General features: G+C 48.4%; 19 protein-coding genes and 1 pseudogene across 20 annotated transcripts in view; 11 read left to right on the top strand and 9 right to left on the bottom strand.

Annotated features, from left to right (window-relative positions):
* Positions 1 to 6854: 6854 nt before the first annotated feature.
* Positions 6855 to 8078, top strand: BDR25DRAFT_192035 (uncharacterized protein; the record flags this gene model as incomplete). Its single annotated transcript, XM_033684292.1, has 6 exons — positions 6855 to 7034; positions 7088 to 7319; positions 7371 to 7535; positions 7585 to 7702; positions 7756 to 7854; positions 7913 to 8078. Coding segments are annotated over 6 exons (960 nt in total), but the record flags the coding sequence as incomplete, so codon positions are not given.
* Positions 8079 to 9020: 942 nt separating this feature from the next.
* BDR25DRAFT_251569 (secretory pathway Sec39) lies at positions 9021 to 12117 on the bottom strand. The gene is made up of 2 exons (XM_033686128.1): positions 9236 to 12117; positions 9021 to 9189 (listed from the first exon to the last, which is right to left on the bottom strand). The coding sequence occupies exons 1-2, from the start codon at positions 12021 to 12023 to the stop codon at positions 9155 to 9157; spliced, it is 2823 nt and encodes a 940-aa protein (XP_033553875.1). The 5' UTR covers positions 12024 to 12117; the 3' UTR covers positions 9021 to 9154.
* A 1097-nt stretch (positions 12118 to 13214) lies between these two features.
* Positions 13215 to 15621, bottom strand: BDR25DRAFT_43251 (uncharacterized protein). Its single transcript, XM_033698564.1, has 2 exons — positions 13669 to 15621; positions 13215 to 13611 (listed from the first exon to the last, which is right to left on the bottom strand). The coding sequence occupies exons 1-2, from the start codon at positions 15424 to 15426 to the stop codon at positions 13396 to 13398; spliced, it is 1974 nt and encodes a 657-aa protein (XP_033553874.1). The 5' UTR covers positions 15427 to 15621; the 3' UTR covers positions 13215 to 13395.
* Positions 15622 to 16675: 1054 nt separating this feature from the next.
* On the top strand, positions 16676 to 18849 carry BDR25DRAFT_300122 (MFS general substrate transporter). Its single transcript, XM_033689304.1, has 3 exons — positions 16676 to 16802; positions 16858 to 17113; positions 17286 to 18849. Exons 1-3 carry the CDS (start codon positions 16698 to 16700, stop codon positions 18614 to 18616), a joined length of 1692 nt encoding a protein of 563 aa, XP_033553873.1. The 5' UTR covers positions 16676 to 16697; the 3' UTR covers positions 18617 to 18849.
* A 130-nt stretch (positions 18850 to 18979) lies between these two features.
* Positions 18980 to 20255, top strand: BDR25DRAFT_370914 (NAD dependent epimerase/dehydratase; the record flags this gene model as incomplete). The annotated part of the gene is made up of 6 exons (XM_033697169.1): positions 18980 to 18983; positions 19080 to 19493; positions 19526 to 19554; positions 19595 to 19723; positions 19769 to 19846; positions 19923 to 20255. 6 exons carry the CDS (start codon positions 18980 to 18982, stop codon positions 20253 to 20255), a joined length of 987 nt encoding a protein of 328 aa, XP_033553872.1.
* Positions 20256 to 20969: 714 nt separating this feature from the next.
* On the bottom strand, positions 20970 to 21058 carry BDR25DRAFT_t6 (annotated as a pseudogene). Its single transcript has one exon. The product of its transcript is annotated as a tRNA-OTHER (tRNA).
* Positions 21059 to 21247: 189 nt separating this feature from the next.
* Positions 21248 to 22491, top strand: BDR25DRAFT_300121 (uncharacterized protein). The gene is made up of 2 exons (XM_033689303.1): positions 21248 to 21567; positions 21624 to 22491. Exons 1-2 carry the CDS (start codon positions 21340 to 21342, stop codon positions 22101 to 22103), a joined length of 708 nt encoding a protein of 235 aa, XP_033553871.1. The 5' UTR covers positions 21248 to 21339; the 3' UTR covers positions 22104 to 22491.
* A 3401-nt stretch (positions 22492 to 25892) lies between these two features.
* BDR25DRAFT_321548 (uncharacterized protein) lies at positions 25893 to 27949 on the bottom strand (the record flags this gene model as incomplete). Its single annotated transcript, XM_033691973.1, has 5 exons — positions 25893 to 26368; positions 26460 to 26871; positions 26925 to 27110; positions 27168 to 27229; positions 27283 to 27949. The coding sequence occupies 5 exons, from the start codon at positions 27947 to 27949 to the stop codon at positions 25893 to 25895; spliced, it is 1803 nt and encodes a 600-aa protein (XP_033553870.1).
* A 3822-nt stretch (positions 27950 to 31771) lies between these two features.
* Positions 31772 to 33898, top strand: BDR25DRAFT_209052 (uncharacterized protein; the record flags this gene model as incomplete). The annotated part of the gene is made up of 1 exon (XM_033684594.1): positions 31772 to 33898. A coding segment is annotated over one exon (2127 nt), but the record flags the coding sequence as incomplete, so codon positions are not given.
* A 3917-nt stretch (positions 33899 to 37815) lies between these two features.
* Positions 37816 to 38322, top strand: BDR25DRAFT_370910 (uncharacterized protein; the record flags this gene model as incomplete). Its single annotated transcript, XM_033697168.1, has 1 exon — positions 37816 to 38322. A coding segment is annotated over one exon (474 nt), but the record flags the coding sequence as incomplete, so codon positions are not given.
* A 567-nt stretch (positions 38323 to 38889) lies between these two features.
* BDR25DRAFT_309344 (uncharacterized protein) lies at positions 38890 to 39342 on the top strand (the record flags this gene model as incomplete). The annotated part of the gene is made up of 1 exon (XM_033691074.1): positions 38890 to 39342. The coding sequence occupies one exon, from the start codon at positions 38890 to 38892 to the stop codon at positions 39340 to 39342; it is 453 nt and encodes a 150-aa protein (XP_033553867.1).
* Positions 39343 to 40523: 1181 nt separating this feature from the next.
* Positions 40524 to 40892, bottom strand: BDR25DRAFT_208962 (uncharacterized protein; the record flags this gene model as incomplete). Its single annotated transcript, XM_033684591.1, has 2 exons — positions 40524 to 40688; positions 40746 to 40892. The coding sequence occupies 2 exons, from the start codon at positions 40890 to 40892 to the stop codon at positions 40524 to 40526; spliced, it is 312 nt and encodes a 103-aa protein (XP_033553866.1).
* A 239-nt stretch (positions 40893 to 41131) lies between these two features.
* On the top strand, positions 41132 to 42472 carry BDR25DRAFT_43189 (uncharacterized protein). Its single transcript, XM_033698563.1, has 2 exons — positions 41132 to 41185; positions 41240 to 42472. The coding sequence occupies exons 1-2, from the start codon at positions 41156 to 41158 to the stop codon at positions 42173 to 42175; spliced, it is 966 nt and encodes a 321-aa protein (XP_033553865.1). The 5' UTR covers positions 41132 to 41155; the 3' UTR covers positions 42176 to 42472.
* A 2815-nt stretch (positions 42473 to 45287) lies between these two features.
* Positions 45288 to 47579, bottom strand: BDR25DRAFT_208361 (uncharacterized protein; the record flags this gene model as incomplete). The annotated part of the gene is made up of 4 exons (XM_033684562.1): positions 45288 to 45773; positions 45862 to 47084; positions 47133 to 47494; positions 47557 to 47579. The coding sequence occupies 4 exons, from the start codon at positions 47577 to 47579 to the stop codon at positions 45288 to 45290; spliced, it is 2094 nt and encodes a 697-aa protein (XP_033553864.1).
* A 3253-nt stretch (positions 47580 to 50832) lies between these two features.
* On the bottom strand, positions 50833 to 52504 carry BDR25DRAFT_330944 (uncharacterized protein; the record flags this gene model as incomplete). The annotated part of the gene is made up of 2 exons (XM_033692578.1): positions 50833 to 52059; positions 52166 to 52504. The coding sequence occupies 2 exons, from the start codon at positions 52502 to 52504 to the stop codon at positions 50833 to 50835; spliced, it is 1566 nt and encodes a 521-aa protein (XP_033553863.1).
* Positions 52505 to 53730: 1226 nt separating this feature from the next.
* BDR25DRAFT_348918 (uncharacterized protein) lies at positions 53731 to 54753 on the top strand (the record flags this gene model as incomplete). Its single annotated transcript, XM_033694487.1, has 8 exons — positions 53731 to 53737; positions 53789 to 53920; positions 53963 to 53969; positions 54022 to 54043; positions 54109 to 54232; positions 54320 to 54377; positions 54447 to 54627; positions 54685 to 54753. 8 exons carry the CDS (start codon positions 53731 to 53733, stop codon positions 54751 to 54753), a joined length of 600 nt encoding a protein of 199 aa, XP_033553862.1.
* A 1263-nt stretch (positions 54754 to 56016) lies between these two features.
* BDR25DRAFT_300116 (uncharacterized protein) lies at positions 56017 to 57390 on the bottom strand. Its single transcript, XM_033689302.1, has 2 exons — positions 57134 to 57390; positions 56017 to 56939 (listed from the first exon to the last, which is right to left on the bottom strand). The coding sequence occupies exons 1-2, from the start codon at positions 57287 to 57289 to the stop codon at positions 56121 to 56123; spliced, it is 975 nt and encodes a 324-aa protein (XP_033553861.1). The 5' UTR covers positions 57290 to 57390; the 3' UTR covers positions 56017 to 56120.
* A 900-nt stretch (positions 57391 to 58290) lies between these two features.
* Positions 58291 to 61550, bottom strand: BDR25DRAFT_309339 (uncharacterized protein; the record flags this gene model as incomplete). Its single annotated transcript, XM_033691073.1, has 5 exons — positions 58291 to 59271; positions 59326 to 59707; positions 59767 to 60378; positions 60433 to 61213; positions 61280 to 61550. 5 exons carry the CDS (start codon positions 61548 to 61550, stop codon positions 58291 to 58293), a joined length of 3027 nt encoding a protein of 1008 aa, XP_033553860.1.
* Positions 61551 to 64188: 2638 nt separating this feature from the next.
* On the top strand, positions 64189 to 65475 carry BDR25DRAFT_321547 (IlvN-domain-containing protein; the record flags this gene model as incomplete). The annotated part of the gene is made up of 6 exons (XM_033691972.1): positions 64189 to 64299; positions 64405 to 64572; positions 64622 to 64904; positions 64960 to 65069; positions 65125 to 65192; positions 65241 to 65475. 6 exons carry the CDS (start codon positions 64189 to 64191, stop codon positions 65473 to 65475), a joined length of 975 nt encoding a protein of 324 aa, XP_033553859.1.
* Positions 65476 to 65989: 514 nt separating this feature from the next.
* BDR25DRAFT_300113 (ribosomal protein L13) overlaps positions 65990 to 66162 on the top strand; it is a 1179-nt gene continuing 1006 nt past the window's right edge. The window contains exon 1 of the mRNA XM_033689301.1: positions 65990 to 66032. Within this exon, the coding sequence (XP_033553858.1) occupies positions 66006 to 66032 (27 nt within the window). The 5' untranslated portion in view covers positions 65990 to 66005. The remainder of the gene's footprint in view (positions 66033 to 66162) is intronic.

Genomic DNA, 66162 nt, shown 5'->3' with positions numbered 1-66162 from the left:
AGTAGTTTCTTAAAGAATAGTTTTTTTTTACATTACTAGTAAAGTCTATTATTTAATCTTTTTAATATTTTCTTATTTATAAAGCTATATTTAGCAGTAATAGCTTTTATTATTATAGTAGTATTTTTATTCTCCCTCTTCTAGAAGTCTAGGTAATTTTAGTAGAAATGTCCTACTTTTCTATAGTTTAGGCAAGCCTTGTTCTTTAACTACTTTTATTATTTCTTAGTTAGAGGCAGCTTATTATGTTCTAGAACTTAGTTTTTTTTTTAAAAAAGAGCTTTATATATGTTTTATATAACTAAGGTCTATTAGTTTTTTATTATACTAAAGAGACTTCTTTTTCCTAGAAATAAACTTTAGTTTTTAAGAAGTTTTTTTTTTACTATTTTTCTTTTTTACACTTTATATGTTAATTATTATAGGTTATTACTTATATAATAAAGTTTTTAAAGGTAGTTAGTTTATTATTATGCATAAATTTATTTTTAATTATGTTACTTAGTCTATTATAAAACATTTAGTAAAGAGCTTTTTAATCTGTCTAGCTGCAGATAGCTAGCTGTTTCCTAAAGCGTACTGCATAGTTCTAAACTATGCCTTTTCCTTGTTTTAAAGTATTTAGCTTATTAGCTATAATTTTTTATTTATTTATAGTTTTATAAATATCTATTAAAGCGTTTTTAAAAGCTTTAACACTACTAAACACTTCTTCTGTTTTAAAGGTAAGTGTTGTGCTGTTAGCTTTAAAGTCTATTTAATTATCTACATATAGCTAGAACTAAATTATAAGAGGGCCTTTTAGGTATAATCTTATCTAAGATATTATTTTTATATTAGTTTAAAATGCTCCTTTATTATATTACATATAAAGGTAGCATTTAGTAAAAAAGAGGTAAAGGTCTTTAGGCAATCCTCTAAAAAGCTTTAAAAAGGCTAACTTTAAAGTTTTTTTAGCTGTAATACTTGTTTTTTTAGATAAAATGTTTTAGAGTTTAGCTAGCTCTACTTATAACATATGTATTTAGTGTGTAGAGCTAGTAGCTTGTTAAAGGTTTAAAGATAATAAAAAATTATTAAATTTTACTACTTTCTAGTAAAGGTTCTTAACTTTTTCTTAAATATTTGCTAGTTTATTTCTTTTATTACTAATCTACTAGAGTTTTTTAATGTTATTCTAGATTATATTAATTTGTTTTACTAGAACAGCTTTGCTTTAAGTAGGAGCTTCTGTAGATCCTAATAAGGCTGCATAGGCTATGTTAGAATCTAAATTATGTTAAGTAGTTATACTTTTTAAAGAGGGTAGTGTTTAATGTTATAATCTTTACTTTATAAAAGCACTTAGGTTAATAATATTCCTAGTAGGGTAAGACAGGTAGTAGGGGCTAATAGTAGAGTGTACAGTCCTACGTAAAGGCTATTAAGCTAATAGAGTAAAGTAGGGTAACTAGATTATAGTTTACTCTTAGGCAGCAGTATAGTAGCTAGGTTAAACAGTCCTGTTAGACAGGGTTAGAGGTATATATAGTGCAGATATACAAATAGTATTGCAGCTCTTTAGAAAGCTAAATGCTACTTAGTCTATATAAAAAATAAATTAAATATTAAACACACCTTCTAAAGGTTGTTTAAGGTTAGGAATATATACATGTCTAAAAAGTGCTAAGAACAAGTTAGGTAAGTTCCTTAAGTTAGCTGCCCTACTAACTTGCTTAACTTGCTTAGCTTGTTAGAACCTGCGTCCTACTATCCTACTAGATAGTACACTCTTCTATTACCGCAGGTAGCTGCGCTGCTTCTGTGTCCTCTGATTAGTCTATAAGCAAGCCCTGCTCCAACCTAACCAAACTGTGGAGCACCACTAGAGGGGTTACGTTAGTCTAACCATAGACTGTAACATTTATATAACAAGCCTCTAACAGACCTAGTAATTTTTAGATATAATTTTATTTAAAACACTTTTTTTTAACACTTTTTTATTTTTACTACCTTCTTAAGAAGTTTCTTTACTAGATGTAAATGTTTATTTATAAGTTTTTACTTATAACGTACTTTATAGGCGAGTTGCTTACACACCTAAGTTGCTTACTTTTGCTAAGACTCTACTACACTACTTTTCTTACACTAATGCATTTCTAACAACACTACTTAAATATGTTAAAGGAATATTAAATGTAGCTTATGCTTTAAGCTTTTAAATAAGATGTAATACTTTTTAACTAACACACTGCAGCTATCTATAAAGTTTTTTAAAAGATAATAAGTAACTAACACGCTAGACAACCTTTCTAAGCTAATTATATAGCTAACTTATAAAAGCTAGATAATAACAAAAAGTAGGTAATTATTTAGCATATACTTAAGCTAGATGTGTAAGGATTTCCCCCCTAGCTAGTAGCTATAGCTAATATAGCTAATTCTTTACACGCTAAGCATAATATAAGCTATATTAGCATAAACTAGCTTAATACATTTATTAAGTGTTACTTAAAGCTTAAAGTAAAATTTAAGTGTAAGCATAACTATAAAAAAGCTTTTTATAAAAATTCTATAGTAATTTAAAGCTAGTTTAACTTTATAAAGAATATTAAAGCTAAGTATAGCATTTAAAATAACAACATGTACAACTTTAATAAGATAAAGTTTATAATAGGCTAGATATCTACTAGAGCAGTTATTATAAGTTTAAAAAAATAAAGACAGCTAAAAGCAGTCTAGCTAGGTAACTAGAAGTAGACAATAGCTATCTAAAGCATTAATGCTAAAAAGTAAGCTATTTTACTCTTTATTATTTTTTAGAGTAGCAACTACTTTTTAAACTAATATAAGAAAAAAAATCTACTTTAAAATTAAGTTATTATAATTTTTAAGCATAGCTAGACTACTAATTAGCTTAGTCTAGACTAGTTAAAGCACTTTAACGCGCATATAAAAAAGTGTACTATTAGTAGCTACTGTCTGCTAGTTATTAACAGCTATAAGAGCTATAACTTACTTTATTTTTAGTAATACTATAAAAATAATAAGATTATTACTATTTATGTACTTTTTTACTTATTACACTTTTTATAGCTACTTAATGTAGGTTGTTTTACTCTTTTAAAAAAGGTGTATAAGCACTAAGCTAAAAACCTTATGTGTAACTAGATTACTTATATTATAAAAATAAAGTTTCTACTATGCTTTAAAGCAGCTTATAATGCTATAATTACTTCTAGTAATATCTAAGAAAGGTTTTAAAGCGCTAAATTAGTTCTTTTTAACCTATAATAAGTTATAATAGGCCTTAATATAAAGTTGTGCACTTTATTACTACTACTACTTATATATAATAAGCTTTAGTAGTTATAAACTCTAAGTAATACTCTAAAACTTAAGTTATAATTAATACTTATAAAAATAAAAATTTAAAAGCATATAAATAGTTTACTAACTTTTATAGTTAAAGTGTTTAAAAAGGTTTTAAAAAGAGTAGTAATAATTATGTATAAGCTAGTATTAGTGTAATAAAAAATTACTAAGCTTTAAGCAGCTAATAAGGCTACTACATAATATAAATTATATAAAAAAAAGCAGATTAAGGTAAAAAAGACCTTAATAATTTAAAAAAGCCTACACTTAATAGCTCTAAAGGAGTTTAAAGCGCGCAGTAACAGAAAAAAGGCAAAGAAGCAGGTGTAAGCTAAAGTAGGTAAGCTATTCTAAAGGCGCTATAGATAGTGCAATTAGACTAGGCATAACGCGCAAATGTGTAAGTAAGAAGCAGAAGTAGTATCTAAATAATATTCTAGGCTGTACTGTACTATATAGTGCTAGAGCGGGTTGTTATAGGCTATAATAGAGTTTGTTAGGGTGGGGTCTTGGCAAAAGTGAGCGACTCGGGTGTGTGAGCAACTCGCCTATGAAGTACGTTAAACCTTTACTATGTCTATAAACTAAAAAAGCTTTTTTTTTTCTCTTTTTAATTAATTCTAAGTAGTGTTAAAAATAAAAGTGTTGCACTAGTTATTTTTTTTACATATTCTACGCACTTATCTAAGTGTGATGACAAGCACTGTCTCTACTACCGTATGGAGCTGGGGAAGCAAGGTAGAGTAGGTCGGCTCTATTTCAGCTAAACTAGGATGGGGAGTGAAGGAGGCAAAGGGTTTTCGCGAGAGAAAAGCTTGCGCAGCGCCAAGGCGCTAGCGCGCTCGCTTAACCCTTAGCGAGATCATGTGACTAGCAGCGGAGCTTGACAAGCAGCACCGTCACACTAAGGACAAAGTTAACATATAAGATAACTTTAAAAACTAGTAAGTATTATAAGGCCTTATCTTTGTCTAGTAAAAAGAATTAAAGTAAAAGGCAGTGTAAAAATAGTAAAATAAATAAGACTAGTAAGCTATTTAGCATAAGAAAAATAAATATTATAGACACCTTTTAGTAAGTAAGCACTTACTTTATAAATAAACTTTTACTAACATAGTTATATAAGCAGAGCAGTAAGAACGCTACTAGAAAGAGAAGACAGTGTGTTATAGTCTATAGTTAGACTAATATAACTCTATCTAAAGTGCTCTATAATCTAGCTAGGATAAGACAGAGCTTGTTTATAGACTAATTAGAAGACGCAGAGGCAGCGCTGCTGCCTAGAATTACAGAATAATGTATTATTTAGTAGAAAGGTAGGCTAAGAGAATAAAATAAGTCTAAGTAAGTTAGATAAGTTTACTATATAGTAAGCTTATCTAAACTTAGGTAACTTATTCTTAGCACTATTAGATATATATATAATTCTAGCCTTAAATAACCTTTAAAAGGTGTATTTAATATTTAGTTTATTTTTTATATAAACTAAGTAGCATTCTAGCTTTCTAAAGAGCTGTAATACTATCTATATATCTTGCAACATATATACCTCTAATTCTGTCTAACAGGACTGTTTAACCTGGCCACTATACTGCCGCCACAGGGACAAACCACGATCTGGTCGCTCTACCCTACTCTATTAGCCTATTAGCCCTTACGTAGGACTGTACACCCTACCGTCGACCCCTAGCCTCCGTCCTACCTCCTAGGAATAACCTCGACCCGAGTGCTTCCCGAAGCAAGGATTGTAACAAAGGATTCGTCTATCAATACTATCCTGTACCCCCTTCTGCGCTTCATGCTTCCTGCTTCACAGTGCTCTCACAATAGGCAAGACAACAGGTCTAAATGCGGTATAAATCTACTTAGAGGTATATAGAAGTGCATAGAGACTTAGAAACCTAGTAATTCCATTAACCCCTATAGGCTTTGTACAGAAGGATATTAGAAAACTACTAGGCTAGCTAAGGGGAGAGGTGCTGCTAAATACTTGGAGATAGGGGTAGCGCAGGGGGCAGGGCAGGGTCTAGGCAGATACGAGGAACGATTCAAGCGAATCGTTACAAGAGTAGTCGGCCGAGCCGTAACCTCGTCCAAGGTTCTGACCGAATCATCATTCGTAACACTATTACTCTATGTTGCTACTCATGCCTATTTATCTAGAATCCTTACGTTAGCTTGATTGTTTCCTAATTAGGAAGTAACGTAAGTATAGCTTTAAGATCTAACTAAAGAAATAGATATTTAGGCATATATAGGTGTATATAGGGGCAAATTGTTGCTTAGTTAAAGTTCTTATATATTTAGTAAGGCAGAAAGGACGCAACGCGAATGCTAAGACATTGCACAGATTAACCCACACAATGAATGGATCAACGCAGACAACGTTAATAGACCCGATAATGCCTTTGTCATCGTTTCTCTCCAACCTCACAAAACAAAGGTATTGTGTAGGTTGCCACCCCCTTATTAGCCAGCATTTAGCCTACGGGTTTCCATTTCGACAACCCTACCATCCGTCAATCCGGCTAAACTCGCCAGTACGAGGAGCGTCACCTAAATCCCCCCTCTCGCCTTTCCTTTGCAGATCATCCATTTAAAAGATCTTACCATGGACCTTCTCCAGTACGTCTTACGCTTGAGGATAAAGCGATCGACAAAATAGCACACAGACATCGGCGGGTTCTTCACTGATCCCATGCACGGTGTGAGCCGTTCCGACCAAACGTGATATAATGAGGAATTGCGAGCCATGATTCTGCGACACCGTTTGAATGTAGGAGCCCGATTCGGATAAAGTAGAATGCTTTGGTCGATCAAAAAGAGTTCAGATAGCGCGCCGGGGCGAAGATCCTCTGTCAGTGAATCATTAGGAGACATGGTGGGCTACCACAGTTAGAGACATTCGCCTCCGCAATTTCATATCGTTCGAGCTGAACATTTAGTCAGACCCTGCTCCCTCATCTCGACATTCTAGAGTTCCAGGTATCCATGTCTGAACTCGCCAATTAGAAATTGCCTGTACACCATTGTGCTGCATAATTTGCGCAACAGTTTGATGAACCCTTAACACCTTTTTTCCGGTGCCTGTTAGCATAGTCCAACTAGACCCGACGCATAGCCTGTGGTGCGTCAGGCGTCGCGAGCTTGCAACCCGAAACTTTACATGTCCACTTACACTGGCCTTATAGAGCGAGACGTTGCGCACGTCATTTACGAACTCCCTTCCTTGATCCTGCATTCGACTCTGTAACGTCACTGAATCTTGGAAAGATCTACTAGTCCCCAACTCTTGGGCGTTGTTTAACCACCACAATGGAATTATAAGAGCAGGAATAAGAATATCCAAGGACGAATACACTCTGGGGCCGACCCTGAGACCATTATTTTGATATTCATCGGTATAACAATCCTCCGCACAAAAGTGGGTTTGGAGTCGAAGTGTGCGACAGTCCTCGCGCTGGGTTCTCATTGACATGGCCGCCTTGAAGAGGCAGGATCCTCCGCCAGGTCTACCCACCGATCCAGCATACTATACGTGGTCTATACAAAGACACCTGACAGCTATCGACCTTTCTTTGATGATCTTAGCTTTGATCACGGTTCTCGGTCGAGTGTATATCAGAGTTTTCGTTCTTCATGTATTTAGGCTGGATGACTACCTCATCGTTGCTGCCATGGTAAGTAGAGTTGTCTGTCCTATGCATGGTAGGTTATTAACGTTAAGATTTAGGTGTGCAGCATTCTCAGCTGTTGTTTTTTCCTTCACGTGGTTCAGCTCGGTATGGGAAAACACATATTTGCGATATCTCCGGAGAACATTATGCCACTGCTCATGTGGATCTTCATCGTTGCAATTCTCATTCCGTCGGCTATTTGCTTTGTGAAGCTATCCATCGTCTTCTTTTTGCTACCGCTCACACAACGTGGTACCCCCTATCGTCGATTTCATTGGGGGATTATTGGTCAGTTCATTCTGCTTTGATCCAAAATTGACTTGACACTAATGCTTGTAGTGTTTTTAATTGTCTTCATGCTATTTACATTATTTTCCCTCGTCTTTGGTTGCGTTCCAATAGCAGCGAACTGGAATTTTGCTCTGCGCCGCCCACCGATGGGAACTGGACATGCAAGGTGCTTGTCACTTACAACATACCGAAATATTGCACTCTTCAATAGCAGTAAGCCTGGGCCTTTGCTCGTCTTGGGGCTTGTTGCTCACGATAGCAGTTACAAACATACTCACGGACATCATTCTTGCGCTCATGCCTATACCTTTGATATGGACGTTGCAGGTTAATAAGCGGACAAAAGCTTCTCTCATCTTCATATTAAGCTTAGGGTTCTTGTAAGCAATCCGGGCGATCCACCGCATATGGCTTAACATGCTAAAACAGCTAGTGCATGTGCCGCTGGAATCATTAAGACCCCTCTTCTCTACCACTTCTTCGATGACTTTGATTCAACTGGCAATCGGTCATGGTATTATGCTTGGCAAATGTAAGCACGCCTCCCCGTATTATCCTAAATGTATATGAATGTATCTGACTGAGATAAGAATTGAAATGAACGTCGGGATCATCGCCGCCACCTTACCCTCTCTCAAACCCGCATTCCGCTGGCTCCTTGAAACCGCAAAATCCCTCGCCACCGGGACGTCGGGCAACCGTACTGGAGCCTCTCACGGATATAAACGGCAGTTATCATCTGGGTACCTCCGGCAAAGGAACGGGAACCCCTACAATACTGCTAGTTATGCGGGGAACACAAAAATAGGAACGCGTCAAGATACAGCGGAGATGGAATTAAATGAACTGGAGCCTTACAATGTGACGGTGGCTGGTGATGAAAAGAGTATCAGGAGCGGACGAGGGTCAAATGCGAGTAGCGATGCGATATTAAGGATTGAAGATATCGACGGGCCTGAGTCGAGGGGAATTGTTCGGACGACTAAAGTTACTATAGTGACGTCTAAGGGGTAGCTTTATTCAGCATTGTATATTTGCACACCCCTATTTAATAGGCGCATACTTCGACTCTCGACATTAGCCACCACAAAATGTAAACCCCCCTTTTGCCAGGGGTTCCTTCCCTAATTAGACTATTGGCGACACAAAGAATTCTGTCAAGCCAAGGGCCAGGGTCTCTGCTCCAAGGAATGAAGTACAGCAAAAATGATCGAGATCGACCCAACGACTGAGCTGGGAGGCTTGACCTGGTTCGCCCGGCTGAGAATACGGCACTGTTTGGAATTATACCGCAAAACTAACCGTCTCCATCTTCCATGCCTTCCTCCCAGGCCTTAATTTTGCCGAGGAGATCCCAAAGAACGAAGTACAGAAGGCACATTTGCAGGCAGTCTCATCCATTGGTGTTTTCCGTGTTGCTATATAGCGAGGGTCAGAGCTACAGTTAGTGCTATGCTAGAGACTGATGTAATTAAGCTATGTTGCTGCTAAGGCTTCTGAAGTTGGCGGAGGAAGGGAGACCGAGGACTTTAGTTATAATCGCGGTGTTGTTTGCGCTAATAGAGAGATTGAATGGGGTTTGGTTGGTGGGGGATGCGTGCCGATCCAAGCTGACTGCGTTAAGGAGGTTTTCCAAGAAGTTGCGCTCTGGGAAGTAGTACGGGACGAAATCTTGAGCATGGTAAGATAATGGGATTTGAAAGGGTCAATGGCACTTGGCTGCTTCGCAGAATCGCAGAAGAGGTGAGGAATGCCTCTTTACAATTTCGCAATTTCGCAATTGAAGCGAAATGAAGCTACGTGCGTTTTGAGTATTTCTAACTTCTATCAGTCTATTCCCGCTGCTGATCTTGTACAGGCTTGGCACCTAATTATTGTAAGCGGAAAGAATACAAAATATAAAAAGCACGTACCGAGAACCCAGCCAATCCCACTCGCAAGACCTCCCGTGACCGCACTAGCAACCATATCCCTCTTCCTAGCCCTATTACTTCTTTCATCCGCACCGCCAATGCTCTCAGAGTCGCTAGCCAATTCCAATGATGAGCGGCTCGGAGAAGCCCTAGCATCGCTTGCTTCTATTATCGAAGCTCCTGGATTGATTCCTCTCAAGGGGAAAGCGCTCTTAGAAAATGCAGCCGCGGCTCCTCGAGCAACATCAAACAAACCCATGGGTGCTTCCTCGACCGCACCGCGTCCAACTTCACGCCGCGGCTGAACCGCGATTGTTTCGTTGGCAAACGCACCCGGAAGTCGACGGTCAGCTAGATCGTTAAACCGTTCTTCTGCTTCTACCTCGTCTGCGAGTAGTCTCGCCATCTCTGCCTCACATTGCTGCCACACGATGAGAACTTCCTCCAGATGAGATAGTGGAGCCAGAAGGAGAGCTTGCGAAAGTAGTTCCATTCGCTGCTCCAATCTCCTTAGATCGGGGTGGGTGGTGGACCCTGTCCATGCTGTTGAGGAGGACATTGGTGAAGATTGATGCCGTCCAGCAAGAAGTGCCGCGCGCCACACATCTTCCACGACATCTTGACCAGTTGACTCATTAGAATCAAAAGAGAATGTAGACGCCACCATTGATACATCTGGGGATACTAACGGCGGTGAGAGGTGATTGACGACGTAGGAATAAGCCGTCTCAAAATCGTCTTGAGCCAGAGCAGCTTCAATAGCCATTCCAATTACACGACGTTTAGCAGCAGCTTTCTTTCCTCCCATCTCGGCAGGATCTAATAGAGAAGAACGTGGCTCTTCATCCATGAGCGTCGATGGCATAGCTACGATAAGATTCTGCCCTATAGATATCAAATCATCGAGATGAGTGTAGCTCCCGTGATTCTGGATAAGCACCTTTGACAACAAGGACAGGGGATTCGCACTGACTCTGATATTGACGGGTTGGAACGGGACGCCGTGTTGCAAAATCAGTGAGTAGAAGGACATGGCGTGGGTTGCAGAGAGAAGTGCCTGGGCTCGTTGAAAGCGGGTTGAATCGGGAAAGTAAGAAATAAAGGTGGCAATAATATCTGAGGCCCTCTTCATCCCTCCTCTTGTGCGGTTGCCATTGCTCGCATTGTCGTAATGGTGCATCGAAGTTTCCAGGATGGCCTTTTCGGCCTCTGAAAGAGGTAATGGCCGGTGCTCGAATGAGTTCTGGATGTAGATTTGAGTCGCTAACCCATAATGGCCACTTTCCAGAAGTGCTTTAAGGATTTCGATCTCAATCACTTGGCTCTCTATGCGCGCGAAGATGCCTTGTCTATTCTCCTGGCTGCTTGCCCCCCAGTTCCACAACCAAAGCAGTCTTGATCTGAACACTTCCCATTCATGAGCGTCTTTCTTTGGGCCACTGCTAAGAGAGTGAAGAATCTTTTTGATGAGCGAGATTTGTTCACCATTGTCATTGCGCAGGTAGAATTTCGCTAAGTCTCTTACCGATACATGATACTCCATGCTAGAGAGTACGCACGCTGAGGAAATGAAGAGCTCAAGAAGACGGATCGACTTTCGGTCGGGTTGCGTAAGGATGTTATTAGGCTCAAGCATATGCTCGTCCTGGAGGGCGGTAGAGGCATATTCGTCGGGAATCAAGGGATTGAGGTCACAAACGGGAAGCGATCCAACGTCCATATTCAAGTCCCTCGGCGTTTCCATGTTGAGAAGAGTAGCTAGCCTCACTAAAACGGAGTGTGCTGTCTGAATAGTCTCCACGCTGCTATTCTCAACCAGGTAGAGGCATGCTAGCGCTGATTGAGCGTATCTTAATTCAAGCTGGCGTTGGCGCTCGTCGTCGATGTACATGTGGCCGTCACCGTATCCTTCCAAGCTTAGATCCTTGGGTCCATCCCAGCCCATAATAGCAGAAGATGCCAAGGCAAAGTCTTCCTTGGCTGTGGACACCAGCCAATCAAAAAGGAACCCCCAATCATCTAGCTCCAGGCTCTGCGGCTCATCAATGGTCCCTCTCAGATGGTGGACATGCAATTCTCGACAATTACGCTCCCTAGCTCCACACATCCACGGGCCCACGACGCCCCGAATGTCTCGAGCAGGGTCCCGTGTGTCGGGGACGGTTCCTCCAGACCGTCGAAGATATAGCAGCTGGCTTTCCACGGCCTTTCTTCCCTTCATCTGTGCGAAAGCCTCGAGCGAAGGGGTCGGATTCTGCGGGTAGTATTCATAGGCAAGCCGAAGCAGAGGCAGAACGGTTGAGATGAACCATGTTCGCAGGTACACGGAACTTTCGAGGAATGGACTGACCAGGTGGGGGACAAGGTCGAGGAGGCCGGTCTCTGCGTCGATCTGATGGGCTCGGTGTAGCAGGAATAACGTCAACGGGTCTAGGGACGACTCGGCCTGGTAAAGAGAGTGTGCGAGAGGCTGTAGATGCAACTTATGCACCCTCCTGCGAGCCTGTGAACCCGAGAGGGTCTTTACCAACGAAACATCCAGGGCCACAGCGGGCTCGTCGTCATGTGTTCGCGACCCTGCCGCAATGTCGTGAATATATCCGGTGTACTGTGAGGGGTCTATGCTTTCGGGCAGATATGTTAAGAGAATGCGGAAGATGAGGGCGGGCTCAAAGGCATCGTGCCTGCGTGAGGTCAATTCCTGTAGAGCCGTGATGTTGGCCTCAGCGGCATAGTGGACGGCAAGGAGAAGGCAGTGTGGCGCCGAGAGCTCTGAAAGCTCCACCATAGCGTCTTGAGCAAGTAGACTCAGTCCGTCATGGCTGCTAGCCGCGAGCTTTGGTACCTGAAGAGGGCGTAGAGCAGCCCTAGTGCTGTGTATCATGTAGAGGTGGCACAAAGTTGACGGGTCGATTATATAAGCGAAACCTGGTGTCGATGCCGATGCCGATGCCGACGCCGGTACCAATCCCAACCCCGATCCCGAAATCGAAATCCACTTTATCTCAACTTCGCCTCAGATTTAACATGGAGACAAAGTCATGGCTTCGCCCGTAATACATGCACTATGCAGTAACCTTGGGATTTGCGACCGGTATTCGGGTATGGAGGGTGGGAGGTGGCTCTAAGAAATTTTCAATGACAACTATTTTTTGGGGACACTTGCACTGCATAGATATTCCTCTTGCTATTCTAACACAGGAGAGTAAATGACGAGTCTCCATTGAATTTCCACCGCGTCCACGAGGGAAGGAGTCGCTGGGGGTACGTACTAACATCTATATCAAGTTTCTATAACCCATATTGAAGACTACAGTGCTAGTGAACGAGATTCAGAGCTGCATATAGATAGAGCATTGTGTGAGTGTCGAGCTTCAAAGGGTGGGCTAGTGTCTGGAATGGCGGATCTGTAAACCCTTCGTTTCAACTCTTGATGTTCACTCCTGGGGTTTATGTGGCCTTTTTCATGATCGTTGTGGGTGATGAGTGAACAGTGGAAGTGCCACCGGCGTGGATGTGTATAGTATGCTTTCAATAGATGGAATTAGGGGATACTGTATTAATACTTACTTCCATCTAGTCCGACTATACTCCAGTGTACTTTCACACGTCCAGTCTCTCCATGCCCACACACGTAGAATTTCAAATCACTATCATCTATTTGTCTCGCTCTCTCCCAACCCTGATCTCCCAACTATCTCCATATCTATGTATACGAATCATACAATGACTGCGCATATATATGCATATACAGAACTGCGCTATTCCCCACCCCACCTACTATTTAATATACAATGAAAGGTAGAATGAGTGTTTGAATGCTCCACAAGCTAACCCTAGAACAGCCACGGCACTTTCTCCCCTTATACTATAACCCACCACAACTCCATCGCTGATGCAGATGAGACTGGAACTCGAACCCAACCAAAAGATGGGATATTTCTCACTTCGCAAAAGGGGAATCATCGCTAGCTTTTCGCTTTCGCACTACGAACTATGACACACGCAACGCAAGCAGGGGATGCACTTCTAGAATGCTGCCCCGGCTTATCCAGAAGAGGACAGAGCATGGGGTAATGCAGCATTCCAGACCCACCACTTCTACAACAAATGCAGACTGTACAACCTTCTCTCCCTCGACCGACTGTGTCCATCCTTCTTTAAGCAAGCGGCGGAATTGTATTCAACAGTCTTGCCATCTCACCTGCTGCAATCTGATTGACACCCATACTCCGGACCTGAGATCCTCGCCGCAGTCTCTGGAGCCCCAGAGCCACTTTCCAGCTCTCGCTGTCATCGATGATGAAGACGTATTTCTTGCCGTCGGGGTCGCGGATCGAGGCGCGGAGGACGTGTCTCTGGTTCCGCTCTCCCGTCTATCACGGTTAGCATCCATCCTACGGTTACTCGTGGATATTAGGGAGAGAACATACCTCAACGAGCTTGAGTGTCCAAGCCTTGATATCCCATTCGCGCTGCGCAACACCGCGGACGTCGTCATCGATGAAGAGACCCTCGGTCGTGACCTTGAGGATAAGTCCATCTGTAACGTTTCCGATACCTGCAACAAGCTGGGCCACCGGCTTCGGAAACAAGTCATTGAAAAGAAAGACGGCCTTGATCTGGATCTTGTCGGGGTCGTTGGTGGAATAAGGACCACGCTGGGACGGAGGGGGTGTTGTTCTTGTAGTGCTCTGGGACGGTGCGTACGATGACTCTGAATAGGCCGACGAGTGAGACGGGGGCTGTGGGGGTCGTTTGGGAGCATCGTATGGTCGGAACGAGTGGGCGTCCTCGGTTCCAAGGTAAGACTTCGCGCTCGGCTTCTCGTACTTTTTCTTCGGAGAACTCGTTGCCGAGACAGTGGCCTTGACTGGAGAAGAGTGTGTCGAAGTTACCGAGGGAGCTGGTGGGCTTCTGACGCCGGCATATGGATCAGTTCGTTCACCTCCGCCGACCCCCCCATATGTTGTCGAGCGACGGCCGTTAGCAGCGGCGGCAGCAGCGGCGAGTTTCTCAGCGGCAGCAAGCTTCTCGGCCTCGGCCTTGAGGCGGGCTTCGCGATCACGTTGGGCGCGCTCCCGCGCAGCCTTCAGACGCTCCAGTCTTTCCGCGTCGGCCTTCTCCTTGGCGGCCTTGGCCTGCGCTGCCTCTCTCTCCAGGGCGGCTTTGGCCTCGGCCACCGCCTTCTCCTCGGCCGCCCGTTTCTGAGCCTCTTCGGCCGCCTTAGCTCTCTGCTCTGCTTCCAGCTTCTCCCGTATCTCCTTCTCGATGCGGGCTCGAGCCTCGGCTTCTCTCTGTTCGCGTTCGCGGGCCTCTTTCTCTCGCTGTTCCCTCTCCCGCTGCAGCCTCTCCTTGGCGATGCGCTCGCGGGCTTCTCGTTCTCGCTGCTCGCGTTCCCGTGCCCGCATCTTCTCCCATTTCTCTTTCTCTGCCTTCGCTCGAGCTTGCCGTTCGGCCTCCTCCTTCTTCTTTTGCTCTTCCTCCCTCCTCCGTTGCGCCTCCTCAGCTCGTTTCTGCTCCTCGTCCCGCTTGCGAGTCTCTTCGCGGGCCTTCTCCCAGTCTGCCTTAGCATGAGGATCGGGCTGAGAGCCGGACCACGAGGACTGTGGTGGAGGTTCATGTTCGTGGGGCGGTGAAGGTGGAGCTCTGTGTTGCTGATGTTGATGTGGGTTGGGAGGTGCGCCCCAGGTCCCTCCTTGACTGCTTTGAGGAGGGGGGCCGCCGGCTCCTGGGAAGCCGCCATTGGGGGGGGACTGAGCCCGCTGATATCCAGATCCCGATGCAGAACCCCCAGCCCCACCTTGTGGGCCACTTCCAGGTCCTCCACCCATGCCACCGAACCCTCCCGGCTGTTGTGCTTTCCCATAGGCCCATCCCGCTAGTCCGACCACGGCAACGAGTAGCACGACGCCATTGCTGCCTGTCGACATACTCGCGGTGACTATGATAAACCACTGCTTGACTGTGGGCTCTATCAACTTCCATACTGCTATGCTGGCGAGGGTGCTAGCAACCCCGGCGATGAAGCTGTTCCGCTGGACCTGCAACGAGGGCAGGTACAGAAAGCCGCCGCCTGCTGAGTGCGGGGGGATGATGAAGATATCGTAGTTGCCAGCGGGCAGGCCTCCACCTGCGGTTGATTTCGGGTTCGTGCCATGGGGCGGCGGTGGCGGAGGAGGACCGTCCATCTCAGGCTTGACTGTGGGAGAAGACGCCCCTCAAGGCTCTCCGATGGGGTTTTGCGAAGTTCAGACAAGTCAATGCAGGTGCGGAGAGGCTGATACTTATGGAGACAAGCAATGTTGGGTCGTGTTCGGCGTGGCGTTTGAGCGTCGGAGAAAAAGCATCGGGCGCTGCGTCCGGGGTGAAAGGGGGGTATGAGGTCCGAGCAAAGTCAACAAAACCGGCGTGTATAACGGCACAGAGTGTTGGTTGACCTAGGTGGTTGTTTTTTACCGCCGTAGGGATGCAAGGGAAGGTATAGAAAAGACTTTTTTGCGGAGGTTTGGGATTAGAGGAGAGAGATGTTTTGGTGTTTACCTGCCCTCACCCGGCGACAGGGATCAAACCCAGGCGTTTTTAGACGGTTTTGCGGCTAGGCGGCTGCACCCGTCTTAACCACTCCCCGTGTCGCCCGTCTCGTTGCAGTCCTGATTTGTTGAGTCTGTTGCAGTGATTCCGTCCGTTTGCTTGTTGTCTGGTAGCGGAGCCATGGATTGAAAGCCTACTTGACGCGGGCTCGAATATCACGCGCTCCGAAATTTCCACTGAATAGCGTCAAGCCGTGAGCATTGCTTTTGGCTGCGACGAGTGATAGGGCGTCACTTCGAGTCAGCAAATGCACGCGGACGCGGCGGTGTGTGATTTGTGGGCTTCGACCAGAAGGGGGCCTGCTAATACGATCCAAGCTGATTCCAACAGCTCGTTCGACTCGGATCAGCATCTTGTGTTGCTGTCCAGAGATGTGGACGCAGATGCAGAATGAATGCCCTTTAAGATTGGCTGCAATTGGCCATCTTCAAAGGTTGTGAAGGAATCTCCACAGTAAATTTCTCACGACAGTCGCGAGCCCTGCAGATTCAGAGCCGCCTGCATGTTTGAGCCATTTGATAGCTTGGCGGGACCTGTCCAATCAGACATGTTCGTGCTCTGCTATCAAAGTGCCTCGTCATCGTCATCAGCGGCCTGAATTCAGGTCTATCAGCTACGACGGGAGATACCCCCGAAGACACTGCCTAGTTGAGATGTGGCGGGTGCCTGTCACAAGAAAACCATTCCATAAGTCAATGCGAACTAGCTTTCTCCTTGCATCCATGTGCAGCTGTTACGGTGAATGCCACCATCCCGACCCGTGACGCGCCCTCCGCACGTCTTGGCAGTCTTGGGTGCTTTCGACGGCAACCTTGGAAGTATGGAGCAATACGAACTCACATCCACGTCGGATATTCGATCATCAACAATGCGTAACGATGCTCTCCACCAACGCACAGTGCGGAAGCTTGATTTCCTCTTACTGCCCTTTCTTGCTCTGCTCTTCTTGTTCAACTCACTCGATAAATCCAACGTGCGCTGCCCCGCCAGTCCTCCCTCTCAGTCAAATGTGCTCACCAGCTTCATAGATAGGAAATGCCGAGTCGGCACACTTCACAGCAGACATCGGCCTGCATAAGGAAGACCTCAATACGGCCGTCGCCCTCTTCTTTACCTTCTTCGTGGCCCTACAGCCCGTCGGCGCCGCTCTTGGACGGCGATATGGTATGGTGCTGTGGGTACCGTCGTGCATGCTCCTCTGGGGGATATCAACGGCACTGCATGTTTGGGTGAGAGCCCGGTGGCAGCTATTCACTCTCCGTATCATCATTGGTTGTCTAGAAGGTGTGTATCCCCGCCCCTTCCCAGGTGCACTTACCCTTCCTCCTCCTACTACTCCCCCGCTAGCCCGCCCGAGGATGGAAGGAGCCTCAGCTCAGCGCGGAAGGAGCAGCTGAACAGTCGCTGGCGACAATCAGTGCCGAAGGAGCTTAAACCACCAACTCACTCACTGCAGCTGGCTTCTACCCCGTCACTGTCTCCTACCTCTCCCTCTTCTATACTCGCTTCGAATTTGGCCGCCGCCTCAGCCTCTTCTACGGCCAAGCTGCTTTCGGAGGAGCGCTGGGTGGCCTGATCAGCTATTTCGTCTTCTCTCGCTTCCCCGAGCAGCGTTTGCAACCTGCTGGGCTGGATCCAGAAGTCAGCACCAGGTGGCAATCATGGCAGGTCTTGTTCCTGCTTGAGGGGGTACTGACAATCGTCACTGCGCTTACGGGATATTTTTGGCTGCCGCACAGTGCCGACACAGCGTGGTTTTTGACTGTCGAGGAGCGCGTGTACGCTTCAGAGCGCATCGCTCGGGACCGCTCCTCTGATCCTGAACTCTCAACTGTTGATGTCGGCGACGACGACGATGAGCCCGTGTTCAATCATGAGTCCCGTAGATTGCTTAATCCCTCTCACCCCACCACCCCTCTGGCTGGGGCCGAAACTCGAGCCATCACTGATGACCGCGGTCTAACGCCGCACGACGTAATCTCTGCTTTTCTCTCTCCAAATATCTGGCACATTTTGGCCTGTAATATTCTCTCTTCAATCCCGGTTTATGCCTTCTCCGTCTTCCTACCTCTAGTGTTGGCTCCACTAACGAAAACCCCCAGTCCAGCTCTAGTCAACCTTCTCACAGCACCTCCGTATATCTGTGGCGCCATTACTTTATATTTCTTCGCGAGCTATAGCGACCGCAAACAGCAGCGAATCGCGCCCGTTCTGGTCGGTTTGACCCTGCTGTTAGTTGGTCTCACGTTTGTAGTAGCCCTGCCTACATCGAGGGCATGGGCTATTCCACGCTATCTGGGACTCAATGTCCTCCTGTCTGGGACCTTCATTGCATCACCCCTGACCGTGGCCTGGATTTCTGGCAATACCCCGTCACCCGGAAAAAGAGCTCTCCTGCTTGGCATCAACGGATGGGGAAATCTCGCTGGAATATTTAGCGCATTACTCTTCCAACCAAAGTATGCGGCGACCGGATATATCTCGCCATTCTGGTGGACCTTGGCTTGTGTTGGGGTTGCAATGGCAGGCTATGTTCTCTTCTGGAGGAATCTGAACGCTGAAAATGAAAGGCGCAGGCAGCTACTGCTTAACTGGAACGCAGAGGAATTAGAGAATGAGAAGCTAAGCGGCACAGGACCATTCAGGAGTGAGAATTGGGTACTGAGTTGGATAACTATAGGTCTAAAGAGGGTTGAGAGTGCACAATGGGCGGTAGAATGGTTGGAAGAAGCTACCGCAGGGGGAAGAGAAGGCGATGACAGGATCACATTCATCTATGGGTTTTAGGATTAAGCCCGCGATGAATTGCACTGACTCCTGATGTATGGCATCAGCATTTCTATGGCGTTCGGTGACTGCCACAGCATATCTTAATCGATATTCAGTGACTATCAGGGCATTTTGGATACTACTCTGGCCTTTGGAGGGTAGGGTGGACAGGCCTGAATTACGCAGCTTGTTAGGGATTTTCTGGCGCTATCGGCTATAAGACATCTAGGTTCTGAGTTATAACCTTTTTGAGGGCTCGAAGGACGACCTCGCTTATGAACTCTAGCTTACCCACCCAAACGGGATGTGACCTTCGTTAGCATTTTGGGGGTACGTTTGACGTGACACCATTTCCCACTTAAAATCCAGTCGCATCCCTTGATGTGTGCCGCTGACTTTCACTACACACTGTAATAACTACTCTACAGTTTCTTAATCTACCTACTGGTTCTTCTATCAACCCGCTCCCCCTCATTCTAAGCCCTGATAATTGCAACCCACCGTATTCTCCTCACTGACACAAACAGCTTCGTAGCCTCACACATCCTCTCACAACTACTGCGCGCCAATCACTCGGTGCGAGCGGTAGTCTGGTCTCTCTCTAAAGCTGATGCTGTAAAGGCTTTATTTGCCTCTTATCCCTCTTCATCTCTTGACTGTCCTGTCGTCCCAGACATGACCATTCCTGGAGCTTTCGATTCAGATTTGCAATCCAATCCGCCGTTTGACATTGTAATGCACACAGCATCACCATTCCTATACAAAACCACAGACGTTGCAACGGATTTCCTCGACCCAGCTATCAAAGGGACGACGGAGATCTTGGAGGGGATTAATCGTGTGGCGGTGGGGAGCGTAACAAGGGTGATTTTGACTAGCAGCTTCGCAGCTGTAGGTGCGTTTGGACAGGTCGATGAGCGGCGAAAGGTGTATATACTGAGGAAGATTGGAATCCGGTGACTTTGGAGGAGGCAGTGAGGAGTGAAGATAAGGGAGTTTGCGTATCGTGCGAGCGAGAAGTTTGCAGAGAAAGCGGAGTGGCAGGAAGTGAAGAAGAAAGGCCCCAAGGAATGGGATTTGGTGGTGTTGAACCCACCCATGGTTTATGGACCTTCGGCTCACAAGGTTGAGAGTATGGATGAACTTAATGAGAGCACCGCGCGGATCTAGAATCTTTTCTTGAGTGAGAAGAATGCCACTGAGACGGAAGTGCCACCGAATAGACTTCCGCTTTATGTGGACGTGAGGGTAGGTATTCACTCTCTATTGGTAGCTTCTTTAGCAAAGAAGGTAGTTAGAGGTAACGAGTTGATAGAGTCATTAGGATCTAGCTCATGCCCACGTCCTCGCTATGGACGCTTCGTCAACATCTAACCAGCGCTTCTTGGTCACTGCAGGGGCGGTGACGAGTCAAGAAATCTCTGACATTTTCCGTAAAGAGGTGCTAGGCACACTGGAAAGACCACCCAAGGGAATCCCCGGAACGAGCACGCTGCTAGAGTGTGCGTTTAGTGCTGATGCGACGAAGGTTAAGACCATGTTACGGCTGGAATTTAGAAGTAAGAAGGAAACATTTGCAAGTCTGGGGATACAGCTGTTGGAAATAGAAGAGAAGAAGGAGGGTGAAGTTTCAAGTGCTAAAGGACAATTTGAATAGACGGGCAAGGGATTTGAGTGCTAGTGTTGATGAGGTGTGTAGGTATTTGGATGGGAAATGTGTAATTGAACGGACTAAGCCGTCAACCCATGTGCGGTATGTATCCAATAAAGGTGACAGTAGAACCCTATTTGTAAATTCCAGGGTCGAATGAACATCCGTAAGCAAGTGTGTGTGGAGCCGTAAGATGTCCATGATTTATTCGCTGATACCTAAGGTACCGATACATATCTTTAACATGGACGTATTTACTTTCTTTCGCACCGATAGATAGCAAGATTACTATGTCTCTTTATCTTGAGCAGTCGGAGCACGCTGTGGAGCTTTAGCAATGTGACGTTCGAACGCGAGCGGCTGGCCATATTTGTAGGAAGAAGTGTCTGTTTCCTCGACCGAAGTTTCCTTTCGCGCTGGGGCATTCTTGTAGTGGCGTGAATCCTGTTGGCGATTATCTAGTTGCTCATCTTAGGGGCGCTTTGAAATGGCAAATCTGAGGATAGATCTTTTAGATTCTACACGGAGCATAGTGGTACTTTGAAAAGAGCTCCGATAGATGAACTCATCCATTACAAGTAAGAGAAACCTCAGTCGTGTTATTATCGGGTTGGGCATGTGTAGTAGAAAAAGAAGAAATGGTGCCTAACACAAGGGATGCGTCAGTTGAACCATTCGTGAAACAAAAAAGAGTGAAAACCCCCACAAGAACAAAAAAGTTGACCTACGCAGGGATCGAACCTGCAATCTCTTGATCTCAGATCTTTGGTCGATCGTAGCCAAGCGCCTTGCCATTTCCCCAGTACCCCTATTTGTTAATTAATGAGAGAACTAAGAATTTTATCGTATATATTCTATATTGGATAGCTGTTAAAAAAGGTTTTTGTGGGAGCTGGGTGACACACAGGAAGCCGGCGCGTGGCTTAGCCGCGCGCTAGAAACACGCCCTTATAATGACCAACCTCGGAAGGTACGCAGGCGCAGGCAACAACCGCACCATCAAACTCATCAGAATGGCAGCGCAGACATGCCCCTCTTACATTTACAGCCAGCTCTATGATAATTTAACAGTGCTCAATATTTATTCGTCATGACTAACACGACACCCTGCTCAACGTTTCCCGCTATCATCGCCCAATTCTCCTCTGAAGACCTTGTGATTGGTGCAGGCGTCGCCATCTTCCACATTGCCTCGCAACGAGTCGTCATTTGCAGTGCTAGAGACCGTTATGGCAGGAAATATTACTTTTTGCCTAAGGGAAGGAGAGACGCAGGAGAGGAGAGCGGCAGAGGCGCCGAACGAGAAGGCTATGAAGAGGTAAATACCTCGGCGAACGTGCCACACCGGGGATGCTGACACAATCTCTATGTTAGTCGGGCTATCGCAACCGCCTGCTTCCTCTGTCCTTAAAGCATCGGCAGCCCCAAGCATACCCACGGGTTCAAACGCCGCCACTCACCGCGGAACCGGTATGGATGCAGATGCTCCCGATGGACTATGGATCAAGGCAGTACATTATATACTGGTACATTGCGGAGACGCTTCCGCCGGACCTTGAGGAAGAGCTAGAGAGAAAGGCTGGCGAAGCGTACAAGCCTCCCCCATCGTTCCCCCACGACCTGAAGCTTCGTGATAGGATCAAGATGGAGCCCAAAGACTACGAACCTATGCACCACGAAGGCACTGGGGTTGATGCAGAAGAGCAGACGTACGAATCGCATTTGCTCCCTGTTGGCGAGGCTGTGGAGAAACTTGGAAAGAATGGCATCATGGCTGATGTTGTGCTAAGGGGGTGGAAAGGGATACAGGAAAGATTCGCGGCGGAAGGATTCGTGGATGACGAGAATGCATAATGAGCTGGTGAAGAGCCTTCATTCTGTTGAGAGCCTTTCTCTCACTCGAAGCTTCTCCAGCGTGATTCTGCCCTCGACAGCCCGGACACGTCACAAAGGAATAGTCATCTTACCATGTCCAATTTCCAGCGGCTGCCAAGGCCTCTCACTGCCCGATTCTAATACGAAAGGTGACATATTTATGCAAAAACCTCAAAGATTGGACTGCTATCGGGCTTGGATATCCCACACATCAGTCCTCGAAGACAGGATCCTTGAAAACAACAAACTCGAAGGACGTGATCTCACTTAACTTTGCAGATGCGACGGTGTGTGGACGATACTTCCTAGTGTGAGATTACGTCTAGGACGAAACACGACACAAGGCTCAGCCTTGGAAGTCAAATGAAATGTCTGTCACAAGATCACCCCCTCTCGTCCGTCCCAGTGCCCATCCGTATTGAAGCCTCTTTAACGAGGTGTCACAATGCAAGATCGAAAGCAAAGGCGATCCCACCCTCATCGTCGATTTCCAAGTTTGTCTCTCTCTTCCCTGTCTGCTTCAATATCAATCCCCTCAATAAAGCCATGCATTGGTCGGCTCGCTTGTCCTGCCAAGCCAGTACTGAGTGCCAGATGGCTATATATTTCCCCCACATTCCTCATCTCCCTAAATTGACTCCACAAACGCACGTCCTCTTCGTTACCCATTGATTTTAACAGGTTTAATCACGTCATCCAGGAAACTGTCATCGTATCCGCGAGCTGGGAGATATCCCTGTCCGAGACTCTGCGCGCGAGGCTTAGAAAAGCCGAAAGTTCTAGCCTTCGCGGCAGAACTGGATAAAAGCGAGGTCTGCCCCATGCTCCTCCTCGTTATTGTCTGCCCTGTTATGCTTTCCCACTAAACGACTTCATTGACTTGGAGGAAGCTTGACAAATACTTGACAAAATCTCCGAATGGTCATAGCTGATGTGGATTGGAGGCTCTTGATGTCGGCTCTTAAGAGATTCACGAGAAACGGTGTACCGTTTTGCAATCAATTCTGCAGCTGTGCACTGCTCCTCGGCGACCGGTTTGGTCCGTGCTTACTCTTGGGAGGTGTATTGACCTGACAAATAGGGTACACCGTCCTATTGTCAACAATAATCATAAGAAGTAGTCAACAATGTATGCAGCCTTTTCTCTGCCGCAGCCTCTCTTCGAGACATCACAATCCTGCGTCAATACGATGCATGGTGTAGTGGTTTCGTCAGGCTCCACTAGTAGGGTCTGCATCGTGGTGTCGACGTGAAAGTCCTACAAGTACGACGACGAATCGTAAGCCCACTCACCTGGCTCCCTCGCTATCAAATGAAGGGCGAATGATACATCTCGGAGTTGACATCCAATTCTATGGGAGATTTGAATCTACGAGCACTTGCATCAACAATGCAGTCATTTTCTCACATGCCCATCCAGCAATATCGCGGTCAAAGATCACCAACTAAATCCGTTTTCCAGGCTCCATGACGCATGGAACCCTTCTGAGAAATGAGATGTCAATCTAACCGGTGGAAGAATAGCTTCTTCGCCGTAATACAAGAGTTGCATCTCGAGGCCTACTGACTGCAAATACCCGCGCCCACGTGGTTGGCTATATCAGGGTACTCGGCGTGACTTCAAAGGTTTGAATCTAGATCAGTGGTTGCATGTCTGGATGCATCGCCGTTTGCAGAGCCCACAGTTTCGCCGCTCGCCACAGGCCCATGCGCCCTCGCTTCCTTTATTTTCATAATAACACAACTGTTATTGATGGTCTGGCCAGATGCACCGGCACGTTATTCTGTGTGGTCAGCGAACACAAAATGCGGGATGACAAGGCAAGACAAGACAAAACAAGACAAGACACACAAGTGATATAGATGAAAGTTACCTTTCTTCGTAATTCTTGGCGTTGAGCTTGAATTTGTGGTCTCCACGGCGAAATTATAGTCAGTATGTTTGCACCAGGTGTGATTGAACATGTACCGTTACTGTGAATGCTGTCACATCACGCTGGCTACGCATTTTCCTTGTCCGCTCTCGAGAACAGAGACTTGCTCACTATTTTCTATCTTTCCTGTTCATGCCTCGTCCATGTCATTGTGCATGGACGGCCAGTGCTTATCAAGTCGTTACATTTAAGGGTACTATCTTGCATCCTACTTTCTTCTGCCAAGCCCAAATAGCACTGTCCCTGGACTTCCCCGAACGCAAGAATCCCAACAAGTGGCAATCATCGTATTCTCATCAGTGATCTTCGTCCAAAGTCCGACGGTGCATGAAGGTTTTCGGACGCGTACCGGGTCTCCACCGGAAATGCAACTGTGCAGCAACACTAAGACCCACGCTCTTGCCGCCTAACGTGGAGCAAGACAGAGAGTAGTACAGAACAGAAATCTGCATCTTGTTGACTTCCTCATTAATTCCAAGAGGAGACTTAATAGATTAATACCTCTCTCATCAAATCCCGTGTTACATAATAATGCAGTGTAGGATACGCGTCGACCATCTCTTCGAGCTATTTAAGTATCATTAGATAGAGGCAAACAGCTTTAGAAACAGATGAGAGGGCTAAGAAACATCGATAACCTTATGTGCCTGCCCACAGCCCGAAGATTTCCGAATCGTGAACGGAGCAGAGAGGACGGTTCTCGTGGACAATTGAAGCATCGGATTTGGGGCTTATTTTGAGACATGATGGTTTGGACCAGATGTTAGCGCCAACCTTGAACATGCGCAGTCAGATATGGACGGCTAGGAATGCCACATGAATTCAAATCGAAGCAGTCGTGTAGCACTGCCACTTCCCGTAGAACATACAAGGAACTTGGAAATCCTACTGATTAACTTATGGTACATTCACAACAGTTCTTTACTCATAATTCGAGCCATGCACTTGCGCAGTTTGTACTAAAAGTCACGGCGATCTTAGGGCTGACACCGTATTGACTGAAAACTGGTCGTTCTGCTGATTAACGAGAAATCCCTGAGTGCCCCACTGGAGGCAAAAAATGGCGATACAAACGTCAAAAATGCGAAAAGTCATGATATGAAAAGGGGTCTTTACCAATAGTAGGTGATGAGGTGATAATGTAGAAACCTGAAATGTGAATACTCGGGGCGCTTTTGGTCGATTGTCCGAGGGCTGTATTAGCGAGCATGTTTCACTCTCACATGACAGTGTTGATTGGTACCTCACAGATAGACAATCGGGCAGACAATATATTCACTACAGCTATATGGTGCGAGCAGTGGTAACTGTTCCTGGCTTGGATTTGCTGTGTTTCCTCCTAAATCCGAAGACGAAACTGGTGTCTCGGGAATGTGTACATACATATGATACCGGATGCCACCGAAACGCCAACACAATCATGAATTGAAAATCTTCGAATTAGGTTTCGCAGACTGATGTGATGGAAATGAACCATATTCTATCTATGGCGAAGGGAGAAGCTTCCCCTAATTTTAATTTGCGTTGACGCGGAGAGACCAAAATGTTCGAATATGGGTGATCGTTTGATCGATCAAAGGAAGGGTCAGAAGTTTTTACAAGAAAGCAAATAAAGAAACGGAGATTGAGACCCTCATTAAACCTTAGCGAGATGGAGGGTACATGACAGGTATGTAGAGCTTGATTCTTGTGAACACGTGGATCCATCACAAGAAGAAAACCACATTGCTAAAAGTCCAAGGGTAGGTGTCTCGAGGGAACCGTGACAGGACGTGGCAGGTAGATAGAAGAAGCAGGCTGAATACTCAGTTATTGAGACACATGTGTGCATGCTTTACCACGAGAAAGATTCCTCGCGGAAGTCAACATTCCATTTGCTCTCGCGATTGCGCACCGCGCGACGCAGATCATCGGCCAGTGAGCCCGTTCCACAAACGCTGACACAGGCAGCGCCCACGCCCTCCTGCATCTCCTGGTCTACCAAGGCCTGAACGTTGGGCTTGCCAGGGAACATTTGGACGCTAGAGCTGGGAGAGTGGATTTCTTTCGTGCTCCTTGGTCGAGTGACAAAGAGGAGGATCTTAAGAATTTCACGACGGCGAGGCATGGACAGAATCTGGGTCATCCAAGAACGAATCCATTCAAGGTGTTCCGGAGATTGGATGATCCAGACGAGTGTTAGGCGGCGGGTGGCAGTGGTCCCGTTGGCGTATTTGGCGACAAGGTCCCGCACGTGAGGAACTTGGTGGGTTATACCAATACCGGCAGCCCAGAGCATTACTGTGCCATAGGAAGTGAGATTTTCGCCACCTGCAATATGAGGTTAGTGGTGTTGCTACTCGGATCTTATTTTTAATCTAACAATAAAGTGCAAGCCGGGGAAACAAGCTTCGGCACTTACCATAAGGACCTTCGACAAATGCCGTAGTCGTAAATTTGCCGGCAGCGGAGAGATCAGCCTTCTTATAGAGCTTCTCGGTGAAACCGGTCCTGCGGCGAACAATAAATGACATGCTGGTCTTGTGCATCTCCAAAATATCTTGGCGACTCATTGGAAGGCCCTTTTCATCGGCTACCATGGTCGAGATGTTGAGATCTTCTTCTTCTTCACTCCAGGCCAATGAGAAGGGGTGATTGGTCCAGAGTCCGACAGTTGGCAAGTACAGATATGCATGCTGACCAGGGCGGAATCTCCAGGGGCGAGCCATGCGAACTGTGACACGGAGTGCATCGCCTGGCAGCACTTCAACATCAGCCTTAGTGCCACCACTTCCGATATTTCGGATGACAAGTCGGACAAGACGATATGTGCGCTGCGGCCCGATTAGCATCCACTTTATTTTTTCTAAAATACTTCGAAACCTACTTCAAAGGCCCATAAGGCGACTACTCCGTAGAGCAAGTATTGCTGGGGTCGTTGCTTGAGATGAACCCACACAGCACCCACTGCAGTGGCCGCCGCAATAAAGTGGAAGTGCAAGAAAGTTTCGTACCACGCATGGCGGACAGCAGAAGGCGATTGGATAAGAAGAAACACGAAGCACACGGTGCCCTGGATTAGATTTGTTAGCTCTGTTCGCATGCCTTCTTCCTTGACTCGAGAACTCACAATAAAGCCAGTCATGATGAATTCAGATCCTGTAATGGATGCTTGAAGAGCAGGCCAACCCTCTGAGTGTTTGTTAGTCTCATAATATATATACTATGTTTTTGAAGTGCCTTACTGGTATGCACCTTGCTGGCAAAATATGCAGCGGTATGAGCAACAGATTCGAGAACCACAATGCGGCCAAACCAACGGTGGATCAGATTCATCGTATCGAAGGAGATGCCGCAAAATGTTATGAATGGATTGTTTCGTCCAGCGAGCAAGAACAATGGAATCATGTTGACGACAGCCATGACACCGGTACGGTTGCGGAACTCGCCGGCAACTGCAGAATACTGGCCATTCCAATCAATGCTCCAGACACAGAAACCCACATTGGTACTGAAGTACCCAACGAGAAGAAGAGTCTGCAGACGGCTGGGTAACGTGCCAATGTTGATAGCGGTTGATAACTTGAATTCGCGGTGATGTCGGGTCCGGAAAAGCGGAGCATCCAGTAGATGCTTCTTGAAACGGGCGAAAAGAACATGAGGAGCAGCGAAGTACTTCTGGGTGTCGTTGTTGAGGCAGGCTACTGTTCGAACGTAACGGACGAAGTGGAAGGCGATTTGGTATATGATGAAGACGGACACGAAGGCTACCCAGATATAGCCAAGAAAGTGCTCGACGTCGATGTTTTCAAAATCGGCTGAGGTTGGACCTTCGGCATGGCCTCCTCCTCCGCCACTTTTAGCACCAGCTCCACCTCCTCCAGCATTGGCATTGGCTTGGGCAGCTGCCATGGTGACGGCAGAGAGAAAACAGGTACAACGAAGACTGTTAGTAAGCATAGCCCAGAGAGAAGACTAGACGTGGTCTACACAGAAAGGTGGCCGGCAAGATGCTCTTTATGGACCAAGGGTAAGTGCTTGTGCACTAGCAGGCGTGGGCTTGACAAATATGTCGAGAGCAGTATCTGCCTTGACCAGCAAAAGACAGATCTAGGAACGGGGCCTGCCGCCAACTAGCGAATTTGAGATGAGCAGCAGGGTGGGCGCGGGGGACCAGGGCGTGTTAGCGGGTGAAGTTCGATGTGTTGTGACCACGCCCACTTTGGCAAATCGGAACGCTGGGGTGACGGGGGTTGAGATATGGAATACAAGGAGGGTATGCAATGGATCCGGCCAGCTGAGGTAGGACAGACTCGGCGAGTTTAATCTGGACAGTACGCAAGGGGAAGGCCACAGGCGCTGCGCAGGTGACCCGGGGGACAAAAAGGCAGGAAAAAAAGGGATGCAACGATAGGCCGTCCAGGGAAGTCCTCCACAGGGGTTAGAATTGAATTGAGTAGCCGGGCGAACGAGGCTCGATGGGGAGCAGGAGCAACACGAAGGGAATATAGGCGGCAAAAGAGCGACTTGGGCGAGGAGAGGCGTTGTGGATAAGAAGAGAGGCGTTGTGGATAAGAAGAGAGAGAAAGTGGGTTGTGGAAGGGAGTCGTGGTAGTTTGATTGTCGCAGGCCTTCAACACTGCATTGCCCTGCAAATGTGCCGCCGATGCCCTGCCAGTGCCCTGCCATTTGCGGGAGGCGTTGGCGTCAAATTGGCGGCCCAAGGCAGTCCCCACAAGGATCCAAGCAGCCCTTCCGCTGTGCTTTTACAGGCTGCCATTGGGGCTCGCGGGCGCTCACGGACTCTCTGAAACGCTCGAACCGCAGCCACTGGGCGTCCTCTACTGGGCTTTCGCCACGGCAGCCAGCGGCGTTTCAAAAACTCCGAGGTGCCTCCTTCATCACCGCCAGTAAATTTCCATTGAACGCGTCATATTGTGGCAACGATAGCTTTTCGAAGTGCCTGTTTGCCCGCTACAGGTGCTCCACAGGTGCTCCATAGGTAAAACAACAGCCATTGCCGTCCACTTTTTCTGCGACTCGCGCCCGATAGCCTCCCATTATCGAACGGCCCCTCAACACCACTTGTGGACCCATTCCCCCCTCGCAGCAAGAGTCTGCCATGCCCATGCCTTCGCAATTCCGCTTCAATCAATCTGCAGTGCACCCCCGGGGCCGACGGGCAACACAGGTGATTGCAGCCTGTACGGCCCGAGGTGCAGTCGGCGCCGTTCCGACTTATCTGCGGTCTCCCCTATCTTCAAGCCATGATTCAAACCTCACATCAACTACTGCCATAGCCCCGATGTGTATCCATCGGCTATCTGAGTCCCCCATCCATCGAGTCAGGTCGAGACGACGCCTTGGCCCTGAGCATGGACTTGAAACGGGCAGAGACGCCTTCTGCCGATCCGCGTCATGCAGTGAAGCTTTCCACGTGTACCAAGCCACCGTTTAGTCGTCACGAATTCCCTTCCTTTTCATGCGCAAAAGCTTCTCTCGTCTATCTCCTGTGCTGCTCTGTTTACCCGGCGTCCCAGTCTCTGGATGTCGTGGAACGGCCTAGCCTACAGTCGCTGGCGCGCGCTGCCACACTCACCGATGTGCGCCCACGCCCCAGAGTGTTGTACGACAAACAAGTCCCGTTTGGGATATTTTGTCTGTCGGCTGACAGCCAAGCAGTCTGTCGTCAGAGAAACAAAAGGTGGATTGACAAGCAAAGCTAGCGATGCAGAGGCATATGGAACGAGGTCGCTAGTGCGACAGAAGTTGAAAGCATGAAAACATCATTCACCTTCGTCACCACCAGACCCATTTGGAAGTCGTAGTGAAGTCTTGGATGCATTTCCTGTTTCCAAGAAACCTGCTTTCACATCATGAACTCAGGCAACTTTGGATTGCATACGTATGAATCTGGAGGCAGGGCGATACTTACGTCGCTTGCACCACCTCGTCATCCTCGCGGTGTTTGTCCACGAATGCTCCTTCTATGCCACTCCTTGGTTGGTGGTGACTCGTACCTCCTATTGGTGTTAATTCCCCTCCGCTCTCGCTTTGTTGGGCAAATTTTTTGCCTTAGTGACCTAAGGGTCAAACCAGGAGACTTACTGCATAACTAGGTAACTTCTGGATCATTCGATCCTGAAAGCGCCCGAGCTTACTGTTTTCGTTGCTATAGGTAGGCACCGAGTATTGTAATGCTGCAGCGAGCTTTGCGCCTCGCATTTAATATTTTCTTGTCTCTTTTCCGCACTATCTCGCCGTCGTACGACTCGTAAAAAGATTTCTCAAATTTCCCCATCTCCCCAAGTCCAGGACTTTGGCGAGATTTAATTAGCCTTGCGCACCCGCATCTGCATCTTAACGACCTTGCACTGCAGCTCAAGATGAGCTTAACCATCGAATCTGGGGTCAAATTTATCCTCGTTGCTGGAACGGTGCTACCTCACCCCGGACCCTGACCTGTCATGCCTCCTTGGCCACACGTGATGCGTATTCGTGTCATCAGAGCAACGCATTTCTAACCGAATTCAGAACTGCACGATGCCTCTCATCTGAAGCCGCGGATCACTCTACTTATGAGGGCATTACCAACTACCATTTACAGTATAGCAGGGTAAAAAGTAAGACGACCGGTGCTGCTCTGTGGATCGTGCAATGGCTGACAGGGTGTTGGCGAATTTGTTTCATGCACTGAGGAACATCTCACCACCAGAAAGGCAAGAGCCCCCACAAAACTCGCCGACAAATAAACACGCCGGGGGAATATCACAGGCCATACATCCCTGCGTGAAGGAAGGTGACCAACATCACCTCCCAATGCCTAGGAACTGGTTTCTCAAACTCCCTGTGCAAGCGGCTGGGTTGATAAGGCGCGCAACTTGCCCAGCAATCCTTCTAGTCTGACACCTACCTGCTGGATTCGACAACGTCCTCCAATTCTGAATTAAAAGGAGTCACTGATAAAGAACGGGAGTAGGGGGGAATTTGGCGATGGGGCGGCAGCGATACGCACGCAGCAGATTGCGAGGTCGAAATTGACTGCGAAGCTCAAATTTCCTTGCCGTATTTTTCCCGTTTCAATGATAGTTTCCGCATGAGGCGCTCGCGAATCAGAAGTGGCGCATTGCTAATCTGAGCCACATGCAGCCATCAACAGGTTATGATCATCCTCCTTGCTGGCGAGCAACAATGGAGGCTGCAAGATATCAGCGGAATGAATTGCTACTCGCTGGCAAGTCGCAAAGTCTATTCCCACGTCATCCCCTACGCACTGCGATGGGATTTGCGCAGCGTAAACACCATGGCGAGGAAAATGCGTAGTTCGACTGCTTGCAACCGCATTTTATCTGATAAGGTGATTATCAGTGATTATCAGTTGAACTTTTCCCAACGATTATCTTCATTCGTTTTAAGATACTTATTCGTGTTCATTAATTACTTTGCAGGCTTAACCTCATTTACATTTGCCCACCGCAGATACATTTCTAGGAGCTTCTCGAAGGCTTATCGAAGAGTGCCCAAACTGACAGTTCACGTGATCTAGAGGGGTGGTATTATTCCGACATGGGGTTAGTTCCGCGCGAAGCTCGCCGACTCGCCGACGTCCAAGCTTGTTTGTCAACACACCGTGGACTACGCCATTCCCACAGTTTCGACATGCCTTTTTGATTCTTCTTGGAGAGACACACCCCATCAATTAGTCTTCATTGTTGAGTATACTTAATTTTGGATATGTCTACAGACGAAAATCTACCATGGACCACTTCCCGCTGCAATCGACTTCTTCGTCCCATCTCCTCCCGCCTCACCACCCTGCGCAAAGAACTCGACAGGCGGCGACAGGCACTTGGAGAAGCGCCCAATGCATCCAATGCCCTATCCCAAACTCCTCCGAGCAAGCCTAACTCGTCCCAGGGCAAGCGCGCAAAACTCCGAGGCTTCGACAAGACAATGGACCCCGACTGGGCGCCGGGCGCAAATTCAGGGGGCGCAAGCAAAAAGACGTACCGCCGAAGGGGTTCGAAGAAGCCGATTTCAGTACAACAAACAGCCTCGGAGAATGCTATTTTCAGGCGACCTGGCGAGATTGCGCTGGCCACTCCGTTCATTGCTAGGACGAGGCAAAGACTCCAAGACAGTCCTTACGTGCATGGTTCGCCGCTGAAAAATGCCACCAAAAAGAGGGGACCGCTTATCGCAAAGGTGGAGCAGCTACAGCTTCTCAAGGCCCAGATGACACCTACGATATGGAAGCTGGTTAATGGCTTGTTTGATGCATATGCAAACCTGCTAGAGGCCACCAAAGTGGACGAGAGGAAAACGAGGAAAGGAACAAGGTCCCTCATGGCTACCTGCCTCCAAGAAATGCCGAAATATATCGCCCTAGAAGTACATTTTGTACAGCTCGAGGAGGAGGAAGCTGGCGAGAATGAAGAACGAGATGTCTCGGCCGAAGTGTATACCTGGCTCGAGGAACAATTCGGAACCCATACTGGGCAAGGCTGGCGACACCTTCGGCAGATAGTTCGAGCTCATGGTACTGCACTCATGTGCGATGCATTTGAGGATCAACTTCTCGGCCTAGAGATGTTAGAGGCTGTTGTGTCGCTTTGCATGAAAGTCTCGGCATGGGACGAGATTGAGAAATTCATGTGGACCTTTTTACCCTTCTTGAAACCATTACCAATTCCGGTCAATGTTCAGTCTGATCTCTTCGGTCGACAGACATCCGTCTATATGAACATTGTCAACAAATTCGTCGCCATGACGCAGCGACACCAATTCCTCTACGATCAGCTAGAGTACATGGTCTCTCAAGAGCTTCTTCCTGTTGAGTGGCTCGCTACCGTACGAATGGGGCCAATCTGGAGCAGGATTGTGTCCATCTTGTCTGATGGAGACCACCGGACTTATGCCAATGCCTTCCATCTTCTTGAGACTGCGGTCTGTATTGGTGTGGGCCTTCCAGATGACAGTGTATTAGATTTCGAAGGCATTGGTACGTTGTGCAAATCAGCAAAGGTGTCCTCTAGCAGTGCCCTTCGAGAAGCACTGGATACGACTTTCTCAAGCCTCTTTACACTGTTGGCTGGGATCACACTTGCGCGCCGTGCTGAAAGGCAAAAAGTCGAGGAAATTGCTGTTCACGAAGTCACCTGGGTGCTAGATTCCCTTGCTGTTGGCTTGTTAAAGAGAAAAAGCATCATGGACGAACTAGAGCGACGTTCACCGGACGAGGATCGTTTGCGGGCTTATGCTAAACGGGCTCTGTGGTCGCTTGCTGCGCCATTTTTAATACATCTAGAAGGATCTCTATCTCAGCCAGGCATGACACCTATAAATCATTCAATGCTTGTCAGGAGTTTCCACTGGCTGGTCTCACAGTACTCATTGGACGATATCAACGTGTATCCCATTCTCGAGACACTCCCGACATTCATATCATCGATAGCCCGGTGCTCAGGCAGACCTCGGAAGCACGACGGATTTGATGAACTCCAACGATTAGTCGATGGCATGTTGTCCAAGAAGAGTCTTCAGTCTCCACACAAGTCATGGAGTTTGCAACGGCTGGCGCTGGATTCTGCACTGGAGTTTGCTCACAGCACTGGTGATCCACAACACATAGCTTATGTTCGCCGGGTCGAGACATCGCTAACCAGGAAGGGTCGTGTTATGCTAAACTCGTCAAACCCCTCGAATCATTCACCGTCCTCTCGAGCCGGGTTTCATTGGGAAGAAGGCATTGGCGAGTGGGTGGCTTGCACGCCGTTCGCAAGGCAAGCGGCTCAGCCAGTGGCAAAGAGCCCGATGTACCCTCTCGAACTATTACCAACACTCACGCCTTCGGATAATGAGTCCGAGGGCGATGGTGTAAGTTGTCCGACGGATGACAAAGCGTTAGAGCGTCAACTACACGACGGATCTCTCCTCGATCATGGCAAAACACTTGACGGCGATACATCACCGCATCTCTCTCCTATCATGCAGCTCATATACCCTGAGCCAGTAAAATTCCAGCGTAAACGACTCCTCGCAGTTATGATCGTACCGAGACACGCAACTTCGTCGCCATCGAAGCGACTACGCTTATCTTCCGGCTCTTCTACCCTCCACACCCTGTCCACTTTGCAACGGCGAGGATCGCAACGTACGCTGAAGCAACTCGGCGTCCTCACCCCCGAGTCGTCCGACCTCCAAAATACATCAACCTTTGTCTCTCAGCCGCGACGATCCCACCACACAAAGCTGCTCGCACGCACAACTGTCCATAAAAAGCGTGTCACACCAGCTCCAGCATCAGTTCAGAACGAATATCAACAGCGCGAGAACAAGGGCAACAACAGTATTACCGTCGCCGACGATAGTGATAGCAGCATCAATCTCGACGACGTTGACGAGCTTGCAAATACGTCGAAGAAGAGGAATCACAAGTGGGCCGAGCGGATAGAGAGGAAGAAGAAGCCGAGGCAGGATTGGTGGGTTCCACAAACCATGCAAATTGGGGGTGAGAGTGAGGATGAGTTGAGCTTTCAATAGAGCAGGTGACAACGATTTGCTTTGGAAGGATATTTACCCCCTAAGGTTATTTCTGGAAGAGGGAGGGGAGTTGCTTGACTTGGAGATTTTCATCAATGATGCTAGTTTCTCTGGCCCCTGGAATGAATGATACCCTGATACCCTTAGTGTCAATGAATAGTTGATAGCAATGTCATGATGGTGTCTGATAATTTATGGTATGTTGTCACCACACGCGGAATATGACTATAGTGATTCAAGACAAAGGGTTGCGTCTTATTAGCCTTCTATATTTTCCCATGGGGTTTTGACAGATGAATTCTACGCGTATCATGTTCGATGTCTTCGATGGTGTACGGTTGGACGTGACGCCTTTCTGTAATTGATGTTCATGGGTCAACTTCCTTAGATACAGGACCTGTAATGTCTTCTAAATGTCTTGCAAGCAGCGAGGTCTTACCTACTTGTTATCTCGCTATGGCTTCGCATTTTAATTGAGTTTAAGATTTAGATTGGCCTGGCTGCGGACCACTCCAAGCACCTAGCCAGTGTCCTGATTTGGGATCCATCCGGAAACGAAGCTCCCGACAAGTGGAGGTCGGGTTGATCCCTCCCGCCTCGCTACAACCTCGTTGAGCATCGCCAACAACAAAAGCCTGTCGAACAAGACTCTTGTACATAGAGGTGAATCAATTCTTAAACAGATCCTACCACCTGATGGGGAATATACAAACCAAATACTCTTAATTATCTTAAAATCTATTTACAACCAGTACTAAATTTACATTCACTCTAAATCAGAAGCAACCAAACAACACCTTCTTACTATTCAGCAAGGCCCCACCTGATATTAGGAAGGATTAGTAGAAGGCTCTCCACAATTCACCTCCTACCGGGGGGGGCAGACCCGTGCGGGCTTAGCACGCTCCCATTCCGCTTCAGACTCCCGTACCTGTACCTACTAACTCTCTACTCTAGTAATTCTGTAATACAGCGTTTCTTTCAGTCCTCGACACGGAGTCCCTTACAGATGCCCAGGTAGCCGAAGACACAGAGGGGGCTTATAGACTCGGGATGGGCTTAGGGCAGCAACGACTAGTAAAGGGCGAAAGCCTACCTCCGAGGGCAGATGCGACGACAGGAGCTGGCCTGCGCCCCCGCTATTCGGTAACTTTCAAGCTGCGAAGGTGAGCGAAGCCATGCTGTAATTATGCGTATCATTGGTGGGGCAAAACATGGTTCGTCAAGGGGAAATTGGGGGCGTCTGCAAACCAGTGATCATTGCAGCCCCCGCGTTACCGATCTAGGATTGATATCATCGGAGGCACTGACTGTGTTTTTGGATGTACCCGCAGCCTCGTTGCCGGCGAGGCTCCCCTTGAAGTGGAGTCAGTTGTCTTTCTCCGGTTTGGTGAGCTTCACATTGGTTTTTACCGTCGAAAACTTTCCACAGCCTCACCATCCTTCACCCTCCCTCATTCCCTTACATATCTTGGGCAAGTTTAGTCCCTGAGCCTTGCAGTTACCGTCCACGGGTCATCTTCGTCAGCCTTTGCAACGTCTGACGCTACGTGTTTCTCCTTCCATTCTCCCTTTCCGTCTATGCTGAGTTGATCTTGGAACATTTGCCCTCCTCACGCCGATGCCTCTGGTCTGAATGGCTGAGTAGCAGACTCCATATAAGTTGGCCTCTGCATGCCTAGCGTCAAGTTTACCACATTACGAACGTTAAATACGTTCAACAATGGGCTTCATCCTGTCTTCTAGACGATATCGCCCTTTGGCATATTATTCAGCTAACCCAACGAAGTCTCGGCCCACCGACGAGTATAAGAACCCTCTCGGACTTTAACATGGAGGACGTCTACTTCAATCCCGCAGACATAGACCCATACTCGCATTTCGCTTCCTCTCCAATACCACATGGGGATTTTGATCCAGGCCCCATCAACCCCAATTTCGACGCTTCGTAGTCGAGTCTTCAGAGCGTAGATTACCATCAAGAAACATCCCCGGCATCTGAGGAAATCTCATCCGCAAGTGCGTCCTCTACCAACACAAGTTATAATGATTTCGAAAGTAGAGATTCTGTACGCTCCATAATAGATCCCCGATGGTTACCTACTCAACTTCTTCAGTTCCTAGATGGCTCTTCTCCAAGTCCGGTGTACGATACTACACCAGACTCTCCAGCGCAACATATTCCAGATTTGAAGTCTCATTCCGGCCGTGATGCGAGTTCAAACCCGCAGCCAATTTTCCTAGCGGCCTCCCCTATACTTACGGCTCCTGAACCATTCACATGCCCTGAACCGTGTCACAAGAGAACATTTGGACGCCAATACGAACTTAATCGACACATGAGCGAACAACGCCGATTTCCTCATGAGGGCTGCAAAGATGTTTGTTTGCCTCGCCGAAAGGACAAAGTTGAACACGAGAAACAGCATAGTGAAACTGGACTGGGGTATAGATGCGGAACTTGTGAGCTGAATGGACTGCCTCCGAAAGGTATCAGGCGACGCGAGAAACTAAGAAAGCATATCAAAAACTCTCACAAAACATCAAACGACTTAATTAGATGCACAGAAAAGCTTTGCTACCTAGGAGAGTCTTGTGGGGGAATATTTTCAACTTCTAAGGATCGGTTGGATGAGCGCAGCCGACGCGAGCATTCTCCTCAATAGACAACAATGCACGGATCGAATCATGGTGAGATAATGGCATCCTTGAAAGACCGTTTCCTTCTATAATAGCATGAGTTGAATCTAAAGCCCTCGTCTAGGGTCAATCTATCCGCGATCAGATTCGTACATCCACGAGGCCGGGAATGTTGGGAAGCGGCCACTTGACCAAACCCTGGAATCTGAATCGAAGCGAGGGAAGGTTGTAAATGGCAATTTTGGCACGCATCTTTACGTTTCAGAGTAAATATGACATGTCCGATATTATTTGCTAACATGAGATCAGGTTCAGCTCTGCCACCACGGCCACAAGCCATCCAAATGTCCAATTTGTCGAAAATCACTGCCGAACCTCTCCAAAGCTCGACCAGCTCCTCTAGAAAGCATAATTTGACTTGTCTGGCACCACGCAACCTTGCCTGAGCGGTAACGAGACCTCGAATCTGACCTCGCAAATTTCCACAGTGCAAATAGAGGAGACGTTGGCTTTCTTAGTCTTTGAGCACATTCTCACGAAATAGCACGGTATGAAATGTTTCCCCATTGCAATGGAGATGCTAACAGGGCCTTGTCTCAGAATTCAAATCTGTACTGGCAAAATCGAAGTCACTGGATATCCCTCCCACCCTTGACAGCAGACATGTAGCCATTAAGTTGCGGGGCTCATGCTCAGCAGTCGAAATGGAGAAGGGAAAGGCCCTCTTAAAGAAACTGATGGAAAAGGCCACACCTCCATGTCTACGAAAGGACGACATGAGTGCACCAGTACATCCTAAAACTAGGGCCGGCTTTCAACAGCAAGTGTCGATCCACTTGCAACCTGAGATACTTCCCCTGGACCCGGTAGCAGATGCAGAGTCCTTAAGAACATGGAATAAATGCCTTCTTCCTGCATTACCGGGAATCTTTAAGGGCGTGTCGGTCGGAGGCAGTTACTCTGCTCCCTCGTTCTCCAGAGTGGAGATCGCGGCGGCTGCCCGATCATTCGATTCCACAGTTCGGACAATCAGGACGACGTTTCACGGCAAATCATCCGACAAAACCTAAAGGAAATATGTGAACAGAGCCATATACCAGCGCTACAAATCCAATTTTCGCGAGGTACTTTAGTGTGCCTAGTAGGAGAAAATTCGAACCTGTCTGTTAAGGATGATCCTTCTAACGACCGGATGCCTTTCCCTCATCAGCGCCGACCCGTCAAGCGCCTGGAATGGGGGATTCAATTGGAATGAGTGGATGTCGTCATGTTTCTGCGACACTTGGCGGATACGTTTGCATATACGGAAGGAAATACATACTCTCTGTCGACCATTTCATCTATCCGCCCTCCGATGCTAGTGTGAGAAAGCCAATCGATTGAGCTCGCCATCGGTTGGTGATCTTGAAGACATCAGACACCAGGTGGAGAGAAAGTTGCACGAGCTCGACCTAAAAATCTGGCATTCTGCTCCACATGAGATACCGCTCAATCGCGCTGGGGAAATTCTGTTTCCTTTTCAGACTAACGAAGCGTTGGAGCATTACCATAGTTTTGAAAGAGAGCTGAAAAAAGAAGATCAGGAGTTTGCGCTGGGAATCGTAAGGTACCGTTGCGAGCAGAATTCCCTAAGGCCATCGATAAAGCCTCTTTCCCAAGCGTTCCATAGAATGGACTGGTCACTTTCCGAGGTCACAAACGATGACAGGCAAAGCAAAAACGTACACAAACGCCGCTGCGTTGTGGAGCCGAATATCGATGATCTCAGCAACGGGGTCACCGAACCTGAAGGTTCCGGAATACCCTGTGAATTGACCAGTGATGTGAGGGGCGGGGAGAGTGCCTTTTACGTTGGACAGGCAAGCAGGCTAAGGGAAGGCTGGATTCACCTTGCGCCCGCCCAAGTTGCAATTAAAGGTAGAATTTCCTACGAATGGGCCACGGCAGTCCCCGGCTGTGAGAGGCTTGGCCTAGTAGCTTTCGGGGGAGATTCTGGTGCTTTGATCCTTAGTAGCGATAACAAGCTGCTGGGGCTGCTATGGGGTAGGGACAATGGCTTGATTCTGCTTACCCCCACTCAAGACGTCTTTGCAGACATCAAACGGAGAATAAAGTGTCACTAGGTCAAACTTCCAGAGTATTCACCTGAGTATTCCTCAGTGTCTCCACCAGACTATCAAAATCCTTCCTTGCTCTGCCGCAGGAACTTCGCCTTCTCTAGACCGTCTACTCCGGACAAGCAACTCACATTTACCGGGCTGTCAACGCTACAAGACGCAAACCAGCTCCCCTCGAGATAGGAGAAAAAATGGCTCCTAGGAACGGCCGCCGCACCAGACGAAGTTGAAGCAGACGACCCTCCAAAGATGGCACCGCTAGCAGCAGCAGCAGTAGCAGCGATCGATCTCCATCTCCGGTTCCCAGCCTGGCTTCTTCAGTGTCCTTCATGTCGGGCGAGCCCAGTCCTGACATTTCCACGATCCGTCGCCCGTCTAAGCTAATGGAGCAGGCACATCCGACGAAGCCCCTTGTCCTTCGGCCAAAGTCTCAAACGATCCAAAACTGCCCCTTGTCCGATGATGTCGATGCTGAGTGGCAGGTTATTCGGCGAGACGAAGCTGCCCCCGAGGGGACACCATATTCGTGGGGATTGGATCCCCACCTTCAGCATCGTCCAAACTTTGTCGCTGCATGAGGCGGTGGCATGGGCATCATTCAAATTCCAGAAGACTAATCTCGTTATCCGAGCATCATAACTACGAACCCAACAAACACCCTAACCCTTGGGAACTTTATACGTTTGTCAAATTGGACCCTCTCCTGTACCCTCCATTCTTTCTCTCCCGAATCGTCCCTTTCACTTCCCGTTCAGATTCACGTCTGTCCATCTATTATCATATACCTACGATCTGGAAGAACAGCGCCCCACGTTGCCAAAACATTCGCTCGGACTGCTGTGGAAGCCATTTCTTCGAAACACGTCAGGACTTTTCATATTAGAAATTACCTTGATCTTTTCCTTATTCCCCAAGGCAACCTCATCAATGCATTGTTGTTAGATGAAATTGTACGTTCATTCGCAATAAAATTGGTATATCCGAAGTCTAGCAAGACTAGATTTAATTTTGCAAACGGTGGCTTTTACGAGCCATTCGACATTTCAGCATCGATAGTCTACCTATGAGGTGGTCACGGCGTGCGCCTGACATTATTTGGAGGAAGCTACACGAATGCTAACAGCTTGCCATTCACTTGTCTAACAGCACACGTTCTCTAATTGTACATAGCCCACCAACCCATGCCTTTAGAGCTTGCTAATGAAGAGACGAGCAGCCATCATGCGGACCCGCTGCGGCAAGATGTATTTCGAGAGGACGTAGATGAGAGAAGGGAGCAAGATGAAGGCTGCGGTGGTCTCGTTGACGAAGAAGAAGGGGACTAGCTGCGGCATGGCCGACTTGAGGATCGTCTGTGGGGGTGTTAGCTTGGGGTTGATAGGAAGGCGAGGGTGAAAGTCGGGCAGTACCATCTGCTGAGTGGGAGCCTGAGCTTCGGTCTTCTGGGCCTTGACTTGGGCGTCGGCGACGACGGGACGGGCCATGGTGGTTGATCGGAGTATTGCAGGTTGGCGGAAGGCCCGCGCAATTGGGCGGAAAAGGCGTGTCGAGTTCATCTTGGACGATCAATTGGCAGGTGGCGGATTGCCCCAAGGGAGTCGACGCACTGTATGGAGGATAGGTGGTTGATTTGATGGGGTTGAGGTGAGATTTAGGTTGCGGGTGAAGGACAAGACGTCGTCGGCAAAAGCTCTCATCGAAGGCACGTCCGGGGATCGGGAACCGGAAAGAGCCGGATCACGTGAAAGCCCGTCCACCCAAGCCCCTGCGTAATACCAAACCAAGTCGCAGTCCCCAATCTGGCATTGCATCCTTCATAATGGACATCAGAAATGTCTTGATCATTGGCGTAAATCTACACTTCCAGCTGCGAGCCCTCCCTTGCTAACAACATACTCACCAGAATCGACAACTCTCCTTCTCAATCCTTAGTGCCCTGCTGCAGAAATCCCTAACCGACGTCAGTACGCCGTATCACGTCTCTGTGTTAACTTACCCCTCCCAAACGCCGTGGCTACCCCCAAATACTCCCCCAAACCTAGTCGAACACAGGACATCTGACTTCTCTGTGCCGTCCCTAGAATCTTCATTTTCCGGGCAAGACATGGTCATAAATACGATAGCCGGAGGGGACTACAACTTTCAAGCCCGAGTAATCGATGCTGCGGTCCTCGCAGGAGTCAAACGCTTCGTGCCCCATGAATTTGGACACGATTCCCTTAATGAAGCTGTACACGAAAGATTACCGCGAAGCGCAGACCGCGCCAAGGTCGTTAGATACCTTCATGACCTCTCCAGAACCCACCTCGATTTCGAATGGGCCGCTGTGTCCGTTGGCTGTATCCTTGATCATGTCCTCGTGGCCGGCGATCTCGGCTTCGACATGCAATGGCAAAGTGTCACCATCCACGGAACCGGAACCGAACCATTTGCCGTTTCAAGTCTCGAAAGAGCTGGGAATGTGGTAGCGAATATCATTCAGCACTGGGACCAAGTCAAAAACCGCTACCTATATGCCGCAGGCGTTTTGACAACGGCAAATGACGTCTTGGCTTGTCTAGAGAGATCCTCTGGCAAGAAATGGAGCGTGGAATATGAGCATGTCGAAGAGTCAATAAAAGAAGGGAAGAAGAGAATTGAGCGTGGATATCCTGATTCTGGTATGTTCTTACTTGAGAGGAGTGTTCTGTATGATGAGAAATTGAAGGCGGTTGGGGCCTTTCAGAAGAGAAGTTCGAATGGAATCCTGCGGCTGGAGCCAGAAAAAATCGGTCACATCGTTGCCAAGGCTTACCATGAGTTCAAGCGCCGAGGTCAGCCGGGCTGTGGATGCGAGTAATCCGCGAAAGGCTAGAGGATCGTCGTTGAGGGGTGGAAGTTGAAGCTCTCCAGGTTGGCACCAATCTTCGAACTCGAACACAGTCCGCTAGTACCTTCACAGTACCTGGAGCAGCCACCACACAACGAGTCTCCCTTGAATTTACATCTAATGCACACGATTTCAGAACAAAAATCGAGCACCTTCACTGTCCCGACACCAGACAATCCTCATCATCTAGACCACAATCCCCGCGCGACCTAGAAGTGGAATATGTCTCAATATTCTATTATCTGCATTCGTGGAGCCAGACGATATGTCAAAGCACTCCCCTCCAGTATTCCTGGTATCTTCTCAGGCCTACACTCCAAGCTCCCTCTTCACGACGGTTCGAATTTCTATTTTTCGCTAATATTCTGACGGATCGTTATTGGCTTTGAGCCAACAGTGGTAAGCTATGGAGAGTTACAGAGGGTCTCTTCGCATTCTTCTTACTCTAATGGCCCGCATGGGACCTGCATGACTCTATTTGTAGCGGTCGCCTATCAAGCATAGAGTAACGACAGGCACAGATGATCAAGAAAGTATGCTAAAGTTGATCTCTATCGTATCCGTCAACTCACATTCCGTGCGCATGCTCGCTTTTCAACACTACATTCATCCGGTGTCAACTTTGCCTCCGTGCCTGGATTGGGCATTATCGAACGAAAGGGAGGGTATACCAAATGTGTAGAATCATGCCATGCATGCATTGACGCCCAAGACATTCTCACTTCTCACTTCCTTATGTTTCCTACGTTGTCGCCTGGCCCGTAGCGGAGGAGGCCCCACGGCGTGCGCGAATTCACTTGCCTGTCGCAGAACTCTCGTTAGTGTTACCATCAACACGCTTCAACTTTCTCCAAGCAGTGGTGCATTCCATCGATGAGGTTTTTGAAATGTCACGAGTGCGTGACACTGATGAGCTAAGTCCAGGAAGTGCACTTAGGCTATATCGAACCTTGAACGAATTATCACAGGGCAACTGTCAATGCTATGATCTCAGCGACACAGACTGAATCTCCACTTCACCGGACAGAGTTTATTTCTACACCGGATGGGTTTAATTTCCGACTTCCGATTTTAGAAACCCTAAGTACTCGGATTTCACTGAAGACATTTGGCTCACTTGAATATCTCGTTCTCGCATCGCGATTACGGCTAGTCAACTGGGCGCCACTGTCGTCACCATCAAGAGTAAATCTCCACAGAGAGTTCGGATTAACAAAGGACCTTTATTACATCAGTAATTCAGGCAACACCTTTAATTGTTCCGAATTTCTAACACACTCAGGGCTAAACCCCGACTAAAAATCCAATATCGTGATGCGGAAACGTACCCTCTACTAGTCGCTCATCAATGCGCACACATCTATATCGCAAGGAACTCTGCATCACGTCACACACCTATGTATAAGGTGATTATCCGGGTTCCGAGCTTCTGAGCCAAGCGCTTCCCGTCGAACCATTTCTCACCCAAGGATGTACAACGACTTAACGGAAACTGACATACATGAAGACAATGCTCAAGGTCGACCCTGCACATCAACTAGTATCTGTCATAGTACCCAGCTAATTGCCGAACAGCATGCGGTGTGTATAAGGCTGCAAGGGTACTTAGTCAGGAGGACATTACTTTTCCCGCATCAAAGAACGCTCTTCTAGAAGAACGGCGACGCATCTCAAACTTGTCAAAGCATCAAGATCTGCAAAGCCTCCGCCAAACCACAATTGGTCTATCTGCGCAGTGCAGATACAGAAGCCTGAAAATAATCTGCTACGTGCGATGCGACTAATACATATGATACGCACACGATCAACGAGGCGGAGATCCGAGAACAATTTTATTCAACGCCTTTCCCGCTTCGTCACTTCCACATTCTGCGTAGATCCAGCCTAAGATCATCTACTTCTGTGTACATCATTATGACGAATCTGAGGCCTCACACCTAATTAATCAATCTCCAGTCTGACACTCCAACTCAATCACAGACATCCCTACGCATAATCCGCAACGTGGCTGTGCCCCGTGACCCAAATCCAGACCCTTCAACCGAACCAAACCCATACTGCCGGAACTGCAGACCAGACAAGCATGATCGCTGACAGGGCCTTGTTTCAAGGGTCCCTCGTTGTTAGAGACTTGGAGACAGCCCTGGCCGGTCCGGATTTCAACGAGTTTGCGAACTGGCCCCAAGTCCCAGGTTGAAAAGAGGGCCAGGTTCGGAGGCGGTCTACGTGCAGCCATGAGCGCAGATCATATCGAGGGGGCTTGGACGTTGGGGCCTGTAGTGCAAGTTGGTGGAGATGGGGGCGGAACATGAAGTCCCATGCAGAACGAGAATCCCGACAGCTTTCTCTCTCCTCTCAGAAGTGTTTTGTAGTCCCACTTGTCTATCTCACACCGACTCACCATTCTGGGACGATATAGACGAAAGCATGGAATTGTAGATTAAGTTCTGTATTTTGATTCAAATGAGTGACGTGCTTTCAAAGAAAGTTCCCAAACACAGCTCTATCTACAACTGAAATCTACCTACGGAGTTACGCTACAGGTGGAGGATAGTCATTACATCATCAAAGACAAGGCCGCACCACGGAAGCGTGCACGCCAAGTCCTGCAAACAAACAAAGAAAACGGATGTCGCCAAAAACCCATATTCAAATCCCGTGTGGCCGTATGCCCGATCCATTTACTCGCACAACTTACAAGACCGACCAACCCAGTCGCTCATGCATGTATGTTCTGCAGCACCCATTGCAGCTGCAGAAGAAACGTAACACATGAATGAACAGCGCTGATACCCGAATCAATGACCAACCACCAGAGTGAAGAAATCGCATAACACAACGCTCGCCAATAGAACCCCAATACCCGGTTTCCCTGATCGAGGCATGAAAGCCTGCCCACCGTCTATCCAAGAACGCCAAGCAACGCACAAAATAGGATGCGAGTGAAGGATAACAAGCGGATATTTAATACGCCTCGGTGCGCCCTATTGCAACGCTGACTGAAAATCCAAGACTCCTTTGGGAAAGGACACAGCTGACGCATGACTGAGATAGGACGTACACCTTTCATGGGAGAAAGTTCTTATATCATACTCGCCAAGCTGTTTAACGGCGATGTCGTTTTCACGCCCACAAGTTCTGGTTCGCTAACTTGGTGCGCAGGATTTGAGAACGAATTGGAACCAGAGAACGTAGATATCGACTGCAAGGGTGAGCTGAACATACCTATGACTGGCTCCTGCTTTGGCTGGATTTCCGCATGCGTCGTTGTAGGATATGAGGGTTGCATTGACACAATCGAAGATGACGTAGTTGGGTGTGCAATCCGCGGCATGGGGGAAATCGACAAACTATTCGAGTGGTGCTGCACCGGCTGAGCGTTTGATTGCGTTGGTGTTGAGTGAGGATGAGGATGAGAGAGCTGTTGTGAGGAGTCTTGCGATAAATCTTTGTTGAGAGGGTACGAAGACGAGGTTGCAGATGCCGAGGATACTGCACGAGCGCGAACCGTGTTGTGGGTTTCACGACGTCGTTTAGGGCCGTCTTTCACTTTGGGGTGAGTGTGGCACTGGAATATGTAATTAGCATGAGCATAGATTTGGTGCAACAAACTAGAAATTGGAGAGGTAAGAGGAGATTTTAGACGAGAGACCTACCTTGTATGCATGCCTAAACCATGTAGTCCCTTTCTTTTTGCTGCTTACTAGCGCAATCCAATCGCCACAGCTCCCGCAAAGTCCTTCCCAGACATCAAGATTGCCTTCGGTTCGGCGGGTATCTTGGGGTCCTTGGAATGCAGCGCCAGTTGCGGCGCTCACACCGTGGGTGAACGACTTATCGTACCAAAATGCGCTGTTCTTAAGCACAAGCCATCGACCAGGTTTGCAGAGTCCACACCAGCCCTCACGCTTATTGCCGTGTCCACGGACCCAGCGCGGTGTATATAGATCTCCGCTGAAGCGTAGATCCTGTTCATGTGGGACGAGATCGGGATCTGAGGGGTTCATGTCCGATTCTGGTGGATTCGAGGGCTCCTCATGGAGGGATGAATAAAGGTCCGGCGGATCTGAGAGGTCTGCAAAGTGTGATGAACAGCCGCCGTGTCGGTCTGCGTTACTTTGTAGAAGGCGGAAGAGTCCTTGCGAGGGCAGAGGACGTGGGACCTCAAGATGAAACGGCTGGTCAGGGGACGCGAACATTGCCGGGTTACTTGACTGCAATGGATGTGGCTGCGAGTACAAAACGTTGTTGGGGTGTAACTGGAAATTACTCAAAGTGCTCGTCGGATACGCCGGCATTGAGTGGTGTGGGTTCAAGCGGGGACCATAAGGAGCGAATCGGTCCTGAACTTGGGCCAGCGCACGTGAGCTTGAAGGAGTTGAGGTTGGTGCATGTCCGGTAGACCACCTCTTGAAGCGACTGCTCTCCATTGTGTACGGCGATGAGCGCACATTATTGTGCGGCGCAGGAGATGCCCGTGAGCGACTGCCACTCCTTACAACGGAATCGTGTTGCGGGCGACGTGGTGAGGCGAGCGGTGAAAGAAGGCTTGGCGCCGGCTCAAGGTTGTTCCAAGCTTCGCAATCTGACGCGTATGAAACGGCCTCGGATGAGCCTATTTCTTCGTACGTGGACACTTCTTGGAGCGCTCCACCGGTGCTTGACATTGAAAATGATGATTCAGACATTCGTCGAGATGAAGACGGGTTGAATGTCGCCATGTTATCGGCCTCTTGCTGTTCCATGCCGTGATACTGCCTTAAGTCAATAATGGGTGTATTCTCGTCGTGACCAATAAAGCCTTGGTTGAACTCGGACATATCCGGATCCATGGATGGAAATGACTCCAACTCTTCGCAGACTTTCTGGCCCCATGGACCTATAAATGTTAGACAGCGAATCCAAATCAAAGGTAATAGAAACCTACTGGTGTCAATGACGGTACCTTGGAAGTAATCAGGGGTTCCGAGGGATTCGTGACCACCCATGTTATGGCGGAAGTGCGCTGCATTCATGGCAGGGGATTGAGACGTGGTGATGTCGGTCTTGGCCACTACTTGCTCAGATTCATGGCTACTGCTTGTGACCGGACCCTTCATCTGACTGTAGGGGTTGTGGGTCTGTGGCACGGCCCACGTGGGGTAGGGTGGCGAAGGTCTTGACTGCTGTTGAAGAGCCTGATTTTGTTGCGGTTGAAGCTGGATGTTCCCGTATGGGTACATTATCTGCGCTGCATGTCGGGAGGAAGGCTGCGAGATGGTAAAGGATCTATTAGATGATGGTCGGTATCTTTATATGTAGTCAGCATGGGTAGGGCCAAGACGATTGTTGAGGATGATGGTATGTCTTACTGTCGAACCGCATTAAATTCCATCTTTAGCCTTGTTCTCTGTAGAAGATGGCTCTGGGGTGAATCCCACTGTAAACTAGTTTGGCGCAACTGTTAGCACTTCAATAGGTACAGCATGACCTCACAAAGAACTGAGAACTATGAGGTGCAGCTGGGGACGGCAGGCCCGAGCGGTGGGCTGACAACGGACGAAAGGGATGGGCGAAGATGCGGAGGACGTACAATTTGGTCAAGAACTGAAGGAAAGTAGGTCTAGTCAAAGGAATGTGGCTAGTCGACAGTAGTGCACGACTTCAGCTGGGTTGGTATGGTGACAAAAGGAACCTGTGAGGATTGAATTAAAAGAGTGTACGGAGAAAGAATCCCCTTCGCAGCCAGCGCGGAAAGGAGCCCGCTCCAGTGACAAGAAAAGAATGAATAGGTAAGAATAATAGGGCTGGGATTCTAATGAGTGACGAGGCCAAAGTAAAAGGAAGGACAGCTTGAGGGACCATGGGACTATATGGGAAAACACGGGTTTGAAGATTTCCGTGCAGCAACAATGAGATGAGATGACATGTGGGAGAGTTGACGCAAAGGAACCATTTGGGCGCTTGGTTTGAGGGCAGCGTCAGGCGCCTTGGCTGCAGAGATCTGGAACGGCGACAGCTTGGGGCAGAGGCGTTCACCCAAAGGAGCAGTCGACGGGGATCGAGGTAGGTGAGGGGTTTGAACAGCTTGCCAGGGCTGCTGGGGGTGAGGGGTGTGAATAGAAGGCCCTGGCCTCATCTATGGGACTCTTGAGAACACTCGCACCGCGCTGCGGCCGCGGGGTGCTCATTGCGCGCTCGGGAGTGCATGCTGAGCTCGCAGCTCGTGTCTCCCTTGCGGCGCGGTCGACATGGAAGAGAGAGGCAGTCACCAATTGATCTTCTCCCGGACAAGGAGCGTGCCGGTTCGGAGAGCAGGATGCCTGGGGGAAGCAGCCCTATTCGCGAGACGAAACTCTCGAGGACAGCAGTTTCAGGACAGCCCTGGCTGCGATCTTCTCAATCGAGAAGACGGGCCTGCGAACGAGCGCTGATGGGGAGGAATGGAGAGAAGATGTTGGTGGTCGGTCAGGACGCGACGAGGAGGGTCAGAGACTTGAAACGCACGTGAAACTGGACAGGGGTTGTTAGCGACCTTCACCGCGGCGCAACATCCTCACCATCGCCTTTCACCACCATCACATCGCACCTCCACTCGACGTGATTCGGCCGCCGTCAGCAGCCCTCAGCTCGAGCGAGCACCTTGAGGCGGAGAGCGCGCCGAGCTCGCCGTCCAACCCGAGAAGAGTGGCCGCTTTAGGATGGCCGACCCCTTCACCTGAGCTCACACCTCAGAAGCCAAACATGGCCAACCCGGCCCCGGCAATACCATCGTGGAACTGCTCTCGCCAGCATCGCGTGTACGATGCAAACCACTCCATAGCCAGCAGACGCCCTTTGCGCTGAGCGGTGAATGCCTCGTGTTGACGTTTGACAGCTGACTGACAGGTTCGTGCCACTTTGTTACATTCACCACCTCCAATTCCTTCTGCTTCTGCACTTCAGGCTTGCTGTTTGATTCAGCCCCGCAACTTGGCCGGTGAGGGAACGTGCAAAACTGTCTGTGGGGTGCGTCTGTGTAGTCCCCCCAATGTTTTGCATGCAATATCAGACGTCATAAAAACGGCTCCAGCAGCAGATCCGTGTCTCCTCTATTAACCGCTGCCCCAGCCCCTCGTCGCCTCAGTCCGTACTACCCCACCAGACGTATATTTGTCAGTCAGTATGCACCTCGCACATCGGTTAGAATCTGTTCCTTCTCTTCCGGACGGCTTCCAGTCGGCCCCTCCCGGCTAGGCATGAAAACCTCAGGATAGAAAGGTTTAGACGTCAAGAGATCATTGTCTGCGATTCAGCCACCATCATGCTGCCTATCTTACCTCATAGACGCATGACAGGTTGTAGCGGTAGGTGAAGATGTGCAGATTGCAGATGAGCAGCCATTTGTGCGCCATTCCCGACATGGCTTGTCGTCTAAAATGAGCCTCCCGCATGCATGCCCTAGTAGATGCGGGCCGTTCGCTTTCCTTCGTGCTATTTCTAAGGAGTGAATGGCTATCACCTGGAAGTCAATGGGTGGGTGGTTGTCCTCATGTGTCCTCCCTTGCTTCCAGCTGTAGAACATATTGAATTTGTGCAAGGACGGCTCTCGTCTCCCCACTACGGACTGTTATCATTCTCGGTCCAGCTCCACAAGCCCCGTCGTACACGGAGAACCGGCCGTACATTCTTCAGCTTACTACATTTTATACTTGTTTGGTTCAGCAAATTCCTCGACAACGTATCATTGGGCTGGAATGCGCGGTCCTCGGTTATGGAATACATCCTTTCCTGATAGGATTCGCGAATATCGTACGGACGACTTCGATGATAACCCAACTCGATCGTAAAGTTGATCTTCAATAGGGGCTGTGCTACTCGCCTCAACAGTATGGACTGCGTGCCAGGCAGGCGATTGTCAGGGGGAGAACTAGACTTCTTGCTCACGGGACACTGCTTTGGTTCAAGAGTCCGATAGGCGATCTCCGCTATCGTTGTCACAAGCCGCCGGTGTTACTCATATTCCCAACCGTGTGAAGTGGTTCTGGAGAAGATCAGGCCTCCAAAAGAACCCATCCATCCGTTCACGCTACGTTCTGCCGAAGGTATGCCGCTCTGGGGAAAGCCAGCCGAGGGACGTAGAGGTTCAAGGTTTGAGGCTAATGGCGTCAAAATGCTGGATGTCGAAGTTGGGAATGGGTTCCACAATGACTAAGTTGGTTCAGCCCTACCGACTCAGAGGATGGAAGCTTGAAGGGGTAATGGTGGCACTTGCGTAGATTTAGATGAGATGCTAGGATGTGCCCATGTTCCAGGACCACGGGTCTGTGGCGGAAGAACCTTGAAGGGGACGCGTGCGCGGATGCGCTCATGACGTCAAGATCAAGATTAGAAAGGGTAATCTTGAGAAATGGAAGAAAAAATAATTTATTTGCAGTACTGATCACTGATGTGTCACTAATGTCTTACATGATGAGGTAGCGATTGTGGGTTCGAGGAGACATCAAATAGGCATTGTGTGCGATAGAAATCCTGCTGAGATGTATCTATAACAAAGCCCCAGCGTGTGCTCATCATCTCTCACGATGGGGACCCATTATTGTACTCCTTACTAATATTCCAAAAACTCATTGTAGAGCACCGGGTCTAGCCAAACTTAAAGCACACTGTCAGAGGTTTCCAACCTTGACCTCGCAGCTTCCGCTGACGGTTTTGAACAACATATTACTGCCTCCGCCACCCTTTTTAGCTTCGACTCGACTTCCACCGGGCACATCTTCGCCCTGATGAATTAGCTCGAGATCTCGTCCTTCGAGATGAAGACTTCCATTAAGAGTGCTACCCTCAAGATGACCTTCCCATTCTTGTGGATAGGTCAAGTCCATTGCACCTGAGATACTCTTATGCGTGCTGGTAAGCTTGTTTAGTGCAGTCCCTGGGTTTACATAAGGTGGTCGGATCTTCAGCTTCGTCTGTCCCGAGGAAGTAGAGGTTTCAATTGTTGATGCGTACGAGCCAGCTTCGAAAGGAAGTATGTCAGCGGTAATGAATCCAGCAATAGACTGGATCACCGTCGTGGAACCATGGATGAATGTCCCATCCACCGAACCGACCTTAGTATCAATCGACACTTGATAATCTCGGTCTGGAATTTTCTTCCGTTCAAAATCAGCCCGGATGCTTCCAGATAGCGAGCTCGCTAGGAAGATGGCTGGTTCAGATCCTTCCTTCCCTGCCTTTTTGGGCGCGACGTTGACATTTACAGACCCACTCTTCGTCTTGATAGAGAGAAGGTCGAGCAGAGCGTATTTACCACTAATGGACCCAGATATCGTCTCGAGCCTCGTCTCACGGGAGTTGAATGGAGGAGCATCCAAGGTTCCAGTTGTCAAGGATATCGAGGTCGCATTGATAACCGAGAAGTCGACTCCCTGATGTATCTGCATACCCAGATGCACTGATGCTACGTTGAAGTTCTCTAGCTTCGCTCCTGGGGCAATGTATACAACGACAGATATGCCTAAGCATGCTGTACCGGGTTTAACGCTGTCTCCAACGTCTGGAACGACAGGGTCACCAATGGTTAGACCTGTCTCTGTCGAAGCATATTTAATACTGTCGATATCGACTGATTGGGAAACTGCGTAGGCAAGCTTTGCTTGGACTGTGCCCGCTGGTTGATCTGCTGGTGCCCTAACAACGTGGATCCAACCAGATACGCGTTTGTAGGGGCCGTCTAGCTGGTGGACTGCCTCTTGAATGCGCAACTCGGGAGGCATACCGAAGTTGAACTCCGCAGTGTTTGTGTTATAATCCTTCTTACAATTTGAAGGCCAGCGAATGGGATATCCCTCTTGTGGTTGTGATGGTAATGCTGGGATGGGCGAGACGATTTTCTGTTAGGCGGTCAGCGGGCTCTTATTGGCTGAAACGAAGACATGCCTTCTCTTCCTTCCGAGTTGCTGCCGCAATAATGGCTGCTACTATGATTAAGAAGAGTACGGCAGCGATGTATTTAATCATCCGTCTTCGGGAGCAATGCTCTCGGAGGCTCCGCCGCTGGTACGCTCCACCCTTATACATTCCATCCGACGAGCGGGCAAGCAGTGGAACTGGTGTGCCTCGCCCATCGAAGGACAGTAAGCGAGTAGCTTCATCTCCACTCGGCCGACCATTCCATGGATTGGGTGTGGTAGCTTCAAGGTAGGTAGGTGGTGGATCCTGACCAACGAATGTTTCTAGAAGGGGTGTTGTTTCTTCGGAATCTCGAGTTGTACTTTGAGGAGCTCGAGCGACTTTAGCCTTGGAGCCGGCGTTGGCGGCAGCGGTGTCTATGAACATATCCTGGGGGTGTGAGCGATTTGAAAAATAACCATGAGATGGACTTTCGAGGGGACGGTAGAAGAAGAGGCAAAGGAAGATGTGTCGGAGTCTGTCCAAGTCATGGTGGCTAATTATGAAGGTAAATTTCGAGGCTGGTTCGTCTGCTACAGTGTTTGTTTTATCTCCATTCTTGGCCGGGACGCAGGCGAGGGCAGCTTACGTGCCTCTCCTTGTGCACAACTATATACTCGAACATATGCTATCAATCAAGCTCAGAACGACAATGTATACGTATAAATTTACGCTGAGCTACGTTGGACCACAATGAAATTGGCGGGATGTGCAGGCTGATACAGGAAGAGATGCAGAGAGTTACGACGAGCGGTTTAGCTCTGCCAAGGCTGGAGCGGCCTGAAGTGAAGGGAACATCAGACGCCAAGTATCTCTCTAACTCCAGTAGGAAGGCGCCTGTCGCAAGCGCGTGCTCATCGTTTCAATACGGCCGCCTGGGCACACTTACCGGTAGGACCATCAACTGCCGCGACTTCATGTTCACCCAAAGGACAGAAGAGGGTTTACTTCTTATGACAATCAGCGCTTTCAACTTTCGGCAGGGATGAACTCCTACGTCCTAAGCGGCAACGATAACCTTTGGGCTTGGCCTCCGGACAAAAAGTGCAAATCTTCTTTCTGTGTAGTCTCGACATCTTCCACTTACTCTGATATCCTATAGAGACGAAACCACCGCCTTGTAACTTATGGAAATGACCCAATATCATGAAAATCACGTCGATCATAGCTCGATTACCCCGCTCTTCAACACTGCTCTATGCCCATCGAAAATTTATTTACGAGACCTGGCGTCACAATACTCGAAATGTCGTAAAATAGCTTGGAACTTCTAGGAATGCATTTGCGTGCTTTGGTTAAGGGGATGTTCCACTTGTCAAAATGTTTAGGAATATCTCGCGCATGAACAACTAGGGGAATTTGGGGGTGCGATGGAGGATACAGCGCGGAATCAATCTTCCTTTAGATAGATTCCCTTGGTTTGCGTTACCCCTCCTGATACCGGCGAAAATATTGAAGGAGTTCCACTAGACTTGCTAGGGCTGCAATGGATTATGATGTAAATAGTGAAAGAATGGTAACTTTCTGTGAAGTAGATCGTCAAACGATATGCCCTTCCATATCGGATCTCTAGCTTGGTGTCCGGCTGCATAAATAGCTGTTATTCATTGTTAATGCTTAGTTCGCGGCCCAAACCCATACCTAGGTACATAGCATTAAGCTACATTTGAGGCAACCACACTACGCCCCACCAAACGGCGTTGGGAGATTTCGATGTATCCTTCAAGGACGATGCTTTCGATGTGCCTGGAGATAGCTCACGCTTACGGAAATCATTAATATATCAGAGCCCTAGGCAGATTGGTTGAGCATAGATACCTTTGGTTCGTCCGGGCTTCCATTCAGAGCAAGTGTGAAATAGCAAAAAGGAATGTATTTAAAAAGCACGTAAGGTCTGAGGGCAGAGAGCCTAACCTTAACGTACCAGTTAGAGCAAGCTTATATTTCACTTCTTGGCTTAACCTTAGACTAGACAACGAAATGATGGCTAGATACGGTGGGCGCCAACTGTCTTATCCTTGAGATGCATTGGCTGCATCTGGGCGGTCAACGCCCACACACGCCAACTCATGGACGGAGGTCTCTTACGCGGATTGCCTGAGGTGTTCTTCGATGGTCTGTTTTCTGGCATTTAAGCGAACGGCTCCTCCAGTAGAAATATAGGGTGAAATAGCCATACAGATATTTCCACGCCGTCGTAAGCAGATCAGATTGGAAGTCTGATGTTTATCACCGGTGCTATTAATAATCATCTTCGAAGGTGATTTACATGGGACTACCTTGTAACTGTGCCTTTAACCTACCAGCTAGTGACATGAAACGCACATAGCCCAGGACCCCGAATTCAAGCACAATCCGAGAACTACGGAACTCTTAAACGCAAATTCCATCATGTATGTGAATACCTGAAACAAATGCAACTCATGGGCGTATGTTCAGCCACCATATTCCAACACCTTCGCCACCACTTACACTGGAGTACGGTGATTAGAGCCCGACCATTTCCTCTTGTACATAGACCTTCCACCTTATTAGGGGATAAACTACGCAGAAGGAGAGAAAGCTAGTCGAAGCCGCAATCCCCAGTTAATCAAAACGATGCAGTATTCTCACTGGCTAGTTATGTGAATGGGTAAAGACCAATAGTAGAAAATTGGGTTAGTGTGTTAACCCATGTAGCGTTAATCGGGATCCTTCAGAAATGATGCTATCCTAGGCAGAATGTGCATGGCGTTGCTCATAGCCACCTGTTCCCAGAGGAACAGTGTAAAGCCGATGAACAGCAGAAGGCTTTAAACATTCTATATCATCATGCAGATTAAATAGGAAGGCGGTATATCATACCGATTTCGAGATGTTTGAGAATTCTACGTCAGGAACGTGAACTTTGATTAAGAACACTTCATTAATCTCAATGTGCACATCTGCAATTGTTATACCCATATTTGTACTTGCCTTTATATCCCAGATATTATTTTTGAAACCATCCATGAATTTGATGGAGCATGAACTGGCCGACATGTAGTAAATCGTTAATGAGCCTGCCAACTGAACATAGTCTTCTCTTACTTAAACGTATATCCTCGCAACGATAAATTTGCCCCAAGATCCATTCAATCTAGACTGGCCGGGGAACTTTAAACAGATTATAGAAACAAATAACGAACCTGGAATGATAGTAAGCTGCGTCGAAGTATCGTAGATCGTGAATAGACAAAGCCAGAAGCCCTGTGGAAAACCGCCTGCAAACTATCCATCCCTCTTGGCGGTTCCCTAAACATCACCACCCTCTCGAGCTTCAATGGAAGGAATGGATATGCTTCCTTCAGTACACAAGTCAAGCATTGCCAATTATAGTCGCAGCACAGTTTGCCAAGCCAAGGTCCCAATTTTGCAGAATTGGAAGGTAAACCGAGCTCCATAACGACGACGTTGAAGGCCGAAATTCCGGAGAATGGGCAAAATGTCAAGACGTTCTAGAACGCCCAAGCAAGGCCAATTTGGTCGATGGGATTTAGGGGTTGGCATATGAAAGTTGGTAACTAACAATGAGGAGATCAAGGAGTAAAACTTGAACACTTTATGAACGAGCCGATTGCGAGACGCAAACAACTTGAATGGAACTCTTAAACTCCTGTAGAAGCTGGTATGTAAATAGCCTAACTGGCGCGAAAATGTAAGCCGCCTCGAGAGCTAAACACTAAAATAATCAGAAACATAATCAGAAACGAAAAGTGGAAATTAGTTTTACTCTCTGGAGCTTGGGTGTGTGGGGAGGTTAAGGAAAGATCAGGGGAATATGCGAAAATATAATGAAACTCCAAAGTTCGCTTTTATGTGTCTGCAAGAGTGTTCTGGGCATCTGATTTTTGACAGTACAACGGCCAGAGGAGCTATAGTTCAATCTTAAAGTGCCTTTGCTTAAAAGAGATGCCACCGACCAGGTAGGAAGCCTCTCAGTACTAAAGACGCCACATAGACACCGCATTGCTATGAAGCTGGTTCAAACGCCTACAAACACATCCCTAGAATCATCATTAACCCTCGCCTTCCCACCTCTACCGCTTCTCTCTTTCCCTTTGCGACTCCGCTTCAAACTTCTTGCATCGCTAATATCCTTCTCCCACCCCCGAATATCGACCTCAACATCATCCGGCAACACACCATCTCTCATCAAGACCCCACCTCCTTTCTTTCTACTCTCAACCATCTCAAAGAATTCATATGACAAAACTCCTTTCTCATTTCCTTCCGTCAAAACAACCCCATTCTCACTCAAAAAGAATTTGATACCATGGGCCATAGCGGCACGAATATTGATGTAAATGAGAATAGTAGAAGATTTCCGCATTCCCGATATAACATGCGGGGCATCTTTTCCCTCTACGGTAGCAGCGATGCCTTGGTCCATCGACTTGAAGCCCCTAGGAAGCCCGGACGCGAAGTGGATATGATTCCTTCCCATGCATCTCAGGCCACCAGATTTCAAAATTAAACGCCAAGCGGGCTCATCAGTGCCGTGGACACATAGCTCTGGCACATTCCCGCTTTCCTCGCTGACTTCCGTTAACAGGCCTTCCGTCTCGACACTGATGGAGTGGCCCTGATTTGCACGGATGATGTAGTCGCTTGGGTCGTCAGACTTGGGGGTTGGGTCGAAGGCCTCGGATTCGAGTCGGTTTACTGGGGAAGAGGTGATGTTGGAGGAATCGCTAAGTGATGAGGCGAGGATCATCGAGAAACGTTGTTTATCGTTTTCGGCGACCATGGCGCGGAGTTCGGGGAAGGTTATGTTGAGCGATTTTAGGGCGCGCGTGTTGAGCTGAAAGAATTTAGAAACTGAGCTCAAGCTGAAGTATGGATGCTGGGTGAAGAGGAGTAATATGGATACTGTGGATAATCCAAAACAGACATCGAAAATCGCTATCTATAACGCAATATTTCGCAACAGGAAAGAAGTATGAGGAAGTGCACGGATGGAAATATAAAATGCCAGACGATATAACGATAGCTTACAGCATCCTGAACACTAACATAGCCGCCCTTCCCTAGCTTCAAACCCTCCTGATTCGCACCATGTCTCAACAGCCAACTCACTTTCCTGGAAACCTGTTGATCACGAGGTAGGTCTTTCGGGTTGCGCCCACCACGGGCCACTCGTCTAGTAGTCATGAAAGAAAATGGTCGCTTGAGTAAATGGTTGGGCGGAATGTTGCTGGATGGGAATGGATTGAAAGTGGGCGGAGAGGCAGAAAATACTAAGTAGAACAAGTTAAATTGGTAGTGGTAGAGGGATTTAGTGAGTCAAGGTAAAGGATTGAAGTTAGTGTGGCGAATCGCCACAAGCACGGACGGGAAACCATAGACCAACCAACAAAGAGGAACAGCCCACCAGCCACATTTGCACTCGTTAAAATATTCCACTCTGTTGACCAGCCACCACCATGATAGACACCAGCGGGTTATATATATCCTAACTTTATTTCAAATCTACAAGGCCGACCACAGACTCAGTTTCAAGACCGATTCGTTACTGTCCGCCAAGGCTGCGTCTTCACATTCAACCCAATAAAATTTTGTGGAAAGTGTTGAGAAGAGCCAATCGGAAACAAAATCCTGACCCAAAAACGCCAGTTGCATGCTCTATGATTTTGGTATCTCCCCAATCGCTAGATCGTATCCAAACTTAAGCCATTGTAAGAATGGCCCTTTTCAAAAGTTTCAAACTGGAAAGGAAATCCAATGACGCAAATTTGAAATCTGTTGATTAGAATTATGAAATACGGAATGGGTATCAGGAAAGGAAGAAGAGTCAGGGATTAACAACTTAACCTCGAGAGAACCTGCTCTCGGCCTTTGGGACTGCCTAGGGTGATACTTCGTAGCGAAGAGGGTATCATTTTAACAACCTACTCAATCCGGTTCGGTAATTCATAATATGAGACTGTGTCTGTACGTGTATCTTGACGGAAAAGTACCCACGAAAGAGGCCATGGCTCTTCAGAAGTGAGGCGGGTGTCAACAATCCGAAGGATTAGTGAAGTTCTCCTAGTCGTGAGACCGCCGCTCCGCGGAAATGAGGTTGGCATCTGTAAGAAGATCCTGAAAGCACTTATGGTAACTCAACTCCCTCTCTTGCTTCGTCTTCCATGGTATTCATTCTTGTTTCTTCGTCACCGCCAATTTCCCATCCCCATTCCAGCCGGGTCAACACCAGGGTTGCCACCAAACCCACTTCCATTACCACTCAGTCCCAGACCCTGATCCATGAATGTATTTGCCCATTCTTCACCGCCGAAGAGGTCATCGAAGGCCACATTGCCGCCGTCTGCGCCATGTATGTGAAGGCGATGTTGAGGGAGCTCCGGCTGGAACCGCTGTCCTTGTGTACCCGCCATTTGAGCGCCCTGCATCAGGTACATTGGCATTGGGCCAAAAAGTTGTACATCATTATCGCTCGGGTGAGGTGCCCTAGGGTCAATCGGCACATTCCCTTTCGGGTGACTGCTAGGACCAAATGTGGCAGGATGCGATTTCATGTCTACCCCAGAAGCTTGGAATCCTAAGTTCGACCTACTAGGCGATGAAGTCTTGGGCTCAAAATTCTGGAGATTATTATTCTCGAACGTTGTCATCGGTTGGTTTGGATATGCAAAGGGGTCAGCGGAGGGAAACATCATTGCGGATACATCAGAAACCGGGACGTTGAGGCCTGTAGGATCAACAACCGTATTAGTGAGTGAAGTAGAGGGATATGACTGAGTGGGTCCCTGAAGAGGAGTGTGGGTTTGAGGAAGGCTGAAGCCACTGAGATTGCTCGTCCCTGTGGATGTTGGGGTTAGGCTAGGGGTGGGGTCGAAGAAGTCGCTACTTGATTGGGAAGTCGACTGCCCGTAGGGGGAGTCAACACCAAGATTGGCGAGATGTGTTCCAGATATCGGGAGGGAGTGACCGAGGCTGGTGCGTTTGCTGTTTGGCATCGACTCAGGGAAGGTGCTCGCCCGGCGAGGTCCCATTTCAATTAACTCCGGATCCTGTTTGAACAAGCTGGGGCGGCTTTGGATGGACTGCGGTGAACTACCCTGCCTGCGTTTCTTGCTGCTGGCGAAAGGTCCACTATGTTTTACCGTTTTAGGTAGCCTCTCGAAAATGGTCTAACGCCTTTGTTAGTGTCCGTACAATGTGAAACACAACTGAAAGCCACATACATTTAGTGTGGCAGTACACCTATCTGCTGCCATACTTCTCTTGGCGAAATGTGCTAGTGTTTCTTTGCCTTCTAATGCATCACGGAAGAGCTCAGTACTCGTGGGGTTGTTCGGATTCTCTAATACGAAGTATATGATAGAAATGATCGCGAAGAAAGTCGTGTACATCGAAAACCAGTATGCTCCAATGAGGAGTCCTCCTTTCTTCATCTCTGTGGTAATGTGAATGATGTTCCGAGAAACGCTGATGCATGCTGAGGCGCAAGCGAATGCCCTTTGGTCGGCTGTCTTGGTTTTGTATGTTTGCGAGACGTAGTGCAGAAATGGGCGGTAAAGGAGTAGCTGCGCATGGCCAAAAGCCATCCTAAGAAGTTGTTGAACCCTGTAATGTGCCTCCGTGAGCGACATGGGTATCGCATGGAAGAATTATCGTGAACGTACCTGACAATAACTCTAGGCGCTTCTCCACCTGGTTTAAGCGCCATTGGAAGCCCGTCCAACCATTGCTGAAGATCTTGTTCGATTTCTCGAATCCTAGAATAGCTCACGGAATATGTGACTGAATTTTTTCCGCCAGACTGGGTACCTTGAATAGGATACACGTACTTGCAAATCTTCGCAAGGATCTGGACAATTCGAGTATGAGCATTGGCGCCGGCAACGAGAGAAATTCTCCCTTCGGGCATAGGGCGAATTTCTGTTTCTGTTATATATTCATCATCAACTTCAGTCGGCCAGTCTTGATCAATGTCTTCTTCATCGAGGAAGTGAGGTAACCCCAGCATAGCCCCAACGTAGGTGTCCATCTTGCGGACAACCCAGAAAACACGTTTTCGCGTCTCAGCCTCGATCGGACTAAAATTGTCGTTGAAGGATCGATGCAAACCCATGCGCAGGGCAGATCGTAAAGCAACGCCAACGTACGCATAGCAGGTCGATAGTTTCGCAGATGATTGCAGGAACTGAATCATGAACACTATTGCCTGCAGTGAAACCAAATCTCTGCAGTCTGCAATGTCCAGTAGTTGTCGAGAGGCCTTGAAATACTTGAAGCTGCAAAATGTTACCATGCATTTTCGATAGATTATTGTGGCGAGTTGGGCTTACCCTTCATCGATGGCGGATTCATATCCTATCTGGTCGAATTCGGCACTACTCTTCGCAAATAGTGTTCCTAGGGCGAGGACAGCATAAAGCAGGGGCAAAAATTGATTTTCTGCATTGCCATAGTTCTCCGGTGCAGTATTGTAGATCCGGTCCATCGACTTATAAAACGAGGGGATATGCACAACTCGTAGCAGCGCACCAGCATCGACTAAGGCATTGTCGCACAACAGTTTAGCTTCCTTCTTCGGGGGCAGATCAGTACCGGAGGGCAATGGGGTTGATGAGTCCACAGGCGAATCCTGGGCGGACTTTGGAGAGTCAAACACCTGTGACATGGGTCGGAACTTGACAAAGGGGGAGCTTGGGGAACCGTTAGAAGGGGCGATGATGTCTCCAAACTGTTGTTGCAGTCTTCTCATGAAACTGAGGCCTGAAGAGTGACCGTGATAGTCCCAATTCCCATCCTCGTCAAGATCGAGCTGGCCTGTGGCCTTGACCATCGACTCAAGATGCGATTCAGGGATTTCTTCTCCTGCTTGGTCGTCGCGCCGGTGCGACATGCGAGGACCGTGCGGATTCTGTAGAGGTCGTGGGCCACCCATTGGCAGTTGGGGAAGCATACCATTTTGCAAGTAATGGTCGATGTTCGGGTCATTCAAATCAAGATTGGGGAACACAAGGTGCAAAAGTGCCTTTGCACGCTTCAATTGAGTCTCCAAGGCTTCGATATATTGCGGGGCAGCGTTGCGCCTGCGATTTGATGGCTGATCGTATGTACATTCTTCATAGGTTCTACGTCAGCATGCGGCGGCGGGCAACGTCGTTGGATACGGAAGGCCAGACGTACCATAGCTGTAGACAGTGCAATGGGTGCAGGGCTGTTTGCCGTCGCATTTGATCTTCTTCCGTCGACACTCATCGCATGCGCGGGTCACTCTTCGCCGCTTTTGCAAGGGCGCAGATGCCGGCTTCTGCGGTTGGTCGGCGTCATCGTCGTTGATTGGCGACGGCTGATCGGTGGTGTCTGGAGTCTCTTCGACCTGAGGCGTCTCCCACTGGCCGGACTGGGAGGGACCTGTGCTATTGAGGTCCAGAGTCTCGGAGGCTGGAGAGTCCATGTTGTGGTGCATAGATGGGCAGCATTGGGCTGGGTGATAGGAGCTAAGAAGGAATCAAAGAATTGTCATCAGTGGCGGTGACTCAGCAAGGTGGAAGATGCGAGGGCCCGAAGAGCGCAGAGCCAGCAGCGAAGAGTGGACAGCTTCACCTAGCGTAAAGGTCACAGGATTAGCATGCTGGGTGGAGTCTTAGCGGCGCTCTCTGGCGGTCGTCTCCCGCTCTTAGGACTGCTTGGAGTGAACTGGCGTTAGCGCGGGCCTCTAACTCCGCGCCGAGCACGACAGAGGGCCAACGACAAAGACCTGGGCGGAGGAGCCCGCTTCCAAGGCGCTGGTGAATTGCTGGCGAACCCTTCGTATTAGTGCCGCTGCAGGTGCTGTGTTGCGAGCGGGATAATTAATGAGGGTGCTGTATGTCGTCGTCATGGTGGTTTACCACCCCCTTCACTAAACAGCCAGCAGTTGATGCCAGGGTTGCAGCTTCGCAGAAACAGTTTGGCGGAGACAGTACACGTACGCCAAGCAGGCGCAGGCTTCGCTTATCTGCATGCTGTGGCGTAGGGTGGAAGTAATTGGGCAGTGCAGAGGCGCATGTGCTGCACCAGGCTGCGTTTGGGGAAAGGCTACAGCAGGCAGGAAGCGACAGCGGAAGGGTAGTCGTCGGAGGCAAGCAACTCCCGAGGCTTAAGGCTGAAGGCTTAAGGCTGACATTAGCGGCGCTTGATCTTCTGTTCCAATTTGCCTGCTCTTTTTTTCGCCAGTCTCCAGTTGCCTTCGTGACGCCTTTTCTCAGCCTACCGGAAAGAGGCATGATCGGCGCCGGCTTCGTATTGAGCCCCATCATGCCCAGTTCCATTCGAGAGTGCAACTCGCCAGTCAAGCCACGCATCAGCACTCCAATGAGGACAGTTTATCCGGGGCTAACTTCTGCCCTTCCCACGAGGGGCTGGTGGACCCTTGGGACTTGGTCACATTCTTGGATTTCGAGGTCGCACAACTTCACTTCCCCACTAATTCTATATCTTGACCCTGGTGAGTACGGCAATCCGACCGAAAACAGGGTCGATCGAACGTGGGACCTATGAATAGGGTCAATATTTAAGGTACATCGTCGGGCCTCCCGAGCCTGCCAATGCGAAAATGCCATTGTTAGCAGGCCGTAAGAGTTTTGATTGTAGGCAATTTTGTTGAGCCTGTCGGCAATATCCTGAGGCATCAAAATACCTGTGGGCCCGTTGGCCCGCTAGAACATGACTCAATATCTTCGAATCCCAAGAGGGCAAGAAAGATTGGTTCCAAAAAGGATAAAGAGGAGACACGTACTCTTAATCGCGGAATAGAAAGAATCAGGGTAGATCCCAATAACCACTTTATTGGGAGGCTGCTACGAATTCGTGTTGGACAAGTCCTCCGAGTATCGGACGAAAGTCGGGCGGTTTTGGTCGGGCGGTCTTCAATTCCAAACCGTAATAGTTGACTAAGCTCATGGTCAGAGTTAGAAGCCGTTCCAGAGCCGTGCTTGCTGCAATTCAAGTCTCATGGTGGTAATTTGGGGTAGTAGGGAGTGGAGGTGGCGCCGCGGCAAAACAAATCCCTTTCTTAGTGAGGAACATCAGCATTCTCGTTCATGGGATGTAAAACGTCTGCCTGTGTAGATTAACGCTGTCTATCATCTAGGCGTCATGGTTTCTAGTGTTGCTCCACGGTGCTTCGAAAGCCCATTTCGCCTCGCTTACCGACGGTCCTGATTCAATTCGGCCCGGCGCTCGACCTACGCACAATTACGTACATGGGCCGTCCTGCCGGATTTCCCAAAAATTATTTTAGCAGATGGCGCTGAACTTTGCATTCAGATGGCGGGGTTTGAAGCGCCTCACAGGTGGCCCGAGTGGCGTCGCAGAGTAGGTATATCCGACCCAGCCCGGAGAAAGGCATCGAGTCCGAATGGGAATGCCGTAACGGACGGAATCTGATAAACAAATACGGATCCGTACAAAGCAGGGATTTGGCTATCGCCGGGTGAATCAATCTGAGCAACAGGTCTTCAGGTTGAGACTTAGATGAAAGATGCCCTTTCCAGAGAGGTCGACGTGGACAAATCAACTATCCTAGATAAGCACATCGTGGCCTTGAGCCAGATGACCAGTCCTGCGCCTTCGAAAAATCGAGATACTTGGATTCCGTCGAGTGGTGAGTCGCGTGATAGCCTCGACGAGCCTGAAGCCGACGACTAGGATGGCTGACCCCAAGCCGATCCTATCAATTGTGAAAGTATGATGAAATGCAAAACTCGACCTTTTGCAATTTCCACCTGCACCCTTATCACAAGGAGCTGATGCTCGTCTGATGGCGATGTTGGACTTCGCTACAAAGACTTCATCCAACCCTAACCCCGCAGCAGATAACCCCACACCGTCGGGCGAACAACTGCGAGCTCGCTCTAAATATGTGCCGTTGGATGGGATTTCTAGTCCTCAGACTGTGGCATGAGCTCGTGAAGTTTTGTTTCTTAAAGCGCATTGTACGGATCCTTACGTACTGTTACTTCGCAATCAGGCTCGTAAGAAGAAAGCATCTGGCTTCGCTCACTTATTCTCTTGGTACGCGAGTAAATATATAGCCTACTAGTCAAGTCAGAATGGCTGCACGGTTATTTTATGACAAGGACTGTCCTCTTGATTGTCTCAAAGGCAAGACGATAGTTTTCATTGGATATGGCAACCAGGGAAGGGCTCAAGCGCTGAACTTAGTAAGTTCCCACTAAGTTATTCGTCACCACCGCGAGATATAGCCGTGGAGACTCCCGTGCTCCGGTATGGATATCCAAATGAAATGTATACTGACCACAACCAAGCGAGACACGTTCAAGAGTGAACAGCTGGAACCTACGCCAAAGATCGTCATCGCCAATATAAAGGACTCTTACTCATCAAAAGCCGAGCAAGATGGTTTTGGTTTCACCTCCGACTGGAAAGCGGCGGCGGCAGAGGCCGACGTGCTGTTTCTTTTAGTCCCAGACCAGGTCAGGGTCAAGCTTTGGCTGGTTCACCGCCGCCACTAACTAGGCACAGGTGCAGCCCCAGCTTTTTAACGAATTGATCGCTCCAACCTTGCAAAAGACGGCTTGCATCGTAGTAGCCAGTGGCTACAATGTATTCTATAAACATCTTAATATGGCGAAGTCGAATGATGTTGTTATGGTCGCCCCGCGAATGATTGGAACGTCTGTGAGAACTCGCTATGAGAGTGGCGAAGGCTTCCCATGCTTTGTCTCGGTGGAACAGGATGGGACTGGAAAAGCCTGGGAAGTTGGGCTGGCGCTAAGCAGAGGTATTGGTGCAACAAAGGGGGGGGGTGATTGAGTCGTCTGCCCGGGAAGAGACTTTGATGGACTTGTTTGCGGAACAAGCGCTTTGGCCGACCATCATTGCGACGTTCAACGAGGCATACTCAACCCTGAAAGGACTTGGTTGCTCGGATGAAGCATTGGTCCATGAAATGTGGATGAGCAAAGAATCGGTGAATTTGGACCTTGGATGTCCCCTCCCATCCCCACCATTAACAATTTACCCAGGCAGAGATCTTCGAGAAGGCAGCTGAAGATGGGTTCGTAAAACAGCTCGTGCATCACAGTTCAGTCAGGTATGTATCCCGAAGGCGGTAACAATTCTGGCAGGCTAATGAAGTCAGCCAATATGGCCAGCTGAAAGGAAGCCTCGAAGTTGATACAACCGCAATTAAGAAAGAGTTCAAACGAATCGCAGAGGAAAGAGTTTTAAATGGAGCATTTGCGAAGGAATTCATGTCCCTAGACAGGGACGGGCCAGGTGTTGAGAGAACCCTGGAAGAGCTTTATGCGAAGGCGAAGAACAGTGAACTGGCAAGAGGGGAGGCTAGAGTGAGAGAGAGACTTGGCTTGAAGTAGCGTAGAAGCCGGTTAACGTTCTCGGTTCCCTGTATCTTGAGCCTGATGCAGCATGAGTGGCTTCATGGTCGATTTCCATGGTCAAACAACTCTCAAGGTGACTGGCTTTTTTGACAATGGAGGGCTGTTAGGAGTTGGGCGGACTTTCGGATGGAATTTTGTGCGGTTTCCCCATATTCTCCTATCCCTTCTGGAGTGGAGTGTCATAGAGATTAGAAGCAAAACGTGATTTAAACCGTGAGGCTAGAAGTTGCGAATTTGGGGTGTGAGAATGTGAAAAAGGAATAGAGGGGCATAGTTACAAAACCTAGTAATATAGCTATGCCGTGATCTTGGAAAGCCATAGCTGCGAAGAGGTGATTGAGGCTGGTGCTCTTGAAGTAGTTGTATCGGACGCGAACTAAGCCATATTGGGGAAGGGCGTTTCGCCTAATCACCGCCAAGCCGTTAAACCACACACGAACAGGAATTTGTCGATTCTCTGGACTTGACTCCATCAAACTAACACACCAGCAACCCCCCCGAGCACGATGTCGACCTTCGATCCAGTCGTCGTGGTATGTATGCTGTTTCATATCACTTCGTTGCGCCTCACACTTTCGGTGGGATTCGGGCGGATTGGCGTGAAGGCGCAATTGGCGTGCACAATGCCATTCTTCTCCGACATGAGCTATTAAGCTGACTCTT

The sequence above is a fragment of the Lindgomyces ingoldianus genome (genome assembly GCF_010093535.1).
Source record: "Lindgomyces ingoldianus strain ATCC 200398 unplaced genomic scaffold BDR25scaffold_2, whole genome shotgun sequence".
In the NCBI taxonomy this organism is placed as follows: Eukaryota; Fungi; Ascomycota; class Dothideomycetes; order Pleosporales; family Lindgomycetaceae; genus Lindgomyces; species Lindgomyces ingoldianus.
The sequence above is the reverse complement of the archived record's forward strand: the minus strand, read 5'-3'. Positions and strand labels throughout refer to the sequence as shown.

What these genes read in the sequence shown, in the direction of transcription:
- BDR25DRAFT_300121 (XM_033689303.1), top strand. Translation starts at nt 21,340, where the DNA reads ATGACTAACACGACACCCTGCTCAACGTTTCCCGCTATCATCGCCCAA. An exon ending in AACGAGAAGGCTATGAAGAG is followed by an intron (nt 21,568 to 21,623) that starts GTAAATACCTCG and finishes TCTCTATGTTAG; the next exon opens with TCGGGCTATCGCAACCGCCT.
- BDR25DRAFT_300122 (XM_033689304.1), top strand. Translation starts at nt 16,698, where the DNA reads ATGCGTAACGATGCTCTCCACCAACGCACAGTGCGGAAGCTTGATTTC. An exon ending in ACTCACTCGATAAATCCAAC is followed by an intron (nt 16,803 to 16,857) that starts GTGCGCTGCCCC and finishes CCAGCTTCATAG; the next exon opens with ATAGGAAATGCCGAGTCGGC. An exon ending in CATCATTGGTTGTCTAGAAG is followed by an intron (nt 17,114 to 17,285) that starts GTGTGTATCCCC and finishes CACTCACTGCAG; the next exon opens with CTGGCTTCTACCCCGTCACT.
- BDR25DRAFT_251569 (XM_033686128.1), bottom strand. Translation starts at nt 12,023, where the DNA reads ATGGTGGAGCTTTCAGAGCTCTCGGCGCCACACTGCCTTCTCCTTGCC. An exon ending in TGGGATTGGCTGGGTTCTCG is followed by an intron (nt 9,190 to 9,235) that starts GTACGTGCTTTT and finishes TACAATAATTAG; the next exon opens with GTGCCAAGCCTGTACAAGAT.
- BDR25DRAFT_300116 (XM_033689302.1), bottom strand. Translation starts at nt 57,289, where the DNA reads ATGACTACTAGACGAGTGGCCCGTGGTGGGCGCAACCCGAAAGACCTA. An exon ending in ATGTTAGTGTTCAGGATGCT is followed by an intron (nt 56,940 to 57,133) that starts GTAAGCTATCGT and finishes AAATTCTTTCAG; the next exon opens with CTCAACACGCGCGCCCTAAA.
- BDR25DRAFT_43189 (XM_033698563.1), top strand. Translation starts at nt 41,156, where the DNA reads ATGGACATCAGAAATGTCTTGATCATTGGC. An exon ending in GAAATGTCTTGATCATTGGC is followed by an intron (nt 41,186 to 41,239) that starts GTAAATCTACAC and finishes CATACTCACCAG; the next exon opens with AATCGACAACTCTCCTTCTC.
- BDR25DRAFT_43251 (XM_033698564.1), bottom strand. Translation starts at nt 15,426, where the DNA reads ATGGACGGTCCTCCTCCGCCACCGCCGCCCCATGGCACGAACCCGAAA. An exon ending in GGACACTCAAGCTCGTTGAG is followed by an intron (nt 13,612 to 13,668) that starts GTATGTTCTCTC and finishes TAACCGTGATAG; the next exon opens with ACGGGAGAGCGGAACCAGAG.